This window comes from Musa acuminata, chromosome BXJ3-7 (genome assembly GCF_036884655.1).
Source record: "Musa acuminata AAA Group cultivar baxijiao chromosome BXJ3-7, Cavendish_Baxijiao_AAA, whole genome shotgun sequence".
NCBI classification, from domain to species: Eukaryota; Viridiplantae; Streptophyta; class Magnoliopsida; order Zingiberales; family Musaceae; genus Musa; species Musa acuminata.
This window is the reverse complement of record NC_088355.1, coordinates 27,367,469-27,439,557: the sequence shown is the minus strand read 5'-3', so window position 1 is coordinate 27,439,557 and position 72,089 is coordinate 27,367,469. Positions and strand designations below refer to the sequence as shown.

The 72,089-nt window shown below is 38.0% G+C and overlaps 2 protein-coding genes across 2 annotated transcripts; one reads left to right on the top strand and one right to left on the bottom strand.

Annotated features, from left to right (window-relative positions):
- The first annotated feature begins 26,517 nt into the window (after positions 1 to 26,517).
- On the top strand, positions 26,518 to 44,098 carry LOC135642364 (protein COP1 SUPPRESSOR 2-like). The gene is made up of 7 exons (XM_065158468.1): positions 26,518 to 26,771; positions 26,870 to 27,112; positions 27,195 to 27,309; positions 27,402 to 27,475; positions 29,147 to 29,304; positions 32,063 to 32,237; positions 43,694 to 44,098. Exons 1-6 carry the CDS (start codon positions 26,689 to 26,691, stop codon positions 32,227 to 32,229), a joined length of 840 nt encoding a protein of 279 aa, XP_065014540.1. The 5' UTR covers positions 26,518 to 26,688; the 3' UTR covers positions 32,230 to 32,237; positions 43,694 to 44,098.
- Positions 44,099 to 54,198: 10,100 nt separating this feature from the next.
- Positions 54,199 to 54,901, bottom strand: LOC135642213 (heavy metal-associated isoprenylated plant protein 2-like). The gene is made up of 3 exons (XM_065158170.1): positions 54,782 to 54,901; positions 54,630 to 54,705; positions 54,199 to 54,552 (listed from the first exon to the last, which is right to left on the bottom strand). The coding sequence occupies exons 1-3, from the start codon at positions 54,785 to 54,787 to the stop codon at positions 54,299 to 54,301; spliced, it is 336 nt and encodes a 111-aa protein (XP_065014242.1). The 5' UTR covers positions 54,788 to 54,901; the 3' UTR covers positions 54,199 to 54,298.
- Between the last annotated feature and the right edge of the window lie 17,188 nt (positions 54,902 to 72,089).

The window sequence follows — 72,089 nt, the reverse complement described above, 5'->3', positions numbered from 1 at the left end:
ATTGCATGATGATAAAACTTGATATTATGTCTTTTATCCAATGATTTGAACTTATATCTTAAACACTTGATAGTTGGAACTTTTCATTTTTGTTGATGACAAAGGGGGAGAAGTATGATCATGTTATGCATGATGACATGTTACAAATATTCATGATAAAATTTGCAATGGCTTGAATTCAGCTTGAATTTAAGGTTCTATCAATATGGCATATTGGTAGGGGGAGTTAAGGTTAACTCCGTCATCAATTGGTTGTCATCATCAAAAGGGGGGAGATTATTGAATCTCATATTTTGATGATGAAACCAATTGATAAGTGTCTATGAATTGATCTGTATTTTGAGTGACGCAGAATGCTTCGATTAAGATGAGACAATTAAAGTAGGAAGAATCATGTTGGGCTGGTGGAATATGTTAGAAGATTGGACGTCTAGCCAAAGGATCGGATGACGTGTCGATAGAAGGCTTCGAGCCATGGATTCGGGCATTGAGCTAAGAAGAGCAGAAATTATGCCAAGGATATCAAAGTTACGAAGGTTAACTGACCGATTGGGTAATATACCACAAGAGAAGACGATGCGTCGAAGAATTAGACGAAGCGTCGATGGACCTATGACATGCAGAACAACATAATTCATGCTTAGTAATAATTGTCTAGATTGAATATATTTTTACATGTGTAGGATTAACTAAGATAGCAAGGCATAAAGCAAAATGAAGTGCCGGAGTCAAGAACGCGATTTCGTTGGTAGTTCGAGAGTTCATCGGAAGTCCGGACGTTCGTCGAAAGTTCTATCGGAATTAACCGAGAAGTCCCGGAGCTTGCCAAAGAAGCTCATCGAAACTCGCTAAGAAGATCATCATGAAGTCCAAGAGCTTGCCGGGAGTCTGCTAGAACATTACCGAGAGATCGTCGAAAGTTTGTTAGAAGATCGCCGGAAGCTCACTGGAAGAAACCTAGACTTACGAACTTTGTTTAACTTAGTAAATGTCTTAAAATTTATAGTTAGCACATAATAGAGATTAGAATTGGGCCAACCCAATTAGGGGATAGTTGGGCTAAGTTTGGGCTCTGATGGCCCAAGAGAAAGGCCAAAACAGTGACCAAACAAGTGAAATCATCTTGGCACAATCTCCGAGATTGTGTTAGGTGGTGGTACCACCCAAACTCAGTCTCTGAGACTGTCTGGGTGGTGGTACCACCCAGTGTTCGACTACAAGCGGTGGTACTACCCAGTGCAGGTGGTGGTACCACTCGTACCTTGAAATTTCATGGGTTTAAATTTTAGGCTCTAAATTTGAATCCATTTAGGACCTATAAATACCCTACCTATTTCTGCATGGATAAGAAAGAAATATTGAGCAAAATCTTATGATTCTAAAATTATAAACCTTAGAAAATTGAGCTCCCTCCTCCCAAAGCTCAGAGAGAGTTCTAAGGGAGGTGTAAGAGGGCTACCTTGTAAAAGAGGGTTGTAAAAGGTTGTCTCCTAAACATGTGAAAAGAAGAAGAGAGGTGTAAAAGGGTAGTTTATCTTTACCTATTGAAAGAAGACTAATAGTGGATGCTAGTGGCCTTGATGGAAGAGGAATCAGCGAAGTGGATGTAGGTCACGACGACCGAACCACTATAAAAATCTGGTTTGCATTTCTCTTGTACAATTTACTTTATGCAAACTACTTTACTTGCTTTACATCCATATGCTCTTCCATACACTTTCAAAGTTAATACCTTTATAAAATGGTTTTTCGTTGGAAACATATTTAATTGCAATGAAGTTTTGAACCGATGTAATTTTTATCGTTGCATTATTTCACCCCCCCCCCACCCTCTTAGTACCGACTCTTTTCCTAACAGTCCACCCATGTTCAATGGGACGGATTATATATATTGGAAAACTGGAATGAGGATCTTCCTAATTTTAATGGATTTTAAACTATGGAATATTATAGAAAATGGATTTCAAAAGTCTTCTCTTCCAATGAACGATTGGAATGAGTTGAAGAAGAAGACTTTCGCTTTGAATGCAAAGGCTATGAATGCCTTGTTTTATACCTTAGATAAAAATAAGTTTAATCATGTGTCTATTTATAAAACGATATTTGATATTTGGTACACACTCGAAGTGACTCGTGAAGGCACTAGTAGAGTGAATGAGTCAAAAATCAATCTTTTAGTGCATACTTATGAATTATTTCGAATGAAACTGAGTGAGATCATTGGAGACATGTACACCGGATTTATGGATGTCATCACTGGTCTAAAAGGACTTGGTAAAAGTTTCTTAGATTTTTAGCTTGTTAATAAAATTTTAAGATCTCTTCCAAAGAGTTGAGACCCTAAAGTCATGGACATTCAAGAGGTCAAAGACCTAAATAATTTTCCTCTCGAAGAACTAATTGGGTCACTAATGACTTATAAGATGACTTGTAAAACTCATGAAGAGCTTAAGGACACCATTCCAAAGAATAGGAAGGATATGTCACTAAAAACTCAAGAAGACCACTTGAAAGAAAACTCAAGTGATGAAGAACTTGATGAAGACTTGGCACTCTTAACATAAAATTTTAAAAAATTCATTAAAAAGAACAAATTTAAAAATGACACTAAAAATAAATTTGAACCCAAGAAAGATCAAGTAATATGTTACGAATGCAAGAAGCCGGGACATTACAAGAGCGAATGTCCCCTAGTCAAGAAGAGGTAACCAAAGAAAAGGCTCTTAAGGCAACATAGGATGACTCAAATGCATCCGAAGAAGAGGAACCTACTGTCACCAAGTTTATCTTTCGATGAGCTTTTAAATGCATTTAATGAATTATTTGATGAATGTAGAACCTTGAGTAAAAAATATAACTCTTTAAAAAAGGAACATGCTTCTCTTATTAGTGATTTTGATAGATTAAAAGTTGAGTACAATGATAGCTTAGCTTCATGTACAAAATGTGATGAACTAGAATTACTTCAAAAAGAAAACTTGCTACTTAAGAAAACCTTAGAAAAGTTTGAGATTGATAGCAAATCCTTGAACATGATCCTTACCAATAAGGGTCACATTCATAGATCCTTGAACATGATCCTTACCAACAAGGGTCACGTTCATAGAAAAGGTAGAATCGGATTTGTGAGTAGCTCTCACAATCCAACCACCTTTGTTAAAGGCCCTACTTTGCATGTTTCACCTCAAAAGAAATGTAACTTTTGTTATAAATTTGGGCATGTAGCTTATCATTGCCCATTTAAGAAATGTAGTCCATACAAATTGATTTGGGTTCCTAAAAGAACATCAAATGACTCAATGCAACATGATAAGCTATGTAGATCGATTTTTGAGGCACCCAAGGTCAAATGGGTACCTAAAAATCATCCTATTTTGTAGAAATGTTTACTATCACAAGTTAGAAGTAAGAGATGGTACATTGATAATTGATGCTCAAGACCGAAGATCCAAAATAACTTATAAAACTCTCTAGCCAAAAATAGAAAACACAAAGAGAAGATCATTAGAATTAAAATAAGATTATATTTGATAACTTGATGATGTGATCATTGTTTGAAATCTTAAGTGATAAACACTTGATCATGATCTCTCAATATTTGAAACTTGAGAATTTTATGCATGAATTCCTTTCTCACAGTTTCTGGATTTTTGGATTTCTTGACATTTGAAAAATGAGTCTTTATTTGCTACTATCTCTCATTACAAGAAGGGAATTAAGGATGTTAAATTGTCCGAATGTATGAATTTGTTAATTTTTATTTTCAGGCTTTCTTGATCACTCACTTGAATCATAATCTTATAGTGTGCGCAATGAACCATATGCATTTTTCCATACGAGTTTTTACGATGCTTGCGTACAAATTTTATATGATGAACTTATGGTATGCATTTTTTTTACGAGTTCTATATAATGTTCGAGTATGATATGTATTTTGAACATACAATCTTCAATATGAATCTTCTTATCTTTATATGATATGAATCTTTAGATGATAAACTTATGATGTGTAAATAAGGTTGTGTGTTTCAATAAATTTTTTTTGCAAGTTGGAATCACCCCATGACAGCACCACACAACAATGTGAGCAGTGCTCACAGCTTGTAGGTGATGGCACCGCCCAGCTAGCGGTTGCACCGCCAATTGTCACGGGTGACAAGCAGTAGCACCGCCAATTGTCATGGGTGACAAGCAGTAGCACCGCCCAGCTAGCGGTGCCACTGCCCGCAACCTGCCCCTTATAAACACCAACTTAAGGCCGGCGATAGAACCGACCCCAAGCCCTCCTACATTCCTTCCTCATACCTCTAAACACCTCTCCACCCCTCATTGTCCTTGATCCTCCTCTAGAAACTCAAGGAAACCCTCCTCTCCTACCAAATCAAGGATCAATCTCCGACATCCTTTTGGAGATCACTAGAAGAAAAAAATTACTAAGGTAATCTCTACACCAAATTGATTCTCCTTTGTATAACTTGTTCTTGCTTCTTATTTGCTTTTATAATGGTAATCTCAATGAGTTCTAGAAGATCCTCTAGGGATAAAGGGAAGAGGAGATTAGATGAAAATTATGATTCCCTACTTTTCGATTCTCATCAACATGCTCTTAAATTTTCATCTATGGAGAGTAGATATGTTCATAAGGGTAAATATGTTGATTTAGATGAATTAAGTGATTTAGAACCTATTTAATGGTTTGTTAATCTAAACATTCTCCCAATCCTTGAAATAAGTGAACTTATCTACCCTAGACTTGTTAGGCTATTCTACAATAATTTACATATAGATGAAAATGAAGAGGTATCTACCTATCTCTTAGGATATCATATACCCATTACGGATAGCATAATTTGCAACATTATAAGAATTATGGTAAAAGAAAGAGAGTGTTATTTTAGAGGACAATAGGATGAAGAATCAGTTGGGACTACTTACACTGATGCCTTAGGAACAATTTTTGGTAATCCTAACCTAACTATTCTTCCAAAAAGCTATGAACATTTACTACCTTTAAGCACCAAAATACTTCATCACATCCTAATAAGTATTATTCTCCCAAAACAATATCATCATGATAAAATAAGCCAAATAGAATTAGGCACCATGTATTGGATCATGAAGGGACATAACAATTGTTTTGGTTACCTAATCCAATAGAACATTATTGAATTATCAAAAAATGATATCATTCTTCCATATGGTGGCCTAATCACAAGACTACTCCATGCTTATGACATTACTATCCCACCTGACGAAGAAGTGATAAAACTAGATAGATTTAGTATCATAAATAGAAACCTACTTCGACGGTTGCGATGTACATTTAGAAATGGTATATGGGTTAGACTGCCTAGAAGGACTAATCCCCTCCAACTAGAACTAGAACCTGAGACACTAATTTTTAGGGGTAATCAATCTCCTCCAACTTGTCCCTTTGAGGCATCACCTCCGGTAGAGCAAATACCTCCCTCATCTATCAATGACATAGGGACTCGATTTGAACAACGTCAAGATCAAATTTTAACCGAGTTACAGTAGATTCATCAATAGCTTAATACCTTGTTCAGACATTTTGACTTGTCACCACTTGAATAAGCTATATATCTTTTTGTCTATAACAAAGGGGGAGAAGTAGATGAAATGCCTCTCCTATATTCTGCCTACTTTGATGTTGTAATCCTATGTTGTTTACCTTGATGTTGTAAACTTAAAATGTTGTTTACTTTGATGTTGGAATACTGTGCTTTGATGTTGAAAATTGTTTACCTTGATATTGTAATTGTAAAATGTTGTTTACTTTGATGTTGAAATTCTGTGCTTTGATGCTGAAAATTGTTTACCTTGATGTTGTAAACATAAAATGTTATTTACTTTGATGTTGGAATTATGTGCTTTTATGCTGAAAGTTTCTATGATATTGTGATCTCTTTAAATGATGAGCATGCTATCATACAATGATGCAATATCATGTTTACTTTGATGCTGGAAATTTCTATGATGTTGTGATATCTTTAAATGATGAGCATGCTATCATACAATGATGCAATATCATGTTTACTTTGATGATGATTATGATCTCTATTGAATATTAAGAAGTTTTAATCATACATGATGCAATATCGGATTCTTAACACTTAAGTGCTACAAGCACTAATGATATTACCTCATGCAAGTAGTGATGAAAGGCTATGACCAAACATTTTATAAATGCATGAAGTGTTTATACATATCTTGATGTTTGATTCATGGAAGTCATTAACAAATGCATCTCTCACATATTTCACTCTTATGAATTTTTAATGAGAAATGGATTTGATGTAATGCTCTTCTCACTATGAAGTTTTATTCATGAATTTCTCCTTCACGTGATACTCCTCTCCCATGAATTCTTCTCATGAAAATTGAAGGAATTCCAAAGGATATATTAATCCTTGAAAGATGAATTCTCGTGTATGATAATGAAAGCATGTGTGTGATAATTTTCGTGGGGATTTGATTTTATATGGATATCTCAATCTTTTTCATGAATCCCTTCTCTTTGTCAAAATGAGAAAGCATGTTTTAACGAAAACTTATTTATCATTTTTGACTTGATTCAAATAATTTCATAAATTTAATTCTTAATGGATTCCCTCCTTACCTTCTTTCCTCTTCATCATGCAAAATGTGTTGAATCTCATATTTTGATGATGAAACCACTTGATATGTGTTTATGTTTTAATCTGTGTTTTGAGTGATGCAGGATGCTTCGATTAGGATGAGACAATTAAAGCAGGAAAAATCATGTTGTGCTGGAGGAACATGTCAGAAGATTGGACGTTAGGCCGGTGGATCAGTCGACATATCGATAGAAAGCTTCGGGCCGTGGACTCGGGCATCGGGCCAAGAAGAGCGGGTATTGTGCCATGGATATCAGAGTTGCGGAAACAACTGGCCGATTGAGTAATAAGCCGCAGGAGAGGATGATGCGTCGAAGAATCGGATGAAGCGTCGAGGGACCAATGACATGCTGGACAACTTGGTTAATTGCTTAGGATTAATTATCTCGATCGAAGTTTTGTTTTACATGTGTAGGATTAACTACGATGGAAGTAAGACATGCAGCATGAGTTTTTCCGGAGTTAAGACTATGATCATGTTGGGAGTTCGAGAGTTCAACAGAAGTCCGAACGGTCGTCGGAGGTTCTGCAGGAACAAATCCGAGAAGTCCAGGAGCTTGCCAAAAGAAGCTCGTCGGAACTCACCGAGTGGATCGTCGCAAGTCCAGGAGTTTGCCGGAAGTCCGTCGGAGCATCGCTGAAGGTTCGTCGGATGTTCACCGGAAGCTCGCCGGAAGAAGCGATTGATGCACCGGAGTAAGTTGTAGTAAATGTCTTAAGAAATGTCACAGTTAGCATGTAGATTAAGTTAGGAATGAGATGTACTCCCATTAACTTAATCTAGGGGCAATTGGGCCCTTAACAGATCCAAATTGGGTCGAATGGATTAACCCATTCGGACCATAATTCCTGCTAGGCGGTGGCACCACCAGGGTCGACGGTGGCACCGCCCAGGAGAGGATCTCCCAGGAAAGCTGGGCGGTGCAACCGCCCTAGGCAGGCGGTGGCACCGCCTAGGCTCAGTCTCCGAGCGAGACTAGGCGGTGCAACCGCCCCTAACAGGTGGTGGAATCGCTTGAGCTCAGTCACTGAGCTTTACCAGGTGGTGGCACCGCCAGGGCTCAGTCTCCGAGTGAGACTGGTCAGTACAACCACCCCTGTCAGGCGATGGCACCGCCCAGAGGCTCAGTCTCCGAGCTGCCAGGCGGTTGTACCACCCCAGTCAGGAGGTGGTACCGCCAGGACCCCAAAAATTCGGGAGATAACATTTTTGAGCTCCAAATTCAAACAAGTTTGGAGCCTATAAATACCCCTCTTATCCTTGGTTAATACACACAAGCACAGAGAGCAAAAAAGGGAAAAACACTATAGAAATCAATTAAGAAATCCCTTCTATGGCTTAAGAGTTAGAATTCTGTTTTAGAGAGGAGAGTGAGTACTTATAAGTGTTGTCTCCTAAACCCAATAAAAGGAGAAGAGGGGTGTAAGAAGGAGGTTGATCTTTGCCTAGTAAAAGAATATCATTAGTGGATGCTAGTGGCATCGACGGAAGAGGAATCGAAGGAGTGGATGTAGGTCATGATTGACCGAACCACTATAAACTCTCGTTTTCTCTAGTTTGCATTTTGTTTCCTACTATTACCTTACTGCAAACCCCTTTAATAGCTTACTACCTTCAATACATTTACGTATGCTTTCAAGCTAAGTTTTCGAAATCAGTTTTATGTCAAAAACGATTTTTATCATACGAGAGATTTGACGAAGTTGACGTTTTTATCTACTACACTAATTCACCCCCCTACCCCCCCCCCCCCCCCCCCCTCCCCTCTTATTGCTCTTGATCCTAACAATTGGTATCAGAGCCCAATTTTTCTCATTTCGGATTTACACTCGAGAGAAATGGCTCTTCATGACTTTCAAAAGGGCTTTTCAGTTGTTCGTCCACCCGTTGTTTAACGGATTGGACTACACTTATTGGAAAACTCAAATAAGAGTTTTCATGATTTCTATGAATTTGGATTTATGGAATATCGTTGAAAACGATTTTCAACTTCCCTCTAAACCGATGAACAAATGGTCGGATTTGAAGAAGAAGTATATTTCTTTAAACGCAAAGGCTATAAATGCCTTATTTTGCGCTTTGGACAAAAATGAATTCAATCGGATTTCTATGTGAGAAGTGGCTTTTGATATTTGACGAACACTTCAAATCACGCACGAGGGAACTAGTAGAGTCAAGGACTCGAAAGTTAACATTTTATTGCATGACTTTGAGCTTTTTCGAATATAACCAAGAGAGACTATAGGTGACATGTACACCCGTTTCACGGATGTCGTTAATAATCTAAGAGTTCTTGGTAAATATTTTTTGAATTTTGATCTCGTAAGCAAGATCTTAAGATCCCTTCCAAAAAGGTGGGATCCTAAAATAACCGTAATATAAGAAACAAAAGATTTAAATATTTTTCCACTTGAAGAACTAATTGGTTCGATGATGACATATGAAATGGTGCACAATGCACATGATGAACAAAATCACCTTCCAAAGAACAGGAAGGATTTGAGACATAGAATAAATGAAAACCACTTGAGCGATGACTCAAGTGATGAGGACAATGATGAACTTGAACTTCGAACACTAAATATTAATAAGTTTATTAAATAAAAATCTAAAATAAACAATGAACTTGAACGAAGAAAGAGGCCACAGAAGAGGAAGACAGCCAAGGATGAATCAAAAACTTCCAAAGGCGAAACAACGAATTGGGCTTTGACGAGCTTCGACTACAAGGTAAGTAACTCAACTCTCTTGAATTATTTTGAAATTACTTGAAGTCTTTCATGAGTGCTTAATTTAGATAGTAGGAATAGGAAAAAAAAAATTAGTTTTAAAAAATTATATCATGTTTTTCTTTTCAGCATCTTTGAAAAATTAAAAATTTGATCATGAAAAGTATATTGCTAAGGTTTCATGGATGTTATGTTTTGAAATGTTGAATGATGTATGCAACATTAGGGATGATAATTATATGATATGTGATAATGCTTAGGATTAATCCATGCATATGTATCTTAATGATTTTACACTATTACATGCATTAATAACATATTAGAAATTATGTGTTTTGGATACAAAAATTACCATGATCATGAGCATGTTTTATCTTCATGATTGAATTTGAAAATCTATAGCAAAACCATGTCCGAATACATAAAAGTGTTAAATTTCATTTTTGGATTTTCTTGATCCTAACAATTCAGTTTTGAAAATCTATTGATCTTGATTTGATTATTTAAATGAGCTTTATCTTGATTTTTTAAAATTTATAAAATGAGATTTCTTATGCTTAAATCAAGATTTTATATGCATGAATTAATATCTTGTTCTCTTACAAGATTGAATGAATTCTATCTTTTTCATGATCTCCTAAGATTTTTTTCTGTTATTTATTTAAGAGGAGATTTGTTAAAATGAATCATGGTTTCTCTTGATTTTTTAAAATTATAACTTGAGTATTTATTTTATAAATCAAGATTGTTTATATGTTCTCTCATGACATCTTTCAAGGCTTATGACTTAAAGTTTGTTATGTAAAATTCTTTGAATGTATGAAATACATCTCATCACCTAATAATTCTTCTTGGTATTCCTTATGTGATAATATGAATACATGAAATATTCATTAATTTGTTTTGATGATGCATGGTAGGATGGTAGGATGTAATTTGATAAAATTGGTACCATCATGATGTGAAATAAATGATGATTTGGAATCATGCATTAATGATGATGCATGCAACGATGAAATATTCATGAATTTGAAATGATGCATGAAATACTTATGACAATGATGTACGTGATATACTACATATGATGTGTATCATGAATACTTTAAATGATGAATGTTTGGTATCATGATCAACATGTTGATAAATGCTTAAAAATTTTAATGTTTGAGTATCATGTATGATATACTCATTAATGATGATTGATTTATTTTTTGGTATCGTGCATGAAAAATAAGGTTTTTGAAATTATGTATGTTTTAATTTGAATATATAATGATGCACAAATAAGATTGATACTTACCTTTGTCATAATCTGAAAATTGATATAAGGGTCTTCTCTTCTTTTTGATAATGACAAAGGGGGAGCAAGAATTTCTAGCGTGTACATCATGAAAAGAGACAAACTAGCTAGCTTGCACAATTCAAGACGAAAGAAAAAATTATACTTCTCAAAAGAGAAGAAATTGCTATCTTGAACATTACCGATAATTGCTAGTTTGAAATCTCAAGAAGAAGCAAAACATGCTAACGCGCACATCTAGCAAACTTGCATATTTCAAGATGCAAGAGTTGCTTTCTTGAACATCTCTATATTACTAGCTTGCATATTCTAAAATGTTGTAACATTGCTAGCTTACAAGATATAGAGCTTGTTATCTTGAACATCTTAAGAAACAAAAATTACAAAAGTGCTATCTTGCCTATCTCAAGAAGCAAAACATGCTAACTTGCGCATCTTGCAAAGTTGACAAAATTTACATATTGTAAGAAGCAAGAGTTGCCTTCTTGAACATCTCTAATTTGCTAGCTTGCATGATGTAGAAGTTGCTATCTCAAAAGAAGCAAAAGTGCTATCTTGTATGTTGTAAAACTTGCATATCTAAAACTTGATAGCTTGAATGTTCTAAGCATGATGTAACACTTGCTAAATTTTCTAGCATCAAAACTACATGATGATAAAACTTGATATTATATTTTTCATGCAATAAGTTGAATTAATACCACAAATACATTAAAGTTGGACTTCTTCTTTTTGTTGATGACAAAGGGGGAGAAGTATGATGTTATGCATAAGTTTATGCATAGGTTCATGATGACGTGTTGTAAGTATTCATGATGAATATTGCAATGACTTGAATTCAGTTTGAATTTAAGGTTCTATTAATATGGCATATTGATAGGGGGAGTTTGTTTAAACTCCGGGAGTTAAGTTTAACTCCGTCATCAATTGGTTGTCATCATAAAAAAAGGGGAGATTGTTGAATCTCATATTTTGATGATGAAACCACTTGATATATGTTTATGTTTTAATCTGCGTTTTGAGTGACGCGGGATGCTTCGATCAGGATGAGATAATTATAGTAGAAAAAATCATGTTGTGCAGGAGGAACATGTCAGAAGATTGGACGTTGGGCCGGTGGATCGGTCGACGTATCGACAGAAGGCTTCGGGCCATGGACTTGGGCATCGGGCCAAGAAGAGTGGGTATTGTGCCAAGGATATCGGAGTTGCGGAGTCAACTGGCCGATTGGGCAATAAGCCGTAGGAGAGGATGATGCGCCGAAGAATCAAACGAAGCGTCAAGGGACCAATGACATGCCAGACAACTTGATTAATTACTTAGGATTAATTGTCTCGATCGAAGTTTTGTTTTACATGTGAAGGATTAACTACGATGGAAGTAAGACATGCAGCAGGAGTTGTTCCGGAGTTAAGACTATAATCATATTGGGAGTTCGAGAGTTCGATAGAAGTCCGAATGGTCATCGAAGGTTCTACGGGAACAAATCCGAGAAGTCCAGGAGCTTGCCAAAAGAAGCTCGTTAGAACTCGCCAAGTGGATCATCGTAAGTCCAGGAGTTTGCCGGAAGTCCGTCGGAGCATCGCCGAAGGTTCGTCAGATGTTCGCCGGAAGCTTGCCAGAAGAAGCGATTGATGCACCGAAGCAAGTTGTAGTAAATGTCTTAAGAAATATTGTAGTTAGCATGTAGATTAAGTTAGGAATGGGAGGAGATCCCATTAACTTAATCTAGGGGCAAATTGAGCCGAAAGGATCAACCCATTCGGATAAGAATTCCTGCTAAGCGGTGGCACCGCCAGGGTCGGCGGTGGCACTGCCCAGGAGAGGGTCTCCCAGGAAAGCTGGGCAGTGCAACCACCCCAGGCAAGCAGTGGCACCGCTTGGGCTCAGTCTCCGAGCGAGACTAAGCGGTGCAACCGCCCCTAACAAGCGGTGGAATCACTTGAGCTCGGTCTCCGAGCTATACCAGGTGGTGCAACCGCCCCAGTCAGGTGGTGGCACCGCCAGGGCTCAGTCTCCGAGTGAGACTGGTCAGTGCAACCACCCCTGTCAGGCGGTGACACCGCCGAGAGGCTCAGTCTCCGAGCTGCCAAGCGGTTGTACCACCCCAGTCAGGAAGTGGTACCGCTAGGACCCCGAAAATCTAGGAGATGACATTTTTTAGCTCGAAATTCAAACAAGTTTGGAGCCTATAAATACCCCTCTCATCCCTGGTTAATACACACAAGCACAGAGAGCAAAAAAGGAAAGAAACACTATAGAAATCAGTTGAGAAATCCCTCCTCTAGCTTAAGTGTTAGAATTCTGTTTTAAAGAGGAGAGTGAGTGCTTATAAGGGTTGTCTCCTAAATTTGGTAAAAGGAGAAGAGGGGTGTAAGAAGGAGGTTGATCTTCGCCTAGTAAAGTAAGATCATTAGTGGATGCCGGTGGCCTCGACGGAAGAGGAATCGGAGGAGTGGATGTAGGTCACGATTGACCGAACCACTATAAACTCCTGTCTTCTCTAGTTTGCATTTTGTTTCCTGCTATTACCTTACTACAAACCCCTTCAATAGCTTATTGCCTTCAATACATTTGCGTATGCTTTCAAGCTAAGTTTCCGAAATCGGTTTTACGTCGGAAACATTTTTTATCGTACGAGAGATTTGACAAAGTTGATGTTTTTATCCGCTGCACTAATTCACTCCCCACCCGCTCTCTTAGTGCTCTTGATCCTAAGAAAATGTGATGACAAAGGGGGAGAAGTTGTTGAAATCTATCTCTTTAGTGTTGATAACATTTAATGATGAGAACTTTTAAGTGTGAAACTTGCTTGATTTTTTTTACCACACTTACATTGTTGAATTGTTCTCCTTTTTGTTAATGATAAAGGGGGAGAAATAATACCAAAATATGTTAAATTGATGACAAATGCATGCATGTATTTCATCATATATACTTGAAATGTTTGCTTGCTAAATTTCTTTTATTATGATAAGATATCTAGAGCTTAACTTGCTATTTTACAATTGATATTTTGCCGTAGAATGATGAATTGCTATCTTTGTCATCTTTCATATTTGAAATATTATACTTGAAAATGGATGTCATGACTTGACATCATACTTGGCATCATATTTTGAGAATGATAGATCATGATAGGAATCATGATGTGCATGTGATAAGTTTAATGAACTTATCTTGTCAGTTTGTTTCTTGAATTCAAAGGCCTTGAATTCAAGAATGTCTTTTCTCAAGTATGACATATAAATAAGGGGAGTTAAGGTTAACTCCGTCATCAATTAATTGTCATCATAAAAAAAGGGAAGATTATTGAATCTCAGATTTTGATGATGAAGTCAATTATAATTTGTTTGATCTAATCAATATGATTGAGAAAATTGTGCAGGATTAACTATGATAGTAGTAAGACATAAAGCAGGATTTGTACCGGAGTCAAGATCGAGATCACATTGGGAGTTCGAGAGTTCGTCAGAAGTCCGGACGTTCATTGGAAGTTCTGCCAGAACCAACCGAGAAGTCTAGGAGCTTGCCAAAGAAGCTCATCGGAACTCACCAAGAAGATCATCGTAAAGTTCAGGAGCTTGTCGGGAGTCCGCTGGAACATTGCCGAGAGTTCGTTGGATGTTCGCCGGAAGTACACCAAAAGCTCGTCGGAAGAGCAATTGACGCACCGAAACAAGAAGCATCGTAATTATGTTTTAATTATTGTAGTTAGAGCATAAATTAAGTTAGGATTAGGAGGTAATCCTATTAACTTAATTAGGGACCAATTGGGCCTTTAATAGGGCTGAATTGGGCTGAATTGAGCAGCCAATTCATCCCCTAAATATATGGTCGGCGGTGGCACCACCTGGAAAGCAGTGCCCCATGTTTTATGGGTGGTGGTACCACCAATAGCAATGCTGCCAATGGTGGTACCACCCCTGTTCGATGGTGGTACCACCCAAAGTCAGATCAGCGATAGTAGTACCGCCTAGTAACGACAATGGTACTGCTAGTACCCTGGATTCTGGGATGTGACAACTTTTTAGCTCCAATTTTGAAACCATTGGAGCCTATAAAAACCCCACCCTTGTTTGCATAAAAGAGCACGAAAGTACTGGCTCAATCTTGAAGTCTTAAGTCCTAAAAGTGTTGTAAAAGTTAGAATTCTCTTCCTTCATCTCTTAGCCTTGTAACCATCCAAGAAAGAGGAGTGAGACTTGTAAGGGTTATCTCCTAAACCCGGGAAAAGGAGAAAGTACTATAAAGAGGTGTTCGATCTTCACCTATTGAAGGAAGGTCTTCAGTGGACGCGGGTGACCTCGTCGGAGGAGGAATCCAAAAGTGGATGTAGGTCACATTGATCGAACCACTCTAAAACTCGATTTGCATTTACTTTGAGTAATTTACTTTTTTAGCAAACAGCCTTTCCTACTTACTATACTTTTACTATGCCTACATATGCTTTTATGTAAACACCTTCCGAGATCGGCTTTAATCGTACAAAGACTTTACGAAATCAACACTTTTCATTTGTACAATTTACATTCCTACAAATCTCCTTAATCTTCTCTTGCACTTTTACAAAAGCTTTCAAGTTCAAATTCTATCCGAAACAGATTGAAACTATTTTTGTTGGAATTGGTTTTAATCAAAATAAGTCTTTTGAAATCGAGAAATTTTTTCGCTACACTAATTCAAACCCCCTCTTAGTGCCGCTCTTGATCCTAACACTGAGGACCCGGGATGAGACATTTTTAGGCTCCAAGTTTGAATCTACTTGAGGCCTATAAATACTCCTCTCATCCCTGGTTAAAATATATAAGCATAGAGAGTTTAAAAGTGGAAAAATGCTGTAGTAATCACTTGAGAGATCCCCTCCTCTAATTTTAAGTTTAGAATTCTATTTAGAAAGGAGTGAGTCCTTATAAAAGGTTATCTTCTAAACTTGGGAAAAGGAGAAGAGGGTCATAAAAAGGGTGGTTGATCTTTGCCCATTGAAGAAAGACTATTAGTGGATGTCAGTAGCCTCGACGGAAGAGGAATCGGTGGAGTGGATGTAGGTCACGATGACCAAACTACTATTATTCGGTTTGCATTTCTATTTTGCTATTTACCTTTAATGCATTCTACTTTACATTGTAAACTGATTTCTTATTCTCACTAAGCTCTCATACGCTTTCAAGTTAACATCTTTTGGGATCGGTTTTAATCAAAACGAAAGAATTTGGAACCGACGACGTTTTTATCCACTGCACTAATTCACCCCCTTCTTAGTACCGACTCGCTCCTAACAATTTAAGATTCCTTTAGAGATCCAAATTAGCTTATGTGGACTATACCTCTTAAATGGACATTTATGAGCATAATGTCCAAATTTATAATAAAAAATATTTTTTTTTCACGGTGAAACATGCAAAGTTGGGCCCTTAATAAAGATGATTGGCTTTTGGTGAGTGTTTCTCACAAAGCTGATTTCATCTCTTTTATGAACATGATTCCTTTTTGCTAGGATCATGTTTAAGGATTTGCTTCCTATTTCAAAATTTTCTAATGTTTCATATAGTAGCAAATTTTGCTTTTTTTAGCATCTCTAATTCTTCACATTTTGTACAAGAAGATAATATTTTATTATCATCCTTAATATTTAATCTATTAAATTCACTAGCAAGAGAGGTATACTCCTTTTTTAAAAATTTATATTTTTTGCTAACTAATTTATATTCATCAAATAAATCATGAAAAGCATTTAACAATTCATCATAGGATAAATGGGCTTCGATTGAGTTAATTACCTCGTCGCCAAGTGTCATTAAGGTATAGTTAGCAACTTTTTTGTTGGTCGGCTCCTCGTCTTCGGATGTGCTTGAATTATCCCAAGTAGCTTTTAGCGCTTTCTTCTTCTTCGGTTATTTCTTCTTCACTTGAGGACATTCACTTTTGAAGTGCCCTAGCTTCTTGCATTCATAGCAAATTATTTGATCTTTTTAAGTTCATTTTTATTTTTAATGTCATGCTTAGTTTTTTTTCATTTTATGATTTTTTAAAATTTTCTTATTAGATGTGTCAAGTCATCATCATCATCATTATCACTTTAGTTTTCTTTCAAGTTGTCTTCTTGAGTTCTAAGCTCCAAATCCTTCTTGTTCTTTGGAATGTTGTTCTCAAGTTCTTCATATACATTGCTTGTTATTTCATAGGTCATCAAAGACCCGATAAGTTCTTCGAATGAAAAGTTATTTAAGTCTTTGACTTCTTTAATTATAATTATTTTAGGATCCCAACTCTTTGGAAGGGATCTTAATATCTTGTTAACGAATTCAAAATTAGAAAAACTTTTACCAAGTGCTTTTAGACCATTGACAACATTCATAAACCGGGTGTATATGTCTTCAATGGTCTCGCTTGGTTTTATATGAAACAATTAATAACTATGAACCAAAAGATTAATTTTTGACTCCTTAACTCTACTCGTGCCTTCGTGTATGATTTCAAGTGTATACCAATTGTCATAAGCCATTTCGCAAATAGAAACTCAATTGAATTTATTTTTATCCAAAACATAAAATAAAGCATTCATAGCTTTGGCATTCAAAGAGAAAGTCTTTTTCTCCAAATCATTCCAATTGTTCATTAGAAGAGATGACTTTTGAAATTCATTTTCAATGATATTCCATAACTTAAAATCCATAAAAATCAAGAAAATCCTCATTCTAGTTTTCCAATAAGTGTAGTCAGTTCTATTGAACATGAGAGAACGTGTAATAGAATGACCCTCATGATTATAACAAAAGTCATCTCTCTTGGGTTTTAAACCAAATCGAGAGTAACATTGTTCTGATACCAATTGTTAGGATCAATACGGCACTAAGAGATGAGGGGTGAATTAATGCTTATTGATTTACAAATTTTCGTTCGATAAAATTATTTCGACAAAGCCCGTATCGGAAAGTAATAAAAGTAATGACTTAGAGTAAATATAAAGTGAAGTGAGCAGCTAAGTAATGAAATTAAGTAGTAAGGAAACAACACACTGGATTTATAGTGGTTCGGTCATTGTGACCTACGTCCATTTTTTATTCCTCCTCCATCGAAGTCACCGGCGTCCACTAATGGTCTTCCTTCAATAGGCAAAGACCAACCACCTTCTTACAAAGCTTTCTCCTTTTCACGGGTTTAGGAGACAACCTTTACAAGTCTCACACCTCTTCTCGAATGATTATAAAACTAAAGAAAGAGGAGGAGGACTCTTAACACTTTTACATCACTTTTACACCCCCAAAGGTATTATAATTGGAGCCAACAAGTGTCTCATCCCAGATTTTCGGGGTACTAGCAATACCACCGCCATTATTGGGCGATAAACTGCTTGACACTTTGATACTAGGCAGTACCACCACCCAGTCTGGTGGTACTATCGCTTGATAAAACCTTAGAGACTAGGCTCTAGCGGTACCATCACTTGACAATAATAACTGTTGATGGTACCACTACCTAGTCTGGACGGTACCACCACCCAAACCACCTAGGAGGCTAAGCCTCAAGTGATTCCACTGCCCACCTTGGGCGGTGCTACCGCTTGGCATGACTCTAAGTGGCCAAGTGGGCTATCCATCCAGCCTAACTTAGCCATATTTTGGGTATAGTTAGCCGCTAACTGAGTTAGTGGGATTACCTCCTAATCCTAACTCAATCTATATTCGAACTATGACAATTAAGGTATTAACTAAGCAATCTTTGTTCGGTATGTCAATTGTTCTTTTGACAAAGCCTTGACGAACTTCCGGTGAACTCTCGACATGCTTTTGGCGAACTCCTGATGAACTCTTGGCGAGCTCCCGATGAACTCTCAACGAGCTTTTGGCAAACTCCCGATGAATTCTTGATGAACTCCTAACGAATTCTTGGCAAAGTCCCGATGAATTCTTAGCGAACACTCAATGACTTCTCAGCGAGCTCCTAACGAACTCTCAGCGAGCTCCCGATGAACTTTCGGTGAGCTTCTAGCACATCGTCCAAATTTTTGACATATCATCTGATCTTTGACTCTAACCCAACATCTGTTTTATGTCTTATTCATTATCATAGTTAATCCTACAATACTTATCCTAACACATGGATGAGATCAATAATTTATCAATTGATTTCATCATCAAAATCTAATATTCAATAGTTTGGATATGAGATATTCGTTGGACCCCCTATCTTATTGGATATCCAGTAAGCCCTTAAATTATCATATCTTATGAATAAGATCCATAAAAGCTAATGAGAGATTATTGGGTGAAAATCCACTAATATAAGAGTCTTGGATAGTTGGCTAGAGATCTAGTACCCAATAAAACATGATCCATTAGGGTTAAGTTAACAAGGATCTATATAAATAGGAGGGAACCAAAGGAGCATAGGCTAAACCCTTTTAACTACCACCTCCCATTCTTCTCCCTCCCTCTCCTCCTTGGTTGACAGCCCCAATTTATGATGTATGGGCAGCAAGAAGGGTCGACCCCTTTTTTATCACGTGGTGCGCATGAAGAGGAAGATCCTAGAGCGATTTGAGGATCGTCTTCACCACATCTCGTCTGGATCACTGTTAAAGACGAGGACAATTGATCTCTTTCATCAACTCTTGTAAATCTATGATTTTTCAATGATATATATGTTGAATCTCAGATTTTGATGATGAAACCAATTGATAAGTGTTTATGATTTAATCTACATTTTAAGTGATGCAGAAAGTTTCAATCAGGATAAGACAATTAAAGTAGAAAAAATCATGTTGGGTCGGTGGAACATATCAGAAGATTAGAGGTCGCGCCGGAGGATCGGTCGATATATCGACAGAAGGCTTCGAGTTATGGTTTTGGGCATCGAGCCAAGAAGAGTGGATATTGCGCTAAGGATATCGGAGTTACGGAGGTCAATTGGCTGATTGGGCAATAGGCCGCAAGAGAGGACGATGCGTCGAAAAATCGGACGAAGCGTCGATGGACCAATGACATGCCAGACAACATGATTCATGCATAGTAATGATTGTCTAGATCAAAGTTAGTTTTTATGTACGCAAGATTAACTACTATAGCAAGGCATAAAGTAAAATGAAGTCCTAGAGTCAAGAATGCGATTTCGATGGGAATTCGAGAGTTCGTTAGAAGTCCAGACGTTCGTCGGAAGTTCTATTGGAATTGACCGAGAAGTCCAAGAGTTTGCTAAAAAAAGCTCATTGGAACTCGCTAAGAAGATCATCGTGAAGTCCAGGAGCTTGGCGGGAGTTTGCCAAAATATTGCCGAAAGATCATCGGAAGTTCGCCGGAAGCTCGCCGGAAGAAACCTAGACTTACAAATTTGTTTAGCTTAGTAAATATCTTAAATTTCATAGTTAGCATATAATTAGAGTTAGGATTGGTAGGTAATCCCACTAACTTAATTAGGGTCAACTAGGCCCTTAATAGGGCTGAATTAGAATAGATTGAACAGCTCATTTAACACATGAAAGTATAATCGACGGTGGCACCGCTTGGGAGATAGTGTCCTGGGTTGTTTGGGTGGTGGTACCACCAGTTGTGAATGCTGCCAGTGGTGGTACCACCCCTGTTAGGCGATGGTACTACCTAGTGTCAAGCGGTGGTACTATCTAGTGTCAGACCAACGGCGGTAGTACCGCCTAGTAACGACGGTGGTATTGTCAGTACCCCAAAATCCAATGATGTGACACTTTTTGACTCCAATGTTGAAGCCATTGGGGCCTATAAATACCCCTGTTATCCCTGGTTAAAATTCACAACTGAGATCAAAAAAAGGAAAGAAAACTATATTTTAATTGTGTGTGAACTCCTCTCAAAGTTCTAAGTGTTAGAATAGTATGAGAGAGGAGTAAGTGGGGGTGTAAGGGTTATCTCTTAAACCCAGTAAAAAGAGAAAGAGCTGTAAAAGGTGGTTGGTCTTCGCCTATTAAAGGAAAACCGATAGTGGATGCCGGTGGTCTCAACGGAAGAGGAATCGGTGGAGTGGATGTAGGTTAGGATGACCGAACCACTATAAAAATCTGGTTTACATTTCTTTTAAGCAATTTACTTTAACTGTAAACCACTTTACTTGTTTACTGCTTTCAGTACGTTTACGAATATGCTTTCAAGTTAAGCATATTTCCGGGATCGATTTTCAACGTATGGAAGAATTTTCAAAACCGACGTAATTTTACCACTGCACTAATTCACCCCACCCCCACCCCCCCTTCTTAGTGCTGACGCATTCTTAACAGTTGATATTAGAGCCATATTTTTCTTATTTGGTTTAACACTTAAAGAGAAATGACTCTTTTCGGCTTTCAAGAGGGTCACTCTCTTATTCGTCCTCCCATGTTCAATGGGACGAACTACACATATTGAAAAACTCGAATGAGAGTTTTCTTGCTTTCTTTGGATTTAAATTTATAGAGTATTATTGAAAATGGCTTTTAAAAATCTTCTAAACCAATAAATAAATGGAATGATTTGGAGAAGAAGATTTTTTCTTTAAATGCTAGAGCTATGAACGCTCTATTTTGTGTCTTAGACAAAAATGAATTCAATCGAATTTCTACATACGAAATAAATTTTGATATTTGGCACATTCTTGAAACCACACATAAAGGCACTAGTAGAGTAAAAGTTTTTTGGATTTTGATCATGTAAATAAAATTTTATGTTCTCTTCATAAGAATTGAGATTAAAAAATAACTACCATACAAGAGGCAAAAGACTTAAACAAGCTTCCACTCAAAGAACTAATTAGATCTTTAATGACATACAAAATGACCAATGTGGCACAAAATGAACTTGAGGACAACTTTCCAAATAACAGAAAGGATTTTAGACTTAGAACAATCGAAGATCACTCGAGCATAAGCTCAAGTGATAGTGAACTTGAACTCTTCACTATGAAATTTAAAAAGTTCATAAAATAAAAATTAAAGAGCAAAAAGAACGCAACTACTTACTATGAATGTAAGAAGAGGGAACCACTTTGGTATGAATCGAGCTCATCCGAAGACGAGGAGAAAATCAATAAAGGCGAGGTGGCAAACTACGCTTTAACAACTTTTGACGATGAGGTAATAAAAAACCCCTTAGTTTATTTCGAAATTACATTATGCTTTTCATGAGTTATTTTTAATTTAGTTTAATTATTTTTCTTAAAAATTACATGTTTAATAATGTAATTAAAATATTAAAAAAAATTGGGATCATGCTAGTAATTTTGAAAATGATAATGAAAATTACATGTTTTATGATAAATAAATAAAATAATTTTAATTAAAAATGCCTTATGAATTGATGTTTTAAAGATGCAATAATATAATAAAATATTAGATATAAATCTAAATTGAAGATGCTCAATGATTAATGAAATCATGTTTGATTTGAAGTAATGATTTGATATCATGCTTAATGAGTTTATCTTTCAAAATTATGCATGATGATTCTAGCAATTTATGGATTATCGATTTTTACCATAATGAAAGTAGTTTTTTGGGTTTTAAAAATGATCCATGTCTTGATTTGGCATAAATAACAAAGGCATGCTTATATGAAATAATATAAGTATCATGCTTGACAATTTTATATTTAATTAAACATGATGATTTGGAGAAATGATGATTTGATCTTGATGATTTCAATGATAAGATTTACTCTTTCGATCTTAAACCATGATGTATGGTTTTCATACGAAAAATTTGAGCATGCTAATATAAAGCCAATCACACAAATTGAAACTAAAGAAGTTTAGATATCTTTAAGAATCATTCAACATTATGTTCGACGAAACCATGCTTGATGTCTTAATGAAAATATAATGATGATTTGAAAGCATGCTTAACGAGTTTATATTTTAAACTTATGCATGATAGTTTTTTAGCAATCTTTTGAAAGTTCTTTTTCAGTGTTAATGAATGAAGCATGGATTTGACATAAAAGAAAAGAACATGCATGTATGAAATCAATCAATAAGTTGAAACAAATAGAGGAAAGCATTTTTCTTAAAAACTTCTCAATCCTTACCTTATCGATTTTTCACTAAGATATCAATAAAATTATTTATGTCATTTTGAATTTCTTGAAAGTAATGTTGAGATTTTGATAGTTTTGACGATTTGAATTTGAATAAGTTTTATCAAAATCATGATCTTGGTTTCTTGGAATTACTTGAGATTTTTTTTCAAGATCTCTTATTTGTACTCCTATGATTTTTTCTTGATATTTTATTTAAAGAAGAGATTTACTATATGAATCATGTCTTTTAGTATTCAAATGGTCTTTATCTTTCATGATATGATTTCTTTTTATTTATGACTTATATGCCTTATAATGATTGAAATATTTTACACCATTATATTCTTCCCTTCTTATTTCTTGTTTACAATGACAAAAGGGGGAGAAGTTATGATCATACATGGTAGGATGCAATTTGACAAATTGATACCATCATGATGTGAAATATTTATGACTTGGAATGATGCATGCAATACTTATGATTTTATTATGATGATGCATTTGATGTATTGCATGTCATGTATAAGAATCATGAGTAAAATTGCTTTCACTTAAATTCAATTTGAATTCAAGGTTTATCTCAATTATGGCATAATTTGAAAATTGATGTAATGGGAAAAGTTTTGCACTATTGTAACCACCCCTTCTTTTTGACAATGACAAAGGGGGAGCAAAACTTACTAGCTTGCTCATCTCAAAAGAGAAGCAAAGATTGCTAACTTGTATATTTCAAGAAGCAAAAGTTGTTTTCTTGAATATCAAAAATCGATAGCTTACACACTTCAACAAGAAAGCTATCTTGCATTTGCTTTCGAAATTTTTGATAGCTTATATGTTGTAAACTTGCTATCTTACTACCTTACATGTCTGAAAACTTGAAAGTTACACTTCTCCTTCTTGTTGATGACAAAGAGGGAGAAGTATGATGTTATGCATAAATATATGATTGATTACATGTTGCTTGGATTTTTGAATCCAAGAGTTATATCAATATGACATATTGATAGGGGGAGTTTGTTTAAACTTCGTCGTCAATTGGTTATCATTATCAAAAAGGGGGAGATTGTTGAATCTCAGATTTTGATGATGAAACCAATTGATAAGTGTTTATGATTTAATCTATGTTTTGAATGACGCATAAAGCTTCAATTAGGATGAGATAATTAAAGCAGGAAGAATCATGTTAGGCCGGTGGAACATGTCAGAAGATTGGACGTCGCGCCGGAAGATCGGTCGACATATCGATAGAAGGCTTCGGGCCATGGTTTCGAGCATCGAGCCAAGAAGAGTAGATATTACGCCAAGGATATCGGAGTTGCGGAGGTCAACTGGCCGATTGGGCAATAGGCTGCAAGAGAGGACGATGCGTTGAAGAACCGGACGAAACGTCGATGGACCATGACATGCCGAACAACATGATTTATGCTTAGTAATAATTGTCTAGATCGAAGTTAGTTTTTATGTGTATAGGATTAACTACGATAGCAAGGCATAAAGCAAAATGAAGTTCTGGAGTGAAGAATGCAATTTCGTTGGGAGTTCGAGAGTTCGTCAGAAGTCTAGATGTTCGTCGGAAGTTCTATCGGAATTGACCGAGAAGTCTTAGAGCTTGCCAAAGAAGCTCGTCAGAACTCACCAAGGAGATCATCGTGAAGAAGTCTAGGAGCTTGCCGGGAGTTCACAGGAACATTGCCGAGAGATCATCGAAAGTTCGCTGAAAGACCGCCGGAAGAAACATATACTTATAGACTTATTTAGCTTAGTAAATGTCTTAAATTTCATAATTAGCACATAATTAGAGTTAGGATTGGGAGGTAATCCCACTAACTTAATTATAGACCAACTAGACCCTTAATAGGGTTGAATTGGGCTAGATTGAACATCCCATTCAGCACCTAAAAGCCTAACCGACGGTGGCATTGCTAGGGCCGACAGTGGCACCACTTGGGAGATAGTGTCCCCGGTTGTCTAGGCTGTGGTACCACCTAGTATCAAACCAATGACAGTAGTACCGCCCAATAACAGCGGTGGTACTGCCAGTACCCCAAAATCCGAGGATGTGACACTTTTTGGCTCCAATTTTGAAGCCATTGAGGCCTATAAATACCCCTCTCATCCCTGATTAAAAGACACAATTGAGAGCAAAAAAAAGGAAAGAAAACTCCTTTTTAATTGTGTGTGAACTCCTCTCAAAGTTATAAGTGTTAGAATAGTTTGAGAGAGGAGTAAGTGAGGGTGTAAGGGTTATCTCCTAAACCTAGTAAAAGGAGAAAGAGCTGTAAAAGGTGGTTGATCTTCACCTATTGAAAAAAGACCGATAGTGGATGTCGGTGGCCTCGACGGAAGAGGAATCGGTGGAGTGGATGTAGGTCACGACCACCGAACCACTATAAAAATCTAGTTTGCGTTTCTTTTAAGCAAGTTACTTTAACTGCAAACTACTTTACTTACTGCTTTCAATATGTTTACGAATACGCTTTCAAGTTAAGCATATTTCCGGGATCGATTTTCAATGTACGGAAGAATTTTCAAAACCAACGTGATTTTACCGCTGCACTAATTCACCCACCCACCCCCCCTCTTAGGGCCTACTCGTTCCTAACAATATGATCTCCTTAGGTAATACATCTCCCTTGACATGCATGGTATTCGATTTTGCATTTTGTTTTGTGGACTAATCTTCGCTCGATGATGATAATTTTTTTCTTTTGGTAAATCTGAGATTTTATTTTTTCATTCTTTTGCTGCGTATATGATGCTTTGTCTAGGCTTCCTAATAAACTTAAGGCCTATACCTAAGTTGAGCCTATATGCTTCCTAGTCATGCCCTCGACATGAAGACTCAAGATTTGCACCTAAATCGAGCCTACGTGCTTCCCAGTCATGTACTCAACATAAAGAATTGAGGTCTGCACCTCAATCGAGCTATTGTGCGAGGACTCCCCTCTCTATGTGGTCTTATTATGCAGGGACTCAGGACCAGAAGCCCCTCGCAGATCCGCTAGAAAACATCTCAGGAGAACGCAACAACAATTCTTCGTCCCTTCTCTTTGAAGCCTTCCTTCTGAGTAATCATACAAATGACCATACACTATCGGGATAGAACTAAACTGTGCTCTCTCCTAAGCCACGACATAAAGAATCACAATAGATAACAAATAAATGATATTAGTATTAGAGTACATGAATGAAATCGGGCATGGCTCATGCTAATTGTAAATTATCCCTTATAGTTAATTACCTTTAGCGTTTGATCCTTATACTTTAAAAAATTATATTGACATCCATATTGTTATAAAAGTGAAATATTTATATCTATTTATCTTAACATTATCAATTTTATTAATAAAAATATAAAAATAAATAATAAAATTATAATTTTATCATTCCAATTGATGGTGACGAACGATAATATTACTTGATAATTATGTTAATATCGATATATATATAAAGTAATATCACTCCACATCTATATAGTATTGATGCAAATACTAAGTAACTCTTTCATCGTTGTTGTTATTATACATAACAATCACTCGCATTCATCATGTCATTATTTGTCATCATTAACTAAAATATTAAAATTAAAATTATTTTTTATTTTTTAAATTTTATTAATAAAATTGATGATATTAAGATAAATAAATCTAGATATTTTATTTTTATAATTATGAAGATATTAATATAATTTTTTAAAATATAAGTATCCAAGCCTAAAATAACTAGGAATAGGATAATAGATAATTAGCCGACCCCACACAAGCTCCGAAATGATCATAGCCTTTCATCTCCAATTACATCCCTAATGGCACTTGTCCAGACCCTAGGACTCACAAAGGGGGCGTCCGATCGCGGTGGTCGACGGTAGCGTCGACGCCTCGTCCATCCATCCTTCTCGCTGTGGCGCTCTCGCTTACAAAAAGGAGAAAATAGCTAGGGTTTTTGACATTCGTTCAAATCGTTCAATTAGAAGACGAGAAGCATGCCGATTAAGAATTTTAGGAAGAGAACCCTAGAACATGATCCCCGTCCTGATGATACCGAGGAAGACGAGGAGGAGCGCAGGTTAGTATTACCACTAGCAAGCTTAACAGGAGTGCCTCTCGTGCGTTCTAGGGATTTTATCGATGGTGCTGACGATGGGGTTCTACCGGCGTCTTCAGATTGGTCTTGGAGGAGGTGAAGCTGCTCCAGAAGCAGCGGGAGAGGAAGCCTGGCATCCCCGCGCTTCCTACCGTCCCCCAGCACTCCCCCACTGGCCCTGGCGGGGCCTTTCGCAGGTCCTCCTCCTCTAGCGGCGCCGCAGGCGTGGGCGACAAGGGCGACGGAGATGGCGGCAAGGAGGACCTCGTCCTGCAGGACACCTTCGCCCAGGAGACAGCTGTCACTATCGAGGATCCCAACATGTATGTGGTGTAGTCTTTCTGACACCCTTTCTTTTAATCTATAGCATTTGACTGTCTGATTTCGCTAGTGCTGACTGTCAAGGTTGAAGTATGTGGAGCAAGAATTGGCAAAAAGGCGCGGCAAGAAGATTGACTCCAGTGAGAAGGAGGAGAAGGACCCGATGGACGAATTGTATGTTGTGCCTGAACATCTTAAGGTGAGGGAATTGCAGTTGGAGTGTTGGATTACCTCCATAGTCCCAGCTTATATTGGGCATTGAACAATTTGAACTTGTTCTCTTCCATGCAGGTGAAGAAGAGGAACTCGGAAGAAAGTTCTACTCAGTGGACCACAGGGATTGCTGAAGTGCAACTACCCATCGAGTATGCTATCGCCTCTCTAATTGTTTCTAATCTGTCATCTCATTTTCTGTTGCCCTTCCAGGCTAACTGCAGATTTGGGTAGATGGGAGAATATGATTATACGTCCTATCCAAAGTTAGAAGAGAGGGCCTAAATATTATATTTCGATGATCAAGTTCTACACATTTTAAGTTGGAAGTGATACATGCAATGTGTAAATTTCTAGGAGCTTTGTTACGTATTCAGGTCCGCACCATTCCTTTTCCTGATGACAGACCACTATTGCCTGGACTTCTAAAAGCTCTTTATGCTGAATGACTGCCTAAAGATGGGACTTTGCTTTTTGTTTACCCATGGTTGGCCACACTATATGTGCTAAATGATTGAATTATCATATGAGTCATAACTTTATGTCCGTGTACTTCTTGTATTCCTAACTCCAGCTTCTTACTATAAAATTTTAGATATAAATGTCCACACTTGCCTCTCTTCAGCATACATGATTAGATATTAATGTTTTGTATTGCATTAGGCAATTGGAATGTACCCAGCAATTGAGATTTAAAATCTTAAAACATGGTCAAGCTTAGCCCTTTTAACAGATTTCAGATGAATCTTGAGTGATTGTCACACTTCTGTGAACCATTGCACATGATGATACTTTGCGCTTTGGCTACATATAAAGCACACGACAACTGATCTTAAAATGAGCTAAGGTCCTTATAATTTCTCATGAACATCAACTCAGCACTGCCCAATTTTATTTTCAAACTCACTATTGGATTTAAAGGTTCCTCGTCAAATAAGATGACGTCTATGTGATCCTAAGTAACAGAATAACCTGTTGCTTTGGTACTCTGACATAGCCTGATCAATGGACATTTATTCTTTTTTCAAGTTTTAAGTTAGGTGCTGGATGATATATCTCATTATTGTTTATGCATAAAGACTTGGAACCAAAATTTAAAAGGATGATATATATATATATATATATATATATATATATATATATGTATAATAAAAGGGATCAAATATTAGAATAATATTTGAACCCTACAAATCAAAATTTAGATCATGTGATTTTCAAATTGAAAATTAACTGCAATGAGGATTATCGGACATTCAAAAAGCCTAGAAACCAAAATTCATGTGGTTTTAGAACTTTTGAATGGTCATCAAACCAGAAAAAAGTGAATGGTGTAAAGGACAGCCACACATTAATCTGTAATACAAACTATAAACAGTAAATGCATGCTTACCAAACCCCTGCACATTTGATTCTTTTAGATCACTGATCAGGTTGAAATATGATCTGTTCTTTTGAAATTGCTTAGTGCTTACTGTTTAGCCTGCTTGATGCTTACCCTAGAAATCTTTAAACCAAACCATTGCAAGTAATATTCAATAATCAATGCCTCTTAATTTCCCTTCAGATTTAAAAAAAAAAGACAATGAGCACGATCATAATATTATGGTAAAACATGATTTCAATCAATTTTCCCTGAACGTAATCTAACAAAGGACATATGACATTAGTATCATAATCTAATTGGGTCATATTGTATTCCTGTATGTTTAGGTAAAAGTTAAGTGGTTCACCATTTAACAGACAACAAGAATGGAAACAATATCCTTTCTTTCATTTTCATCGATCCACCTTTTACTTAGACCTGTTATTCGTTGATGCTGCAGATACAAGCTACGGAATATTGAAGAGACTGAGGCTGCCAAAAAGCTGTTGCAAGAGAAGAGGTTTGTTGGTAAAACTAAATCAGAATTGAATATTCCTTCAAGTTACAGTGCAGATTATTTCCAACGCGGTCGAGATTATGCTGAAAAACTTCGGAGAGGTTTGTTATCTACAAAAGCTTTCATTCTTCTCACTTTTCTTTCATTAACTTACATAAGTTGGATTTTTGTAATATGCAATTTGGTTTGGAATGTACTTTGACATGTAAATGGGGTTTAGTTATGTGTAGTGGATATATGTGAGAGATGGTATAGTGATGTTTGCTAGAAAAATAAATAAGGTTTCAGAAGGATATCATTAATTTGATAAAAAAAATTTGATATCAAGGAGGCAGAGATAATTAATGCTTTCTTAGTTTGCAAATTGCAAAACTAAGTGATTGCTTTTGAGTTTTGGGGGATCTTTGGTACTTAATTCATTTGTTCCAGATATCTATTTGTTGATATTTTTAAGCAAGGTTTATAATTTTGTACAGTATCGGCATTTCGAGCTTTGCTCGATATGGTATGGTACGAGCTTATCGAGTGGTATGCCAAGGTGTACCGCTTGGTATATATATATATATCAATATTAAAAAAATATAAAAATAAATATAAAAATAAAAAAGGAGGCGTATGTTGCCTTAGCGACGTTGCTTCCTTTTCTTCTCCTCGTCATGTTAGATGAGGAGTAGGCATGGTCTTCTCCTCATCTGCCGCGTTTGGCGAAGATGTCAAAGGCTGCAGACGTCTCCGGCCTTCGACGAAGAACGTGGCGAAGGCCGCAGGTGTCTTCGGCCTTCGGCGAAGAAGAAGTCGAGCTATCACCTCTCCGTTACCTCCTGGATTGGGATCGTCGAGGGAGGGCGATGTCGGATTGGAAAGCGTCGAGGTAGGGAGGGCGATCCCAATTCTCCCTCTTTTTCTCCCTCTTCTTTGAGCGCTTTCTCCCTCAACACTTCTTCTTCCCTCGCCACAGCTAGGCCGTAGCCAGGCTGATACCACTCGGTAATGAGCGGTCCGCATACCGGTCTGTTGGCGGACTGGTATGTACCGCCCGGTACGGGCGGTATCATTTAAAATTAAAATCCTTGTTTTTAAGACATCACATGTAATAGATTCACATATGAAAATTATTATTAACCCAGTTAATTTGTTGTGAATTAAGCATTCTTGAACCCTTATTTTCCTATATTATTTGGTTTTCCTCCATCTCCTCTAGAACATGAGAGAAAATGGAAGAAAGGGGTTACAGGGTAAGGAAATGATACTGTTTTCCATTCTTTCCTTGCTGTTGAATTTAATACAGATGAATACAAGAGGATGGAAGACCAAAGAATAGGGAAGAGAGATAGGTGAGAAACTAACTGTCTGTTTAAGGTATTTTGAAAAGGGAAACTGGCTGACTAATTAGAATCGTAATGTGTACTTTCTTTCTGGAGATCACACTGATAGGAAAAAACTCCAAATCCAATCAATTGGGAACTGATCTAATCAATTTTTACTGCTGATTTGGTGCTATTCTATTTGCTGGAAGACCAATGGGGAGAGAAACAAAGGATATAAAGAAAAAAACAGAGAGTGGGAAGGTTGTTCTTGTTGGATGATACTGAATAGACTAAACACTCCATATAAACAGATGATATCCAGGTAAGCCCTTGTCTTCTAAAATACTTCATTCATGACTTCTAAATTAGCTTTAATAACACCCATATGGTTCTTATCAAAGACTGCTATCCAAAATTGAGAAGGTTTAGAACATTTGTAACCCTGTGCAGCAAATAAAAAATTATGAGGAAAAAATTTAAAAGCTCCAGAAAAATAAAGTAAGAAAATTCAATAATCTGATATGTCTCAACCACAAACTTTTATATGATTCACCATTTTTCTAAAGTTTGATTTAACAATTCAACATATTTCTAATCTAAACCTGACTGCAAGTTAGTGTGAATTAATTTGTTGTGGATTTTAGGATGAGGACAATGCTTTGGGTCTTTCCCTGTATGATGTATGCCTTGTCTCTGTCAAATCACTATATTTTAATGGTCATGCATAAACTGATCTATGGTGCATTTAAATAAACTTAAGATGGGATTTGACCAGTTCATATATTGTGTGTTGCTGTTGGAGCATTTTGAAGCCATATTATGTTTAGGATTGGTGTATTCATGTTAGTAATATAGGTTTTGTTAGGAGAAGTCTCATGAAATAATGATTTTACTTGCAAGCATAGTTTATTAGGTCGGTTGCTCTGGTTGGATTGACTGAAACCAATCCTGAATCCTCAAAATTTCTAACCTAGACCACCCAATCGATTTCAATGGCTAATTTCATGATCTCAAGGTTCTCAGTTGACCCTTAGCCATTCCTGATAATTTTGGCCAGCTTTTAAACACAGTTAAAAACTTAAAATGATCTTGTTCCGAAAATCCACCCAATTCTGAACTTACGAAATAAGAACCTTGTTCTTAAAATGATGATCTTGTTGCTAAATATAACTTGGTTAAGAGAGCTTCATCTATTTTGAGGTACAAAAGACCTAAATATTCATTAATAATCAGTAATGTGGACGGCAAAAAGTGTTGGGTAACTCACCTTTTCGGAGTAGTTGAAATTTTGATGTTCAATGGTGGCAATATCCTACACAGGATGTTTTTTCTGTGGGCTTGTTTGGCTGTTGTTAATGCAATCGTTTTAGTTACATTGTAATATTTTTGTGCATGTGTGTTTGATTTGTTCCACGTGGGACTGTCTATTTCTATTTTAAGAGTAGAAGAGCTTCACAATCTATTTCTTTCTTCCAGAGGCTCTTCTGTCTGAAATCTGGCTGAATGGTAAATGTTTTAAGAACTCAATAAGTGTTGGTCATTTTACTTGCAGAGCATCCAGAGTTGTACAAAATCCGAGGTGCCCAAGTGAGCGATATGGGTGGGAAGTCAACAGAAAATAATAACTCGGATGTTGCAGGACGGAGGCAAGCTGCCACGGATGAGTTCATGCTTGAGCGCTTTCGCAAACGAGAAAGAAATCGTGTTATGCGCAGATAGTACTAGATGTAAGTCTATCAGGATCACAAAGAAATGCCTTCCATTCGATTTTTCTTGTTTGCCTATATGTGGTCCAAGGATCTTGACACTAATAAAAATAAGAAAAATAAGAATACTAGTCGCTTTCCATTCAATTGAAACTTTTGGGGACGATGATTTTCATTGTGGAAGTATCCTAATTTGAAAATATGTTTTTTTATTTATGAAGTATTCTTGCTTCAGTATTAAACAAGAGGTTTATACTTTATAAAGTATTCAATGGTACATTTACATAGATTTTAATGTAAAATGATTGTGTAGACATATCTTTGTAATTTCAAATTTATTTTTTTATTTATGTAGTATTCTTGCTTAAGTCTTAAACAAGAGGTTTATACTTTATAATGTATATTTTTTTATTGTTCAATGGTACATTTACTATAGATTTTATTGTAAAATGATTGTGTAGACATATCTTTGTAATTTCAAATTTATTTTTTTATTTATGTAGTATTCTTGCTTAAGTCTTAAACAAGAGGTTTATACTTTATAATGTATATTTTTTTATTGTTCAACGGTACATTTACTATAGATTTTATTGTAAAATGATTGTGTAGAAATATCTTTATTGTGTTATTAGTGTTATTCTTTATTTGTTTCAGAAGGATCTTTTTGGAAGCTATTGATGTGCATTTCATTTTAGTGAATAATGGAAGTGACAATAGGGTATCTGTTACTTATCAGAAAACAATTATTGTCATTAATTACTATGTGAGTGCTAGCTTGTAGACCATCTGTATATATTGGAAATAGTCACATATCATATTAACATGTCTTAGTTTGGAAATTTCCAAGAACATATCATGGACCATTTCATAAATAGCCTACTTCACATCAATCACCCAATTGCCTATTGGACCACAGTCTAGCGCAAACTAATACAACCATTATATGCCTTGACATGTGCTGAGCATATTGCCTCACAAGTTGGCAAGAAATTATGCGAAACAAGGACCCTATTTTATGCTTGAGCAATTGTTAGGAAATATTCATGTTTGAGGCTTGAGGCTATAGCTCTAGCCTAGTGATTTCAATGGGCGCTCAAGCGCTCGGGCGAGGCGAGACGAGGCCCGAGCTCCTCGCTTAATTTTCAGGCGGCGCGCTTCAAAGAGGCACCGCGTGGGTGCTCGCCTGAGCCTAAGCGTCGGGCGCATCGGGCGAGCGCCCGGGTTAAACCAAGCGACCAAACCAGCATTTTAGGTCTGGTTTGGTCTCCGGTGCTTTAGTTGGTTCAATCGAACCAACTAAAGCATCGATATCAGCCTTCCTCTCGCGACTTCCCAACCCTAACCCTGCTCGTCACTCCCGCTATCGCTGCCACTCCTACTCTCGCTGCTGCTGCTCGCTGCCACTATCGCCGCTCTCGCTACTGCTGTCACTATCATCGCTCTCGTTGCTGCTGCCCCTGTCACTGCCACTGTCGCCGCTCTCGTTGCTACCGCTGTCGTTGCCACTGTCCTCACTCCCGCTCCTGCTATCGCTGCTCACTGCTACCGTTGTCGTTGCCACTGTCGTCGTTCGCCGCTGCCACTGCTTGCTGCTGTCGCTGCCGCTACTAATGTCGTCGCTTGCCGCTCCTGCTCCCGCTCTCGCTATCGCTGCCGCTACTCGTTGCTATCGCTGCCGTTGCTCTCAATCAGTAGCCTCGATCTTCTTCTTACTCACACTCTTCTCACTTTGATAGTCTACTGTTAATAGTATACTAACATTATACTGCTAACTGTATACTAGTAACAGTATTTAATTTATTAGATTAATAATATATTATTTTAATTTTAATACTGTTAATTTTTATTTATTTAAAATTATTGTTATTGTTTTGAATTTTGAGATTTTTGTTAATGTGATATTGTGATTTTACAAGGTTTCCTTAATTTAATATTATATTTTTATTTAAATAATTATATTTATTAATTATATTATATATTTTTATATTTTAGTGCCTCGTTTCGCTCGAGCGAGCGCCTAACGCCTTGGGCGTTTTTGGACTTGGACTTTGGTGCCTTTTGGTGTCTAGCGCTTTTTAAATCACTGCTCTAGCCATTTAAAAGGACTTTAAAATTAAGCTACTGATTAACTCACCTAGCAGGAATTTTTTGCCTAATGGTGAGAAAACTAGTCTGCATTTCTCTAAATCTCTCATACTTATAAAAGGAGAAATCTAGTTTTACATTTAATTTACCCAAAGTTAGTCTCATATAATAGTACATGGCAAGTAGGAGTATTTTCATTAGATCTTATATATGCCGAAGATTACAGCAGGAGAATGATGATCTCACTTGCATAATAATGCTATGTTGTTTTTAAGAACACAATCAAATAACTTATTTCTATCAGCTTTTGGAAACTAGTGATAAGTGGGTCTTTTATCTAGATGACACCCCTGATGATATTGGGTTGTGTATGTTTGTTAATATTCTACCTTAGAGTTTTGAGTGGCTTCTTTGTTCTTTGTTGATGATATGGTTTCACTATTTTTTGATGTCTGGTAAAAGATAAAAAGCATAAACTAAGTTCAAATGCATAAATATGCTGCTTAGCTGATAATTGTGATAAGGCAGCCTCTATATGGTTTGCATCTACATGAATATTATTGTTATTTTCAGATCTTTGTTTTGGTACTTGTTCCTAATATATTGCAGAACCAACTTCTTTTGTCTCTTCAGATCAACCATATTATTCCAGAGAACTATTTGTTGACAATTATAGTTGTGCATTAAAAGGTATAAATAGTCTTTGTTCTTGTTTCATACTGTTATAATGATAAGAACTATGCATTAAAAAGTTGCAATGTAATCAATGATTTAGAAAGTGCTAGGCGCTAAGGTTCTAAAATGTTCGAGGCACTGAGCACTTGCCCGATCGAAGTGAGGTGCTCTGAAATATTAAAATATTAAAATATATAATATAATTAATAAATATAATTATATAAATAAAAATATGACATTAAATTAAATATATATAAAGTACCAAGTCACATAATCCATCTTCTAATAAAAAAAATACCAAAAGACTCAAAACAATAAAGTTTTACATCAAATTCAATCATTTTCATAATCAACATCGTCATTATCAAACATATCAGCATCTTTCTCTTTCTCTCGTCCATCTTCATCAAAATATGTTTCCTTTTTTATAATGACAAGAGATGAACTTGAGGCTTTTGCACTCATTTTTTCCTTCGTCATTTGTCTTATATATATCTATAATTCTCCAACACTCGAGGTTCCTACCACATCTCTTCATGTCAAGTTGTCATTTTCAAATATAAACTCATCTTTGGCATTTTGTAAGTTCGCACCTATTTCCCCATCGATCAGTTGTTTGAATCATCAATATCTTACAATGAGATTGGATCAATGTTATTTTGTAAATCATGACGAGCCTTCAATGTTTGATTATATTTTATATAAATAAGATCACATAATCATTGATGCTCTGATCGATTTCTTCTCTTTTGTGAATTTGTTATATCATATAATTTAAAAATATATTGATATATTTATCTAAAAAAATAGATTAATTGAAACAAAAATATTTTGTGATCCTTACATACTCGAAGATACTCTAGTTTTGCTCACAACCTACAACACTATAAGTTAAACTAAGAATTTTGATAGCCAATTATTGTAAATTCGAGATGAAATTTTCAAATAGATTCCACCATTCAGTTACAAAAGTTACTTTATTATTAATAATAATATACTATACATGAAATTAATTATATAAATTTATTAATACCTGGGAATATAGTTGTTGTAGATCAAACTACTATTGGAATTCGAAAAAGACCATCGGCATTCTTAGATAAAGATAATTCACGTATAATCTTATCTTGCTCCTTAAGACTTGGAACTAATCTTACAATGCACTTATATAACTCATTTATAAATTCTGCATCAAACTTAATAAAGGTGTTCTTATAAAAGAATTCTGGGTTCCAATAATATCCTATTGCATGTAATGGACGATGAAGTTGACAATTCGATCTCTCATCATTGATTGTAAATATTTTCTTATACTTTTCTTCATTTTCATCAAAAAGACTTTTGAGCTGCCTTCTTTGCTTAATTCATAGTCTCATAAATATATCTTATTGCAAGTTTCTTTTCATTATCTACTAACCGAAAGACTCGAACAAGAGGGTTCATTACCTTTAATATATAAATTATAAGATTTCAAAAGGACGGCATTAAAATGATATCACCGGCCTTTTTTCCTTTTGTTTATTTTGCCCATTTGCTTGTCACTCGTTTCTTTGAGGTAAACTTGTTTCACAGGTTATATTCTTGATGATGCATGCTCTATAGTGTCAAGAAGGAATATCAAATCGGGTGATATCATATCTCACTAATTCCTTATTGCTTTTCAATTCTCTCTTCGTATTCAAAGCCCCGATTGAAAAGAAATCCATTGACAAATTATCCTTTTTGAAGTCTTCTTGATGTTAGGAATCTTTCCAATATCCTCCAACTTTAAATCAATGTAATGTGCTTTACATGAAGTCCAATATAAATGTTGTCTTTTTGTTTCAAGTAATTTACCTAAGACAAAAGATAACAAAATTAATAAGAATTAGGAGTTACATAATACTTTCACTCAAATTGGAGATATAAAGTAATTCAAAAATTCAAAAATTCAAAAGATAAATTTTATTAGCTAACACATAGTTGCTTTTATTATCGGTTATAACTTAGACGACATTTTGTTTACCAATTTATTCCACAAACTTATCAAGCAACTTATATATATTTTCTCTAGATTTCATAAAAGATGATGCATGATTTCATAAATATGGTTCCTAAAGAACAATTGACCATGAAATTAATTATACTCCTATATCTCCTGTCGGTCTAAACATTTGACATAATAGAGCAACCATGCTTTACTCATGATTCTTTGTGGCCCTTTAATAAATTATTATATAATCCAACTCTTTTTTCAGTAATGGAACTCGTAACTTATAATAATTTAGACGTTTTAATTCCCCATCATATCTTCCAATAACTTCAATTGTCTCCTTAAAACTGTCTAAACAACAAGTACTAAGGGGAAGGCTAACCTAATAGAAGAAGCGAGCAATGTGTTAAATTGTTCTTTCTTTTATTTTCTTATCACAAATATCATTTATATTTGTTTGTCTTAATTTTTCTCTCGCTTGTCCTTGTTGCTTCTGTGATCCTTTATATATATGTAAGTCCATTGATCCTTTTTTACCCTTCTTAACAACCATACTTTTTTTTTTTTTGTTATATACTCTTTTCCCACTTGGATTAACATTTTCAAAATAATCTTCTTCATCATCATTTCAAATATGTTCAACATTATCCTCGGGTAAAATCCCATAATATTCATTTCTTTATATCTTTTTTTTTCAATCATACAAGTTAGTAGCTCTTCTTTTACATTAGGTGGACACTTCTTGCATGTTGATACATTCTTGAAGTTCATTACATAATGCTGTTTTGTATGAAAAATATCATTTCTAATAATCTTATCACAAAAGATGCAAGTAATTGCATTAGAATTTCTAGGACCCTTTAGATAATTGTATTTCTAAGCAGGATCATTTCTTGAATTTTTTTAAGAATCTTCTAAATTGCTTTGTATATTTGCCATTGATCTTGAAACCCAAATAATAGTTCTAAATAAATAGAGATTAACAGTGTTAAAATCTAAATAGTATATTATAAATCTAAATAGAGATTGCTTTGTATTATAGTTTACAATCTACTATTAACAGTATATTCTCTATTGTTAACAATAGTTAGAGGGGGAGAAAAGAGTCATCGATAATGGAAAGTAAGGAGAGGGCAGCAGTGATGAAAGAACTTTCGGACGATAGCGGTGGCGATGGAGGAAGCTGCGGACAACAGCAACAATGATGGAGGAAGCTTCGGATGGCAGCAATGATGGTGGAGGAAGTTGTGGACAGCAGCAGTGGCGGTGGAAGTTGCGGACGACAATGTTGTGGGTGGAGGAAGCTTTAGATGTGTCTGTCGGTGGTGGAGGAAACTACGGCTTGCTCCCTGGACGGTGGAAGGAGCTGCACACGAAAGTAGTGGCGGTGGAAGGAATTGCGCACGAAAGCTAAGTCGTCAGACTTGTTCATCAGCGATAGAGGAAGCATTAGCAGCGAAGGCAGCGACATAGGAAGCGTTGGCGGTGGAGGCAATAGTTGCATTGGGGTTTATGGCTTGGGGTCGCGTGGGGTTGTAGGGTGTGAGTTTTGCGAGTATAGTTAAAGAATGTAGATTAGTTGGTTCAATCGAACCAATTAGCTACTATTAACTGAACCTGACTTAAATCGGGCGCTCACTTAAGGCGCTCGATGCTTGGGTTCAGGCAAGTGCGAAAGTGGCGCTTCATTGAAGTGCGTGCCTGGTCGAGACCTGAGGGCCTTGGGGCTCACCTCGCCTTGCTCGAGAGCCTAGGCGAGCTCTTGGGCGCCTATTTAAACCACTGGTTGCAATATATATTCCTTGATGTGAACTTGGTCAAGTTGTGACATTACAGCTTGCTGTATATACCACTTGCTCATGATTGTATGCTACAATAAAGCAGTTCTAGTATTTGGTTGAGGGACCACTAGTCTATGGATATGTTTTATTTATGAGCATCACAATTGTGGATTTGCACTTGCTGCTTGTGGAAGAAGTACCTGACAAAAAAATGTAGCCTTAAGCGAGAAAATTATACAAATAGATGGTAATGATAATGAAAAAATTTTGAACTGTTTCAGGTATTCTCAAATATCTTAAAAATGAACATTGTTCATTTGGTTGGATTGGAAGACATGTTTGTTTCTTCTGGTTGGAGTATGAGAGTCCACAACAAAAGGTGTAAATGTTGAAACCAAGGACTGCCGTATCTTGTCGATTGATGGTATGTATGATGATACCGGTTTTCAGGAAAAGACTATAAAATGGCAATAAATTGACAAAAAAGTCTCATTTAAGTTTTTAATTCTAGTTTAATGGTAATTTTATTGTATTTGTTTAAGAATAGAGTGTATGTGAGGTTTAAATACACTTTTAGTAACCTTATATATGTCCAATTTGGCTCTAAATGTGACAATAGACCTAATTGTTACTAACATAAGAGATGGACGTTAATCATGTCTAATCTTGATAAATATGCCTTACCGCGCCTCTAGTCTATGGATATGTTTTATTTATGAGCATCACAGTTGTGGACCTGAAGCCTACTGCTTGTGGAACAAGTACCTGAGAAAAAAATTGTAACCATGAGCGAGAAAATTGTACAAATGGATGGTAATGATCATGAAAGAATTCTGCTTTACGTGTTCCCAAATATCTTGAAAATGAACATTGTTCATTTTTCTGGATTGGAAGTTAATGTTTGTTTCTCTTGGTTGGTGTATGAGAGTCCCCAATTAAAGGTGCAAATGTTGAAACCAGGGACTGCCATACCGTGCTGACTGGTGGTATCTGTCCATGGGCGGACTGGTACATATAAAACAGAACCTATTCTCGAAAAAAGGCTGAAAAATGGTAAGAAATTAATAGAAGAATCCTCTTTTAGGTTTTGTATCCTAATTTAATGGTAGTTTTATTATATTTAATTAAGAACAGAGTGTATGTGAGGCATAAATGGACTTTGATTAAACTCTAAATATGTCCAATTTCGATCAAAATGTAAGACAATAGGATCTATATGAGACTAACGTAAGAGATGGACCTTAATCGTGTTTAATCTTTATAAATATGCATTAACACATTTAATTATATGAAATGATAAATAAAACATAGAAAGAAGTTAAAAACCATCAAATTAGAGATAAATTCCATTGGATCCTGCATTCTAGTCCTTTCATCCAAATAAATGGCTTGATTATCACTAATGGTCGATTAGGAACTTTAATCATAAGCGAGATTATGAGAAAGAATGGGAATGAGAGTGAGTGAAAGAGGGGAGGAGGGGATTTAAAGCTCCAATAGAGGCCTTAGTGGTCAATTTTGACCATATGGGTCAAACTTGACCGGAACATGGTCGGAATCGATCAAGTTTCGAGCGATACCAACCCATATTGATTGATATGTATTGTAATTTCTTGAAAGAGGATTAGTGGAAGAAATTATATTATGTTGTTCACATTTAGAAAATATTGAGAAAGAAGATGTCACTACAAACTCAAGGTGGTCATACTTTCAATATTGAAGAGACATAACTTTATCAATATAAAGTTTAGTCTTGTCTTGCTGAATAGATAGATGATTCCAAGATATTCTCAATTTATGATTTATTCTTCGGATTAATTTATAGTAACATTTAATCTTATCAATTTTGTTATTCTTTATCTTAGGTAAATTACTTGAAGCAAAAAAGACAACATTTATATTAGATTCCATGTGCGGCACATTCCATTTATTTAATGTTGGAGGATATGAAAAGATTCTTAAAATCAAGAAGATTTTAGAAAGGGTAATCTTTATTGTTGGATTTCTCTATAATCATACTAGGGCTATGAATACGATGAGAGAATTCACAAGCAATAAGGAATTGGTGAGATATGACATCACTCAATTTGCTACTTCCTTTTTGACATTCCAAAATGTGCATCGTCAAAAACATAACATGAGAAACATATTTACCTCGAAGAAATGGATGACAAGCAAATGTGCAAAAAAAGCAAAAGACAAGAGAGCTGGTGATATCATCTTAATGTCGTCCTTTTGGAATCTTATAGTTTATATATTAAAGGTAATGGACCCTCTTGTTCGGGTCCTTCGGTTAGTAGATAATGAAAAGAAACTTGTAATGAGATATATTTATGAGGTTATGAATAGAGTAAAGGAGACGATTCAAAAGTTTTTTTGATGGATATGAAAAAAAGTATAAGAAAATATTCACAATCATTGACGAAAGATGGAATTGTCAACTTCATCGTTCATTACATGCAGTAGGATATTATTTGAACTCAGAATTCTTTTATAAGAACACCATTATTGAGTTTGATGTAGAAATTGTAAATGGGTTATATAAGTGTATTCCAAGATTGGTTCCAAGCCTTGAGGTGAAAGATAAGATCATACATGAATTATCTTTATATAAGAATGCCGATGGTTATTTTGAAATTTCAATGACAATTTGATCTAGGACTACATCCCTAGGTATTAATAAATATATATAGTTAATTTCATGTTTAATATGTTATTGTTAATAATAAAACAAGTATTACAGTTGAATGGTGGAGTCTATTTGAAAATTTCATCCCAAACTTATAATAATTAATTATCAAAATTTTTAGTTTGACATGTACTGTTACGGGTTATGAGCGAAACTAGAGTATCTTTGAGCATGTAAGGATCATATAATATTTTTGTTTCAATTAATCTATTCTTTTTCAAATAGATGTATTAATATATTTTTAAATTATACGACATGATAGATTCACACAAAGTTGAGAAATTAGTTAGAACATCAACAATTACATGATATTGTTTATATAAAATATATTCAAGAAATGAAGGCTCATCATGTTTACGAAATAACATTAATCCAATCTCATTGTACGATATTGATGATTCAAATAAGTGGTCGGTGGGGGAAATGAGTGCAAACTTGTAAGATGCCGAATATGATGTATTGGAAGATGATGTTTAACATGTGAAGTGGCAATAGTCTCAAGTGTTGGAGAATTACAGACATGTACCAGACAAATGACGAAAGAAAAAATGAGTGCAAAAGCCTTAAGCTCATATTTTGTCATTGTCAAAGAGGACGAAACATATTTTAATAAAAATGGATGAGAGGAAGAGAAAGTTAATAATATATTTGAGAATGACGATGTTGATTATGATGATGATTGAATTTAATCCAAAATTTTATTATTTTAAGTCTTTTAATATTTTTGTTATTATAATATGGATAATATGATTTGGTACTTTAGATCTTTTTAATTTAATATCATATTTTAATTTATATAATCATATTTATTAATTATATTATATATTATTTATATTTTAATATTTCAGAGTCTCTCGTTTCTCTCGGGCAAACTCTTAGCACCTCGGGCATTTTGGGACTTTGGTGCCTAATGCTTTTTAAATCATTGTGAATAATAAATTACAAAGCAAAAATTAGGGCCCTCGGTGTGAGATATTTTTTGATTAGTTTATACCCTTAAGACAGCTTCTTATACCAAGGACTCGAGAAGTCGATCAAGAAATCATGTTTGAAACTGAACTGTTGATGCACTACGAAGGAGAAACACCTTGGAATAAAACTCCTTGGGAATGGGGTGATGAAGTAAATAATGAAGAAAATAATAAAAATCAAGAAGAAAACAATCCAGAACCAGCAAACGAAGGAGAAAATAGTGATGAATACTTAGAAAATCTTGATCAGATTCATCACAAATTACAAGCACTTGCACTACAGATGATTGATGCAGAGATGACTAATGGGAGCCACATGTAATCTACAATAAAAGACACATCCAGCCCATCTACGCAACACGATAAAACTCATTTTAGGATAAGATCAGTGATGCCAGCTTACCAAAAGAAAGGACAACAATTGTCCAATCTCAGAAAAATCTGCAACTGTCTCAAATCTTCCATAACTTCTATAAATATCCCCCTCTCTTAGATGTAAGGGGCATTGGAGAGCAGAAAACCGACACTGTGGATCTCAATAGCTTTCTGGTGTTCTGAAGAGTCGTTGCCCTTGTCTGAGAAGTCTATGTCTAGTTCTCAAGTTTCTATAAGTCCTAATTTGTGTTGAGTCTTTGTAAAATCTTACTTTAGTTTAATAAATTTAGCAATCTTGTCCGTAAGATTTTTTTATGAGATAAGCTTTAATACCTGCAATTTCTACTTATGATCATTGGCCCATGTTTGCATGAATACTAGGTTGATCAGGCTGTAGTACTGGTTTAAGGTAACTGGGTTCGTGCACTGGTTAGTTAGCGAACCGGTATTTACTGTCCAGTTTTGTACCATTTCAGATGGTACGTCAAACATTGAAACAGTGTCCTGAAAGATCTTTACATATCAGGGCCTTAAACTTTTGGCTTAAGATGTGCTAACATTTTGGTAATTTAGTTTTCACCATAGGTATTTGAGGATGATTCTTCCTTTCACTTTGTTTCCACTAGTATCAAGCTGTAAGAATCGTGCACCATGAAGTTGGACGATGTATTTTCCTCTGCAGAATTCCCATCCGCTTTCTGATTTTGTGATTACAAGTTAAGTAGCCATGGTTGGTAATCCGTGTGCCGATGGAAGCTCTCCATACTTACTGGAAAACTGGACTGCAAAATAGTTGTTTTTTTCCCTCCTCTGTCTTGGTTGTAATTCTTTTTGTCCTCTTTTCTCCAAATTTATTGACTTATTTCATCTTTTGATTTTCCACCTCTGACCTCAGTATGTTTTGTAACAGTTTGATTGTTTATTGTCAGGTAAAGAAGCTGCAAAGGGAGCTTTCTTCACCAATGGAGAAATTCTGCATCAGGAGAGCAAGATTTGTGATGAAACAAAATTAAAACTGGCCTTCTTCTTGAACTCAGGTGTTGTATGGACAAGTTTGTCAGGGAAACATGGCTAGCAGACTCCTTTGCAGGGAAATTAGATGCGAGCAATGGTGCTGGTGCTTTTGATGAGGGTGTTGGTTGTGCATTGCTTAAGGTAAGTTTAACATGTGTTGGCTGAACGAGTGTGGAACTCCTACTTGGAAGATACTCAAAATACCACTACCAGCAAGGTGTGATGATGTATAAAAACCCGGAGTTATTGCTGTATGTTTCTGAAACTGAATGAAAATTACTGCAATCAATAACTTGTCGGGTAGGAAACATTAGATTTCATTGTTCACTTACGAAGGGTTTCACCTATTGATAAGCTTGTTTGTCTCTTGTCGAAACCACAGGTAGCTCGACCCACTTGCATCGCATTGTGGTGGCTGTATTGTCACGGACTTAGCTGGTTTGTCTAAGTCATGCGGCACTCTTGCGTGTTCGTCCGCAAAGGTCAGCCTCCCCGAAGTCTCCCTAAAGCCTCCCATGATCCCTTATGACCCACAAAAGAGAGAACGAGATAGAGAAAATGCCTCATTCGGGATCCACAAGCAAACATTTATGAAAACACTTTATAGACAATGCAAATTACAAACAGATTTTACAAGTTCTGAACAGTTACACAACAAAGGGTAAAATGATCCATTACTGACCGAACTAAAATGAGATTATTAAGCCTTCGGTTATCTCTCTACATGCTAATCAAAATATGAACATACCCAAAAGACACGGAGATACATAAGTATTACATCAAACATCTTGTTTAGAAGTTTGTCCGTGACATTCTCCCCCACTAAGTCCTTCGACGTCCTCGTTGAAGCCTTTGTCGACACTACAACCCTTCGTCTTTGTTGAGTCTTCAATCTTCTGCTCCAGCTACAATGTGCCTCTCGGCTCTCAGTTGCTCTCCGTTGTTATTTTTTAGTAGTCGAACTTTTGATCCGTCATGCTGCTTCAACTCGTCAATGACTCTGACTCTAGTGTGGGGTTGGCTGAGTTGTGTTAATCTCTGTTGATTCCTACAGATCCTCCAGATGAAGGAAAAGACCATCTTTAATACGCTAGTCTCTCAAATGCCTCATGCTGCTTGAACTGGGTGAATGCTTGTTGGAGTTTTAACGAGCATCGCCTCGCAAACTTCTGAAGTTTTGGGTCCTTTCTTTACAAAATTTGCTCATTGACTCTTCTTTCTCTTAGTTGTCACATTCAAATAGGTTCGCATCACTTCCGCTTTCGATTGGCATGTCATTGGGAAATTAAGCGGACAATCTACTCTCAGTAACACTGATCACTGTTGGTGAGGATTTGACAATTATTGTCTTTCATTATCTTCGAAGGGTCTTTGAACATATGCAGAGCTCCTCTACTGGATAGATAAGAGAATTGGGGTACTCGGTTTCGCCCATTCTCTTAAGAGTTGAGAAGGCAAAGGTTACTTAACTTCGCCTGCCTCCTCGAGGTTGTACTCCATGCATCGAGCTGGTTACTGACCTTCGCTTGCTCTTTGCTCACACTTCTGAAGCACTTGGAAGTGTTTGCACTCCTTGCGTTGAGTTAGTTACTGTGATTCACTTTCTCAATGCCATCGAACTTCTGGAATGCAAGAAGTTTTCACCCCAACTTGGAGTAATTCTCTAATAGATTTGGTCGCCTCTGGGATTGTACCGTCTTCTCCATCAACCCTACCGCCTACTCCCCTGAGTAGCGAAGGTACATCACCACATACTGTCTGCTTCGTTCTTTGGTCGTACACTCTTGCATGACCCGAAGTCCTTCACTTTCGGTTATCTTGATGAGAAACTCGTTGACACCGGTCTTACGAAGTTCCTTGGTCTTTGCCCTTCAGCCTTGTCATGGTACTTGGAGTTTGCCTCTGCGTGCTCCGCCTCCTCGGCCCCTTTCACGACCAAGCGCTCTCGCTCCATGAGAGCAAGGGATCAATTACTTTCACGGAAGTCCCGCCTCTGCGGTACCATGGCGCTACCATGCCCATAGCCCTACTATCCGTTGCATCGCATCTGCATCCCTTTTCTTCACGATCAGTAGATATGCCTCTGTGGCACTCCTTTGAGTCCACATCCATTCCAACTGATGCTTGATTTTGGGTAGCTAAGTCCCATTGGACTCGTCGTCGCTTCCTCGCCCCTTTCGACCCCCTGCTTCAACACCTCTGTGTTCTTCAAGCAGCTCCATTTGGTCGATGGAAAGACATACTGCAACTCCCATGCATGGCCTCTGCCATTACGTTTTAGGGTTTGCACCGATTTTGTTCTCCTTAGCTTCTTTGGTAGCAACATTCTCTTACTCGACCTTGTCCTCTGACTTGCCAGGCTCCCTTAACCGAATATGAGCTCTGGAGTAGTCCAACTCTCCAGCTACTTCGATCATACCTCTATATGATCAAGTCCCTCCCATGGGACTCACTGGCACTTGCATTCGAACTTTTCCCTTGGTGGAACAAAGCCCCCATATGCTGATGACCAAGGTTTTCATCCTATGCAAAATTCGATGCACGCACGGAAGACTCGCCTCTACGGTACCATGACCTTCACTCCTTGAATCCATAGCCCTTCTTGCCATCGTGTTGTTCACCGAAGTGGAGCTTCCAGTAGCTCCCGATCATACCTCCATATGATTTAGTCCCTCACGGGAATAGGTTGTGTATATCGCATTGCCACGAACTATTCCACCACGATCCGTTGCACCATGTCGCCTCCTGGTGACATCTCTATTACATTCTGATCCTTGTGGGATGAACTCGAATTGTGAACCCTTCATGTGTGGCCTCTGCCAATACATCGCTGGGTCTCTTCCACCTTCGATTTTGTTCGCTCCTTTGGCAATCGACCTTCATCCACCCACTCTTGGGTCACACTTAGATGAAGCGCTGCTCTAGGACAGTCCATCGCCTAGTAGCCCCCCGAAGTCCCCCCGACATCGCTACAATTAGTGCACTATTGTCTGGATCCTGGGCCTCTACCCCTACCAACACAATCTTCGCTGTGCACCGCTTCCTTCATAGCAACTTGAATGACAACACTATGACATATTCTTCAAGAGTACCCGCCTCTGCGTCCTCTTGCCCCGTCCTAAGACCTTCTGAACCCTACTTCGCCTTCGCAAATTGAGTCGCCTTAGTTCCTCCATCAAATGCTCCTTCGAGATAAGGTGCATGTGCCCAGAAGCTCCCTTCGTCTTTGGCACCATGAAAGATGAGTCCGCTCCGTCAGAATGAATGACCCATGGAACAACATGATCTTGCTCTTGCCTTTGCAAGAGTTCATGTCCTTGACCTCTATCCAAGGAAAGCACTATGCCTCTGCTCCATGTTCCAACTTCTATGCTGGCTCCCTTTATGCGGCTTGGGTACTTTGCCAAGTTACACCCAAGTTGCTCCACTCCTCGTTTTTGTATTGAGTCGATGGTGGCCCCCGTGCCCACCATTCCACGGGTCAGCCCTCCCTTGAGTCCGATCTCCATATCGACTCCAAGTGTGCCTTCATTTGAGTTGCTTTGGGTCGCTCCCCCACTTGATCTCGCAATACATTCACCAATACATTCTCTCGAGCGAGATCATGCAACGACTCCTCGCCGCTTGCTCAGTCCATTGAGCTACATGGAGTTGTTATTTGTTGAGGTACTCCTCAACATGTGAGGTCCGTCCCACATGATTCTCCATCTGGAGAGCCGAGACTTATCCCTCATGGATAACTATCCCGTTGGAGCAATATCTCTCTTCGTTTCGGAGACCACCCTCCCCTTGGACTACTCCGATCTGCTGAACAAACTATGCATTGTTCTGTCTCCTGCAAACACACTTGCTAGATTGCGACTCTACGTCAATACAGCCTCCGCTGCACCACTCAAGGCCTGGCAACATGCTGAACTCATTGTACACTTCAGCCTCCTACAGACGTATCCTTCACATGCCGAAGAGAAAGTTTTAATGCTCCATGGCGTCGAGTTTCGGTCGCCTTGGGATGGCCGCGAACATTCCATCGTCCGCATACAAGCCCATGCATGAGTACCAAATTCTTTAAGTTAGCAATTTCCCTCACCTCTGTGAGCTTTGCACAACTCTTTCGGTCGCTGAACAACCCATTCCACCTTGCATGGTCTCATCCTCCAAGTGCCTCGCCGGTATTGAGCACCATCATGTATAGTTGTCAACGTTGAGCCAAAGCTCAAACTCAGTCATCCCAACCTTTGTGCGCTCCACATTCTTCCAAGCTTGCCTATTCTCGTGGTGCCTCTTGGGCGAAGGGTTGGCCATTCCTCTTAATGCCAATGTCAGATGCCCGCTCCTCCGAGCGACTCCTTTTCCCTACATCTCCATGCTCATTTTCCCCCCAAACGGTCGCGCGTGTGCTGACTGCCCTCAACGCAGCCCCGCTAGGTCCCCCACGTTTGCATGCTAAGTGTTTCTATGAGTGTTTGTCCCGCTCTGATACCATTTGTCACGGACTTAGTTGGTTTTGCCTAAGTCGTGCGGCACCCTTGCGTGTCCGTCCGCAAAGGTCAGCCTCCTCGAAGCCTCCCATGGTCCCTTAGGACCCACAAAAGAGAGAACGGGATAGAGAAAATGCCTCATCCGGGATTCACAGGCAAACATTTCTGAAAACACTTCATAGACAATGCAAATTACAAACATACTTTACAAGCTCTTAACAGTTGCTCAACAAAGGGTAAAATGGTCTATTATAGACCGAACTAAAATGAGACTATTAAGCCTTCGGCTATCCCTCTACATGCTAGTCAAAATATGAACATACTCAAAAGACACAGACATATATAAGCATTATATCAAATATCTTATTTAAAAGTTTGTCCGTGACGGTATGGTCTCGGTTAAATTGATTGCTACGAAGCACTTGTTTGTATGTGAGCCAAGAATAGTTAGACCTGTTGTCAGCAATCTCATATATTACCTTGTGTGACTCGTCTGAGAACGTGACTTCGTATCAGAAGAACCTCTTACGTATCAGAAGAATCTTACTGGTGAACAGAGATACTCTGCAGCCGTATCATCCGTGAACTATGCCCACTCAGGTATATGTATGACCCGCAGGAGTACTACAAGCGGAATTTCCCAACTTCTGGGTTTAATTTGATTGCTTGCTATTCATCTGCCAAATGGAGCCTCTGCCCTTACTTGAAGCTGCTGTTCAAGTATTATAGAAACATATAGATAGTTTGCTGCTCAGACCCCATAAGATCTCATATCCTGTTTTGTTGTACTAACTCCTGGCCATGATCTATCAGTATATATTTTAGAAAGATAAATTGGTAAGTGTTAGAAAACGAATAAAATGATATACCTTTTATACATATGTATATTTCAAAGAACTATATGCGTACAACAAAGATAAATGGAAATATGTAGTTTTTAGTGCTAGCTTCATTTGTGTTATATTGGGGAGAAGAATCAAAGTTATTTTATATGACTCTATATAGAGGTAGAGTAACGTTGTCTGTAATTAAACCTTTTTCTGTTAATTTAAAAAAAATTAAATATTACTCGAGGAGGAGGAGGAAGAATGAAATATGATTGAGATCAGCGAATGGTAGAATTGGTTTCCAGTAAAGTCTCCTACGTTTCGATTGGCACCAATATTTGCTTCTATAAAGAATTAGTTTCTCTAACCTGGGTTTTCATGTATCATAATTATCATATTTAAAACTTTTCGGTATCTTATACCTGTTATAAGATAATCATAATTTTATGATTATGATTCCTGACAAAAGAGAAAAAAATTGATGTAATAGCCTTAGCCCTCCTTGAATTGAGAAAAAAAAGAAGATAATGATAATATTTTTTATGTTTCTTCAATCCAAACTTTTGGACCATCATGAAACATCACAAAAGGATAATAGAGAATCTAAGAATATTACAGTATAGCGAATTCAGGGATAACCGGAAACAAACGAATAAGACAAGTATGTCTATTCTCATATCACCTCAAACTACTGGACTGTTATATCCAACGACAAAAATGACTCGAAGTGAAAAATCAGAGAAGAAACTATGGTGGAAGAAGAAGAAAAAGACGAGGCAAGAGATACCTTACATGGGCAAAAGGATGGAAAGGAGAAGACGAGGAGAATAGGGCGAAGACGAGGAGAATAGGGCAAAAGAAAGGGAAATCCAGAGCTCGAAACGCTAGCAAGTGTACATGTAATAATTATGATAGACTTGGAAGCTGTTTTATCAAAGAGAACAACACAGCCGTCTAATCGAATGATGGATCGCCTGATGGTTTACTTACAACTCCGTTTCTACTATGACTGGCTTGGACGTAGTCTAGTCAATGGACACTGATGATACAAATTTATAATCCATACCCTTCAAAACAGTAGTTTGCTTTGCTAAATTTGTTTTATAAAGTAAATTTTTAGGCATGTTAATTCTATCATAAAATGGAAAGAAAGGAAGCATTGGCAAATAAATCTATACAAGGTACTAAAATGACAACAAAATTTGAAGAGAAACTTTTATCTCGTCCTCCTGTACTCTTAACATTATAAGATAATTAAATATTCTGTGTTTCGTAAGTCAGTGCTTTGGACAATTGTGAAACATCACAAAAGGATAATTAGTCCAGATAAAAATATTTCAATGATCAGTGACGAATAGAGGATTTAATCCGACGATCTTGTCAAAACAGAGTCAACATCATTACTTAGCTGACATCTTCAAAGGTTTGGTAGCTTTAGGACAACGACTCTAAGCGAAAGGTCAGAGAAAGGAGGGTTCGATCGCTTTAGGACAATGGCTCTAAGCTGACGGTCAGAGTACCGAGGGAACTTGAGAATGGGTGAGAGAGAGAGAGAGAGAGAGAGAGAGAGAGAGGGGAGAAGACGACAACAAGAGTAGGGCATAGGAAAGGAATGTCTTCTGTGTCGGCTCTCCCCGACGGCCACATTGACTGCAATTAGGTGCTTGTAGAACATAATGCTACCACAAACGTCGGGAGACCGTCGACTACAGGTGACCAAAGGAGCCATCTTGTGCCGTATAAGGATGCAAAGATGGATTACAACTCTATTTTTTATGACGACTGACTTTGACGTGCTCATGTCAATGGACACCGATGAGGCAGTGTATGGGATGGCCCACAGACCAGACATGAAACGACTCTTCCAAAGTATAATTTCGGCATTCTAATCAACATGTTTTCTTAACTTGTCTCTTGTTGTTTTATGATTACATTCTAAAGAAACAAAAAAAGATGGTCCTGTCCGAGACAAAAAGGCAAAATTTTAAAGGATAGGCCATCTTAATTAGTTCTCACCATAAATTTCTACCTAGAAAAAATTGGGTTGGTAAGTATTCTGAACTTACCTGATTGAAAACAAAATTTCTTTAATGATAATGAATTCAAGTTTTTTTTTAACAAGTATTGAAGGTTCCAAACTTATCCGGTATATTTTTCGGCTTCATCATTTATCCATTAATAAATAAATTTAAAAAGATTTTTGTTTCACGTAAGAGGAGCCCCTGAAATTTATCTTAATGTTTTTGGTGTGGGATGTGCTTGAAAAACATTTTTCAGTGATATAGGATTTGTTTTCCACAGTATATATAATAAGAGGAGATGGAGGACTTCCTCAAGAGAGTTATCTTTTGTATTTTAATATTTTTCACATAGTAATGAATTGAGTTTCCCTCTATCAATACAGGTCAAAGATATCATATAAATCTTATGTTCATTTATTATTTATTATTTTATTATTAATTCTCTTGATTAATAAGGTGGCTTTGTCTTGCTTAAAACCGACACAAATATATACTTTCTCATTTAATTGGGAGTCCCCTAAAATAATTGTAGCATTTATAATAGCCCCATTTTCAAGGCATTTCAGTAATTTGAAGCCATCAACTAAGTCATACAGTCAATCATATATATATATATATATATATATATATATATATATATATATATATATATATATATATATATATATATATATATATATATATATATATATATATATATATATATATATATATATATATATATTAAAACCTGAAATCTATCATTTTGGATGTCATGGATTGACTTGGTCATTTGCTAGATGCAATGGTAGGTACATGGAGACTATAAAACACGGGTTGAGATGTAAGAATTATTTGATTCAAACTTTTTTTTTTTTTGTCTTTTTGTTGGAAGAAAAGTATTCTAATTCTTGACTAAAATGCAGTGTGAGAAGAACACGTAACTTTGATTAGTATTGCCCGAGAAATTCTTTTATGTTCACATGTAACGGTGTCAAGTATGTGACATAAATTGAGAGTGCATCTTCATCCATCCATCATTGTAAGATCGATCATTTTCACATATAATCCGCCTTCATCATTTCATCTCTCGGAAAAAAAGTATTGGTCGATCAGCTGACTCGTTTCATGCACTACGTCTTTGTTTATTTTTACTTTGCAGTTTTAAAGAAGCAACGATAGGATGAGAGAGAGAGAGAGAGAGCAGTGGATGCAATTTGTATGGCTCCTCCTCCTCTGGTCATCCTTCTTCTTCTCTTTCTCTTCCTCCTCCTCGTCGGTCTCTCCCACGCTTACGATCTCCGCCGGTCTCTTGACCTTCCTCAGGGCTTTCACGATGAGCACCCGAATGATCGTCAACGTGCTCTTCTCCGTGCATATCGTGAAGCCGTTGAGGAAGGCAAAGAAGGCAATGGAGATCGTGATCGTGGGGTAACCCGACAAGGAGGAGGAGGTGGAGCCACGCAGATTAACCTTTGGCTCCTTGTTGCAGCAGACACCTGCAGGTCATCTCAAAAACCAAAGGCTATCGTCCTTCCAAGTTTGAACGGCAGTTGCATGCCGAGCCTGCTGCTTTTGGGGGTTTTGGGGTTTACTTCCTGTATTTCTGATTCATTAATTCTCATCGATGACGCTTCCCACAGATGTCTGTCCCACAACAATTCCAGAATTGCTTTGCAAATAATTTGCTTATATTCTTCCTCTCCTTTTAGTCTCCAACTCCTCAGTAATTACTCCCAAATAGATTGTCAATCCAAGAGAGCTGTCTCCCGCAGTCAACATTATATATAACACATATAGTAGTTAGCTAACTCAATTATTCGATTCCAATCGGAAATAACATCTAGTAATATATTAGAATATCGCTCACCTAACACCATCACTCATGTCCCCTTACCCTACGTCATTTTTCTTCGTGCTTCTATTGAGAATCAGATTCCCTAACTTTAATTGCTACTAATTGTAATTACTATATTAAAAAAAATTTAGGTATAATAAATCTATCATTTGTCTAATCGTCCTACATAACTATACTATTTCTCTATCTCATAAATCAGAACTTTGGACAATTGCGAAACATAACAAAAGGATAGTTTGCGTACCAAGAAATATAAATAAAATGGGTGTCACTTAGACGCTCTATCTCAAGTCCACCAGTTAGTCTATTCCATGCTAACGACTTATAGCGGGAGGTCCCAAGGAGGAGGAGAAGGCACAGGAAAGAAAGTCTCCATTGGGAATCACATGCTACCAACACTAACTGTCCATTACAGACGACAATGCCGTCTTGTGCTCCAGAAGCATAGAAAGATGGAGCACGACTCTATTTTCTACACCGACCGGCTTCGTTGTGGTCTAAGCCGATGGACACTTGTGATAGAAGACAGTGCATGGTCCACAGCCTCGACATGAAGCAAATCTTCCAAAGAATAATTACATGCTTCTCAGCCTACAACTGTTGCTGCACCTAACCTGTTTTCTTAAGGAATCGTCGTTCGGCTGTTCTATTGTTTTATAGAACAATAGAATAGCTACCTGATTTCTAGCAGCCCCAGCACCAGTGTCATCAAAACAAATCTTAAAAATTGTGGTCGTCAACTAAGTCTAGTTGTCATCTACTTGGTGTGCACAGAGTCGTCTTGATTATATTATCTTTGAAGCTTGTTGATGTTCTGAATATATCAGAACAATACAACTTATTTTTTGACGACGCTCTCATCTCACTATGCCTGCAGCATCGATCCCACTATCTCTACTACCGACTGCGTATGAAATGTTGGATCAGATTGGTGCCTGCATGATTAAAGCATACGAGAGGGGCTTAGAGCTTCAACCATCGGATGGTGGGATGTGAGGAGACTATCAGAGAGAGAATTGTATGATTCCAGTTATTCTCTTTTTGTTCTCTCTTTGTTTCTTATGGGAATAAGGATTTTTAAGTGCTGACCAAAATGGATATGAGAAGAACAGGTAACTTGCAACGTTTGGTCTGTATTCTTTCATTGTCGCATATGACTGTGTCAAGTACGTCAGGTAAATTGAGGGTGAATCTTGTTCTTTTTCCCTCCATCCTTTGACCTGTTAAAGAAGCAAGTAGATGCTGGAAGGGGACGCATGGTGGAATTTTGAGCATATTATAAACCCTAGAAGAGAGCGAGAGAGAGAGAGAGAGAGAGAGAGAGAGAGAGAGAGAGCAGCGTATATGCGTGCATACATCAGCAAATGGTGCATATGTTTGGTTCGTCCTGCCATATCATCACAGGCCTGCAAGCGTTGCAACAGGGGGGCAACTTGCAGGGGTCCTCCTTATCGTCCTTCTTCTCTTCCTTCTTCTTGTCGGGCTCTCCCACGCTCACGATCTCCGCCGGCTTCTTGGCCTTCCTCAGGGCTTTCACGATGAGCACCGCATCGACGACCCCCACGATCGTCACCGTGCTCTTCTCCACGTCAACTGCAATCGAAACAATCCCTGCCAGTCACCAGCAGTCTGAATCAGGCATCCATCACTTCCAACAACTATGGTTAAGAACCATCAGAAAAAATTACCTTCGAATTTGGAGATGGTGGTCAAGATGCAGACCTTGCACTTGCTGCACAAGATGCTCACCTTCAACACGATCTTCTGCAATCGGATCGATTCCATGAACGAAAAAGTTGGGAAACCAAAACAAACAGAGTCATGGATGGCCATCACTTACCTTCATGGTCGACGACACTGTATCTTAAGACTCGGGACACGCGAACTCCTGCCACCCAAGTTGAGACCTATATAGTGCTGAGACAGAAGACTCTTCCGCTTGGTTGAGCCGGTACCCAAGTTGACTGAATCAACGTCTACTTATCTCCGGAATTGACGGGCACGCTGAGGTCTTGGCTGTGACACAACAACCTCAAAAAATACAGCACTTACTCATCGACATGGCGCACATCGAGGACCACACCGTCGTAACCCTACCTCCGCAAGACCATTGGATGCGCGACACGTAACGGGATCACACCGCAGGTCATGACTTTTCTCGCGACATGCCGCAGTCGTGGGATCAGGGTAAGCCGTCATGGCACGGTGTACGTACATCAATCATTGACCAGGTGAGTGAGTGTCAGAGTGAGACTTCGGTGCAGGTTCCTTCTTCATCAGAAAGGGATCTTATCTTTATCATATTTATAAGAACTTGTAGTGGGATATTGCAGCCCAAACTGATTTGTGTGGTATGTTGTTCCATATAATACTTCCAAAAGCCTAACATAATTGGATAATATAGGGATTCAATATTAAATGTTCGAGTGACAAGTTTGTACCTTAACATCATATTGTTTCAATATTAATTAATTACCAGTTCTAATTCTCCATCACATTTAACACACGACTGCTGCAAAACCATTGCCATTTTCGTACATGAGAGGCAGATTTGTTGAATTGAAATTGCACAACAAAATCTTCAAAGTTTCTAGAGAAGCTTGTAATAATTATATAACCTGTTTTAATAATCTCATGGTGCAAGAGTGTTGTATCCTCTCCTTAGAACTCTCTCTCTCCCTCCTCTTCCACCCCCTTACCATTCTCTCACGGTCACGAGACTCTATCCCTCGTCCCTCTGACCCTCCTTATCCGAAGATTCATATTCTCTTGATAAAACCCTTTTTCACGACGAATTCTTTATGAAGTCTTCTACATTATTCCCTTTTGGATCATATCAATACTTCAATATTTAACTTTGTTCAATTTGCTAAGGAGAAATTACAGGCTTGGAGGAAACCATAGGTTTCTTGCTTGGTCGGTAAATTTCTTCGATGTCAGTTTTATAAAATATTTTGCTAAAATTTGGTTGGTTTCCTCTTCTTTATCGATTCTTGGTTTGGAGGCAAGTTTCTTCCTATTTCATTTTGAATCAGATTCTAATGCTATTAAAGTTCTTACTTCCTATTTGATTTTGAATCAAATTCTAAGACTATCAAAGTTTTTACTGAGAGACCTTGGAACCTCCATGGAGGTATTCTCAATAGAAACCTAACTTTCATGAAAGAATTGATTTTGCCTCTTTGAGGATAAGACTCCCTAGTTTATTAATAGATTATTGGAATGAAGAATTACTCTTTCAGATTATTTTCCTACTTGGCCATCCTATTAAAATTGATTTGCGTTCTTTGAAGCTTGAGTGAGGAAGGTATGCTTGGATCTACACTGAATTGGACATTGCCAACCTTATCAAACAAGGCATATGGACAGGTTGGCATAATAATGGCAATTTTTAAATTATTACCTATGAAAATCTTCCTTCACATTGTTTTCATTATGGATGGCTTAGCCATAAGACTCCCTAGTTTATCAATGGAGTATTGGAATGAAAAATCACTCTTCCATATTACTTTCCTGCTTGGCCATTATATTAAAATTGATCTATATTCTTTGCAGATTGAGCAAGGAAAGTATGCTTGGATCTACGTTGAAATGGATATTACCAATCCTCTACGTTGAAATGGATATTACCAATCCTATCAAACAAGGCATATGGATAGGGCAACCTAATACTGATATTTTTTACATTATTACAAATAAAAACCTTCTTCCACATCATTGTTGTTGTGGGCAGCTTGGCCATAAAACCAATATATGTCCTTATGATTCTAAAACTATGATAATTTCTTCTTTCGGCTCTCCTCCTTTGGATGGAGACTCATCAATTAAAAAAGAGTCTTAACCAAGGATGAATATTCCTAAGAATTCTACTAATTCAAATTGGTCCCTAGACTCGTATACAATGATGTCTATTCTAAAATATTTTTTTGACTAATTTGACACTTGGCATACATGATATACCCTCTCGTCGAGGCATATGATATTTTATCCATGTTCGCCCTTTCTTCAGGAGTCTTTGAGGACATACTCCTAGAAAATGATATCTCATGTCTTATCGGTATAAGATATCTCTTGAAAATTTTCATGCCAAACCTTTTGACAATGGTGTCTATGTACTTGGATTAGGACAAACCAAGCATCCTTTTAGATCCATCTCTATAGATCCAAATCCCTAATATATAGAATACTTCTCCTAAGTCCTTCATGGAGAAGTGTTTAGATAACCAAGCATTTACTATGAATAACATTCCTAATAATCAGGATGTCATCCACATATAACACCAAGAAGGTGATAGTGCTCCCACTTACCTTCCTGTACACACAAGGCTCATCTTTGTTCTTAATAAAGTCATAAGATCTTATCGTCCCATCCAATCTTATGTTCCAACTTCGGGAAGCTTGCTTTAGTCCATAAATTGACTTAAGCAACCTACATATTTTATCTGGGCTATTCTTGGACATGAATCCCTAGCTGTATCATATACACCTCATCTTCGAGATTGCCATTGAGGAATATGATTTTCATGGATTTTAGTATGACTACGGGTGAGAAGGTTTCGTCATAGTCAGTACCTTGTCTTTGACGATACCCATTAGTCAGTAGCCTTACTTTATAGGTTTCTACCTTTCCATCTGCTTTGATCTTCTTCTTAAATATCCACTTGCAACCAATAGGTACAATACCCTTGGGTGTATCAACTAGGTTCCAAACTTTATTGAAGTACATAGAATCCATATTAGAATTCATGACTTCTTACCACTTTCCAAAATATATACTCGTAAGAGCCTCTTCGTAGGTTTGAGAATCAATATCCTCAACATCCTCTCCTATAATATATCCCATATATATCTCAAGAGGATGGGATACTTTGCTAAACCTATGTAAAATTGGAACATATGTGTTAGGTACCTGAATAGTTTCAGGTTGTGGCGTGGTGCTTGAGCTAAGTTCTCTAACCTCGCTCAACTCTATCACACTTCTATTGCCTCCGCCAAGAATGTGTTCTTTCTCAAGGAACATCGCTCTCTTGGCTACAAAGACCTTTTGGTCCTCAGGGATTATCTTTTAATGTATGTAGGGTAATCCCAAAAGATCATGCTTCTTCCTTTTCCATATCTTATATGGTGTAAACACTATTGACTTAGTTAGTACTCTATTTAACAGTGTAATGGGTGAACTCTGTACTCAAGTACTCACCTTCTCGATCTAATTGAAGAGTCTTGATACTATTTCTAGTCTGATTCTCTACTTCATTCTTATACTCTTTGAATTTTTTGAAGGTCTCGGACTTGTACTTCATTAAGTACATATGTACATATCTTGAGAGATCATTAGTAAATATAATGAAGTAGGAGTAACCACCTATGATATGAGTTGATATTAGACCGATCACATACATCACTATGTATAAGTTCTAACAACTTTGTGGCTCTCTCTCTAGTTCTACTAAATGAAGAGTTGGTCAGTTTTCCACGAAGGCAAGGCTCACAAGTTGCATATGACTCATAGTCGAGTGGATCTAGATATCCATCCTTTAGCAACTTTTGAATCTTTCCCTCATGTATGTGACCTAGCCTACAATGCCACAAGTATGCATTGTTCATCTCATCTCATTTCCTCTTGGACATACATACACTCATGATATGTAGAGTAGTGTCTAGCATAAATAAACCATTATGCAATGTTCCTCTTATGATGATCTTATCATCTAATAATTTTGAACAACTATTATTCTCAAAAAATAATTTATATCCACTAATTGTCAAACACGAAATGAAAATAATATTTTTGATAATAGAAGGAACAAAATAGCATGCATCTAATGCAATAATAGCTCCACTAGATAGATATAGAGTGGTATCGCCAATAGTTACTACAATAATTTTTATTTTATTGCCCATCTTGAAGTCCATCTTATCTCTCACCGGTCTCCTAGGTCTTGCCAAAACCTACAACGAACTACAAATATGATAAGCACCACTAACATCCAATACCCATGTGTTATCATATGGATCTAACAAATGAAAACTGATCATGAATGTGCCTAAAGCTTCTCCAAGCTTATATTTCACCCTCTCTGTAAGGTACTCTTTGTAGTTCCTCTTCTAGTGCCCATCTTTGCCGTAGTGGAAGCACTAGCCTTTGTCTTTCGCTGGGACCTTCTTTGCAACCTTTGCTTTTTATGAGCTTTGATTTATGGAATATTATTGAACTTGGTTTTCAAACACCTTCTAAATATATGAATGAATGGAGTGATTTTGAGAAAAAATCATTTTCGCTAAATGCTAAAGCTATGAAAACTTTATTTTGTGCTTTACATAAAAATAAATTTAATTATATTTTGATTTGTGAAACTACACATGACATTTGGTACACTTTTGAAATTACATATGAAGGTACAAGTAGAGTTAAAGAGTCTAAAATAAATCTTTTGATGCATGATTTTGAATTGTTTCGAATAAAGCCAAGCGAAACTATTATTGACACGTACACCCATTTTATGGATGTCGTCAATAGTTTGAAAGTATTTGGTAAATATTTTTATAATTTTGAACTTGTTAATAAAATACTAAGATCCCTTCCAAAAAGTTGGGATCCGAAAGTGACGACAATACAAGAGAGAAAGGACTTGAACAATTTCCTTCTTGAAAAACTTATCGGGGCTTTGATAACCTATGAAATGACGTGCAAGATACATGATGAACTTGATGAACATTAGAATAACCTTCCAAAGAACAGGAAGGATTTGATACTTAGAACAAAAGAAGATCACTCGAGTGAAAGTTCAAGTGATGATGACTTTGAACTCCTCACAAGCAAATTTGAAAAGTTCATAAAACAAGAATCAAAGAATAAAAATAAATTTAAAAAGAAGAAACTACCAAAGAACAAGAAGCACTAAAGGTGACCTAGGATGAAATGAGTGCATTCGAAGATGAGGAGCAAACCGATAAAGAAGAGGTAGCGAACTATGCCTTAGTGGCTTTCGACAATAAGGTAAGTAACTTAACCAAGACCCCTTTACTTTACTATGAAATCACTTGATGCATTTCATGAGTTATTTTTAAATTAGTATATAAAATGCAAAAAAAGAGGCGGGGGGGGGGGGATCATCCTTCTCTTTCTAGTTATCAAACAAAATTGATCATGATAATTACATGTCTTATGATAAACGAACAAAATATTAGATTTAAATCTAATACTTGTACACATAATAAGATTAATCCTATGTATGTTTTAAGAAGCAATAATGTGTATCTTTATGATTTCAAATTTTAAACAATAATGCATGTTTTGATTTGGCATAAAAAACTTGGGCATGCTTGTATGAAATCAAATCACTTAAATTGAAACAAAAAGAGAAGAATGCATTTTTCTTGAAAATATTTCTAAAGATTTTTTATTTTTCAATAGGTGATTCTTAGTGATGAATCTATTTTATGTTATCTCTTGAATTAAGAAAGTGATTTTGATGATTTTAATGATTTGACATTTTGAATTTGAATAAGTTTTATCTATATCATGATCTTGAATTCTCGGAATCATAACTTGAGATTTTCTTTATACGAATCAAGATCCCTTACTTTTTATTCTTGAATGATTCTTATATTTTATTAAAGAAAATATTTATCCAAATAAATCATGATTTTTCTCTTGATTTCTTAAAATTCATGACTTAAATTTTTTTTGAATATCTTTTACTATTTGATCTCCTAAGATTTATTTTTGATTATTTTAGAGGAGATTTGTTAAAATGAATCATGTCTTTTGGTATTCGTATAATCTTTGATTTTATCTTTCATGACATGATTTTTATTATGTATAATTCCTTTGTATTCATGAATTGTATATCTCATAAACAAGTTAATTTTTCTTTATATATTTCATGTGATGATTTGATGATTGATGTAAAGGGAAATGAATTACACTATTATTATAATTCCCCTCTTCTTCTTTTTTGTTTACAATGGCAAAGAGGAGAAAGAAAATTGCTAGCATCTCAAGAGATTTATCAAAATAAATAATATCTTTTTGGTATTTAAATGATCTTTGTTATTATATCTTTCATGTCATGATTTATTTATGATAAATTATATACCTCATCACATTTTATTTAAAAATATCTTTGTCATGATGTGAAAATTGATGTAAAAGAAAAAGAATTACAAAATTGTATTCTTCTTTTCTTTTTGATAATGACAAAGGGGGAGATAAACTTGCTAGCTTGCATGTTCTAAAATGATGTGAAATTTGTTAAAATGATGTAAAATTTACTAGCTATCTTGCACATCTCAAAAACAAGCTATCTTGCACATCTCAAAAGATGTAAAAATTTTGCTAACTTTTATATGTGAAAATCTTGCTCGCTTGCATGTTCAAAACTTGCTATTTTACTAGCTTATATATCTAAAAATTTGCTAGTTGTATTTCTCCTTTTTGTTGATGACAAAAGGGAGAAGGTATGATAATAATTATAAATATTATGCCTAAAATGATGGTTTGAAATTATATATGATGATTTGGAATTATACATATAATGATGATTTTGGAAATATACATGATGAATTGGTATTATGCATGTAATGATTTTAAGATGCATGCAATGATGTGATTAATTGGTTCTTTTAATATTCATGATACATGCAATGATGAAATAATCATGATTAGGGGGGGGGGGGGGCGGTGTAAATTATAGTGCTTCCGTTAAAAACATCAGTTTTGAAAAACTTTTATTTGATGAAAAACCATATCGGAAAGATGTTACGGAAGCGTAGTGAATAAGTAAATAAAGCAGTTTGCAATGAAAGTAAATAGCTTAAAGTAAATACAAACTAAGTTTTACAATGAATCAGTCATCGTGACCTATATCCACTCCCGATTCCTCTTCTATTAAGGCCACCGGTATGTTAGGATCAAGAGCAATAAGAGAGGGGGGGTGAATTAGTGCAGCGAAGAGCTTTCGATGATTAAAACTGTATTCATATGATAAAAGTGATTTTGGTAAGAAAGCCGATTCATAAATCACTTTAACTTATGATCAAGCGAGATGCATTTAAAGCTAAGATATAAAGGCAGTTTACAGTTATGATGGAAATAAGAATGTAAGCACAAACTGAAATATGATGTTTATACGATAAAACTGATTTTTGTCTTAACATTGATTCGAAAAATATTTAACTATGAAACATGTTCGTAAATGAGCAGATGGCAGTAAGCTACTGAGGAGGTTTGCAATAAAGAAAAGATGCTCAAAGTAAATGCAAATCGAGATTTAGAGTGGTTCGGTCAATCTTGACCTACATCCACTTTTGGCTTCCTCCTCCGATGAGGTCACCGACGTCCACTAGAGGCATTCCTTCAATAGGCGAAGTGCTAGTCATAAGTGCCCAGCAAGCCAATCACGTGAGTGATGGCACGTGTGACTTGATACAGAATCTTTTTGCTTATTATATTTTGGCGTATATCACTTTATAACTATTGCATAAATGCATATATATTGTGATGTCCTTGGATTTGTGCAATGGGAATCGGATCGTGATGAGATCACGATAATGAGATCGATTCACCTTTAAACACATATCCTAAATAATCCCGGTCATAGATTACTCGAGAGGGACATCGTGATAACCGGATAGACTGGTGTGCTGTATACCCGTCCATATGATGGATGCAGCTGGTCTCATAGCTGCTCGTGTAGGGACACTAGGGATACAGTACAGGTGCTCATTGGAGAATGAGTTCACTGATTGATCCGCTTACGGAATGCTGGATGGTTGATGATGCCTTATTGTCAGACAACGATTCCGTAGTCCTAGTGGTGTATCTGGTTCTTAGACTTGAGACACCAAGGATGTCCTGTATGAGTGCTCCACTCTTTGATACCAGACTTATAGGTTTGGCTGTTCCCAGATCTAGTACAGCTGGTCATTGGGAGTGGTAGTCGACCTTACGAGGGCTATTGAGTGTCGATAGAGGATCATCCACTCTCGGTATCATGAGAGGAATATCCCATGTGTTCTTGCTCAGACAAATCCCTGGCCAGGGTCATTCGGGTTGAGAGAGAAAGAGTTCTCCGGGAGAATCCGATTAGAGCGAGACTCGAGTAGAAACCGTATGGGTCTGACAGCACCATGCTCGATATACGGTCTCTGGGATATTAGATGGATGAGGGACTATAGGTACATGGTAACTGAGGACAGACAGGTCCAATGGATTGGATTCCCCTGTATCGTCTGGGGACTACGGCGTAGTGGCCTAGTACTTCCGTAGTCGATGAGTCGAGTGAATTATTACAGAGATAATAATTCACTGAGTTAGAAGGAGTTCTGACAGGTATGACTCACGGCCAGCTCGATATTGGGCCTAGAGGGTCACACACATATGGTAGGCATTGCGATGAGTAGAGGTTCGGATATGAGATATCCGACGGAGCCCTTGTCTTATTGGATGCAGATCCAATACCCACTAGGGAAAGGACCCATTAGGGTTTTGACACGGGATCTCTATAAATAGGAGGGATTCACAGTCTCATAGGCTAGAGTCTTTGCTTGCCCTTCCTATTCTCCTCTCCCTCTCCACCTCAGAGTAGGCCTGGAGTTTTGAGGAGCGTCGTCGCAACCCTGCTGTGTGGATCACCGCTAGAGAGGAGGACGCTTGACCTCCTTCACCCTCTCCTAAGGATCTGCAAGGAAACAGGGATATACGATCTCCCTAGGTAACACAATCTCTATACGCAGTTTTGTGTTTTTGCGGATTTTGCGCACCAATCTTCGCACGACGATGAACATCTTTTTGGGAATCGGGGATTTTTGTTTTTTTTGTTCTTCCGCTGCGCATATGATGTCGCCCCCTATGATTTCCCAACAGTGGTATCAGAGCCAGGTTGTTCGTGCGAATGATTGGTTTTGAACTGCGTGTGTTGTGTTTAGGAAGAATATTGACGTCAAAATCGTTGACGCAAAAGCGAGGAAGGGCAGCAACAGTTGCTGCCCTCGATCTGCATACCTGCAGCCGCAGCTGCAGCCGCAGCCAGGCAGCACAGCGCCGGCGCATGCGCAAGCGCTGTGCCTGCAGCAGCCGGCCGGCGGTCTGCTTGCAGCAGGCTTGCTGCTGGCGGGGCTGGCAACCCACGGGCAGAGGCGCTGCAGGGAAGCGGCGCCTGCCGCCGAAAGGAAGCGGCGCCTGCCGCCGCTGCTCCCGCGGGCGAAACCCCCCACAGGGGCGGCCGCCCGGCGGTACAGCACCGTCTGCGGAGGCAGCGACACCCGAAGGGGGCACCCACCCGCAGCGGCATCGCCGCCAGCTGGCGTGCCGCCTGCAGGCGAGGGCAGTGCCCTCGCCCCGTCGCACAGGCCGCCGCCGGCAGGGTGGTGGCGGCGGCAGCAGCAAAAAGGGCAAAGGGTATTAGGGTTTTCTGGGCAAAAGACAGTTTTGCCCCTCGGAATTTGAGAAATTCCAGTTTCTGTCTTTTGTCCAAATTACGAAAATACCCTTAGGAATTGAGAAATTCCCTATATATCCCTGATTTCAGAAAATATTAATTAATTAAAAGGTTTAGTTGATTATTATTTTTATTATTATCTAGTAGTCCTACATGATGATGATTATTTATACATGTGATGTATGATGAGTGGACGGATGATCATGGACCGTGTGATGTGTGTACTTGTGATTATTATTATTGAGGTCTGCGAACCTCCATTATATTTCTCGTTTATTGTCGGGCCTGCGTGCCTATGATTAAGTTGTAATCACATGAGGAGGCGCAGCGGGAGCGTGGATGCCATAGCGGGACCCACGAGACGGACGATCGTGATGCATGGAGATGCATCAAGATGTCGACGGAACCGACGAGGACGAGATGGACGATCACAAGGCATGGAGATGCACCGTTGCACACATAGATCTTGATGTGAGTGATTAGGCCTACTGGCTCGGGCCTAATCATATTAGGTTGTGGTCCATGATCATCTGGTGTGATTGCTTATACACATACTAGATATGTATATATATTTGCATGCGATGTAGATATATATTAAATATGCATATGTGTGACATGTCATATTAGGAGACCTAATCATAGAAACATCTCTCGATAATATTAAGTCGGTAAACGTGAGGCAATTAGATTGACCCACGTGGCCTTCCATCGTTATGAGTAGGAACCGAATCCCGGTATAGGTTGAGTTGGTCGAGTCCCTCGAGACTCACCTATATCGCGATTCGCTATCTTGCTTACGACATAGAGATGTCACCGGTGACCCGAGGGCATGATATGCTTGGTCGAGTCCCTCGAGGGTATATCATCAAATCAGACTCATCTTGTAACGAAGGTGTTGACTTAACCGAGCATCATGGTTGGTCGAGTCCCTCGAGGCCATGGTGATTCGGAGGCCGAACAGGACGGGAATCACAAGGAGTTGTGATCGGCAAGAGTTGTCTACCTTTTAGGCTTAGTGTGATTGGTCGAGTCCCTCGAGGTTACACTAAGACGCTGATTGGATCCTGATCCCCATTAGAAGTCTGCCGGAGACTTCCGTTTCACGTGCTGAGGGTGTCGCGTGACTCGTTAGTAAAATAGTGGGAGCATATTAAGATAGAAGTCCATATCTTGATAGTTTATTTCTTGCAAAATCTGCATGTTATTCATTTTTGCTACATCTTTATTTTCAGAAAATGTCGCTTTCAAATCCCTTACGTGGCATACTTGATGTCAACCGCCTCACTGGTCCAAATTATACGGATTGGCTCCGTAACTTGAGAATTGTTCTCACAGCGGAGAAAATCGTGTACGTCCTTGATACAGTGATGCCTACGCCCGAAGAAGGGGCAAGCGAGGATGAGATCGCTCGCTACGTGAAGTACATTGATGACTCCACTCTTGCTCAGTGCTATATGTTGGGCTCTATGACTCCAGAGTTACAGAGACAACATGAAAAGATGGATGCCAGATCCATTCTCCTACATGTCCGTAAATTGTTTGAGGAACAGGGAAGGACTCAACGATATGAGATATCCAAGAGCCTTTTCCGCGCTAGGATGACTGAGGGGACACCGGTTCAGAACCATGTCCTAAAGATGATTGAGTGGATAGAGAAACTCACAGGTCTAGGAATGGTCCTAGAGGATAACTTGTGTGTGGACATTGTGCTTCAGTCCCTACCAGATTCCTTTTCACAGTTCATAATGAATTTTAATATGAACAAGCTTGAGGTGACTCTCCCAGAGCTCCTCAATATGTTGAGGGAGGCAGAGAGTACTATTAAGAAAGAGAAGCCAGTTCTCTACACTGGTGAGACCAGAAAGAAAAGGAAAGCAGAAAGGTCCCTTAAGAAGGGAAAGGGCAAGGGCAAACAAGGTAAAGCAAAGGTTGCTAAGAAAGACCCAACAAAGGACAAAGGCCAGTGCTTCCACTGTGGTAAAGATGGGCACTGGAAGAGAAACTGCAAAGAGTACCTTGCAGAAAGGGCGAAACAAAAGCTTGATGAAGCTTCAGGTACATTCATGATCAGTCTCCATTTGTCAGACTCTTATGATAACACATGGGTATTAGATACCGGTAGTGCTTATCATATATGCAATTCGTTGCAGGTTCTGGCAAGGCCTAGGAGACTAGAGAGAGGCGAGATGGACCTCAAGATGGGTAATGGAGCAAAAGTTGCTGTATTAGCTGTTGGCGAGGTCGCCCTACATCTGCCTAGTGGAGCTTTTATTGCATTAGATGCATGTTATTTTGTTCCTTCTATTATCAAAAACATTATCTCCATTTCATGTTTAACAGTTAGTGGATATAAATTTGTTTTTGAGAACAATGGTTGTTCGATATTATTAGATGATAAGATCATCACGAAAGGAACATTGCATAATGGTTTATTTATGTTAGACACCACTCCACATATCATGAATGTAAATGTGTCCAAAAGGAAACGAGATGAGTTGAACAGTGCATACCTGTGGCATTGTAGGCTAGGTCACATCCATGAAAGAAGGATTCAAAAGTTGCTAAATGATGGATATCTAGATCCATTCGACTATGTGTTATATGCAACTTGTGAGCCTTGCATTCGTGGAAAACTGACCAACTCTCCATTTAGTGGAACTGGAGAGAGAGCCACTGAGTTGTTGGAACTCATACATAGTGATGTATGTGGACCCATGTCAACTCATGCCATTGGAGGTTACTCCTACTTCATTACATTTACTGATGATTTCTCAAGGTATGGATATGTGTACTTAATGAAGTACAAGTCCGAGGCCTTTGAGAAATTCAGAGAGTATAAGAATGAGGTGGAGAACCAGACTGGAAAGAGTATCAAAACTCTTCGATCAGATCGAGGAGGTGAGTACTTAAGTACAGAGTTTACTCACTTCCTCAAGGACCATGGGATATTATCCCAATGGACACCTCCTTATACACCTCAGCTCAATGGTGTCTCTGAAAGGAGAAATCGTACATTATTAGATATGGTACGGTCCATGATGAGTTTCGCTGACCTACCCATCTCATTCTGGGGATATGCCCTAGAAACCGCAGCTTACCTTCTGAACAGAGTTCCAACTAAGTCGGTGGTGTCTACACCATATGAGATATGGAAAGGGAAGAAGCCTGATCTTAAGGTTGTTAAGATTTGGGGCTGCTCTGCCCATGTTAAAAGACACAACCCCGATAAGTTAGAATCAAGGACAGGGCGATGTAAATTTGTGGGATACCCCAAGGAAACTTGTGGGTATTACTTCTATCATCTCGAGGACCAAAAGGTCTTTGTAGCTAAGAGAGCAGTGTTCCTTGAGAAGGAACACATTCTTGACGGAGACAGTGGGAGAATGATAGAATTGAGCGAGGTTGGAGAACCAAGCTCAAGCACCACTCTACAGCTCGAGTCTGTTCAGGTACCTAATACACAAGTATCAACTTTACGCAGGTCTGATAGAGTATCCCATCCTCCTGAGAGATATGTGGGACATATTAGAGCAGAGGATGTAGAGGATATTGATCCTCAGACCTACGAGGAGGCTATTATGAGTATAGACTCCGGGAAGTGGAAAGAAGCCATGAATTCTGAGATGGATTCTATGTACTCCAATAAGGTTTGGAACCTAGTTGATGCACCCGAAGGTATTGTACCCATCGGTTGCAAGTGGATCTTTAAGAAAAAGATCGGAGTAGATGGAAAGGTAGAGACCTATAAAGCAAGGCTAGTGGCTAAGGGGTATCGTTAAAGGCAAGGTGTTGACTACGACGAAACTTTCTCACCCGTAGCAATGCTAAAATCCATCAGAATTCTATTGGCTATTGCAGCACACTATGATTATGAGATCTGGCAGATGGATGTGAAAACCGCATTCCTCAACGAGAACCTGGAGGAGGAGGTGTATATGATGCAACCTGAGGGATTCGTGTCCAAGAACTGCCCAGATAAGGTGTGTAGGTTGCTTAGATCCATTTATGGACTAAAGCAAGCTTCCCGAAGTTGGAACATAAGATTTGATGAGGCAATCAGATCTTATGACTTCGTTAAGAACGAAGATGAGCCTTGTGTATACAGAAAGGTAAGTGGGAGCGCTATTAGCTTTTTGGTGTTATATGTGGATGACATCCTCATCATTGGGAATGACATAGGAATGCTATCCACTGTAAAGACTTGGTTATCTAGACACTTCTCCATTAAGGACTTAGGGGAAGCATCCTATATCTTGGGGATTAGAATCTATAGAGATAGATCCAAGAGGATGCTTGGCTTGTCCCAGTCCAGGTACATAAAAACCATTGTCAAAAGGTTTGGCATGGAAAATTCCAAAGGGCAAACATGAATATGATACCTTATGCCTCAGCAATAGGGTCTATCATGTATGTCATGCTATGTACTAGGCCTAATATAGCGCATGCTCTGAGTGTCACGAGTAGGTATCAGGCGAATCCAGGCTTGGAGCACTGGAAAGCAGTAAAGTGTATCCTTAAGTACTTAAGAAGGACTAAGGATCTTTTACTAGTATATGGAGGTAATAGCCTTAAGGTTGAAGGCTACACTGACTCAAGTTTTCAGTCTGATGTCGATGATAGCAAGTCGAATTCAGGGTATGTGTACACCTTGAATGGAGGAGCAGTGTGCTGGAAGAGTTCCAAGCAAGATACCACTGCTGACTCAACCACAGAGGCGGAGTACATTGCTGCATCAGATGCAGCAAAGGAGGGAGTCTGGGTGAAGAAGTTCATCACAGATTTGGGAGTCGATACAGATAGCGACAAGTTGACTTCCTTATATTGCGACAACTATGGGGTGATTACTCAAATAAGGGAACCCGGGTCTCATCAGAAGTGTTCTGAGGAGGTTCCAGCTTATAAGAGAGATTGTAACCCGAGGAGATGTAGCAGTGGAAAGAGTTCCATCCGAAGATAACATTGCAGATCCACTAACAAAGCCGTTGTCTCATTTTGTCTTTGAGCGTCACAGGGGTCTGATGGGGATCAGACACATAGGTGATTGGCTTTAGGTCAAGTGGGAGATTGCTAGTCATAAGTGCCCAGCAAGCCAATCACGTGAGTGATGGCACGTGTGACTTGATACAGAATCTTTTTGCTTATTATATTTTGGCGTATATCACTTTATAACTATTGCATAAATGCATATATATTGTGATGTCCTTGGATTTGTGCAATGGGAATCGGATCGTGATGAGATCACGATAATGAGATCGATTCACCTTTAAACACATATCCTAAATAATCCCGGTCATAGGTTACTCGAGAGGGACATCGTGATAACCGGATAGACTGGTGTGCTGTATACCCGTCCATATGATGGATGCAGCTGGTCTCATAGCTGCTCGTGTAGGGACACTAGGGATACAGTACAGGTGCTCATTGGAGAATGAGTTCACTGATTGATCCGCTTACGGAATGCTGGATGGTTGATGATGCCTTATTGTCAGACAACGATTCCGTAGTCCTAGTGGTGTATCTGGTTCTTAGACTTGAGACACCAAGGATGTCCTGTATGAGTGCTCCACTCTTTGATACCAGACTTATAGGTTTGGCTGTTCCCAGATCTAGTACAGCTGGTCATTGGGAGTGGTAGTCGACCTTACGAGGGCTATTGAGTGTCGATAGAGGATCATCCACTCTCGGTATCATGAGAGGAATATCCCATGTGTTCTTGCTCAGACAAATCCCTGGCCAGGGTCATTCGGGTTGAGAGAGAAAGAGTTCTCCGGGAGAATCCGATTAGAGCGAGACTCGAGTAGAAACCGTATGGGTCTGACAGCACCATGCTCGATATACGGTCTCTGGGATATTAGATGGATGAGGGACTATAGGTACATGGTAACTGAGGACAGACAGGTCCAATGGATTGGATTCCCCTGTATCGTCTGGGGACTACGGCGTAGTGGCCTAGTACTTCCGTAGTCGATGAGTCGAGTGAATTATTACAGAGATAATAATTCACTGAGTTAGAAGGAGTTCTGACAGGTATGACTCACGGCCAGCTCGATATTGGGCCTAGAGGGTCACACACATATGGTAGGCATTGCGATGAGTAGAGGTTCGGATATGAGATATCCGACGGAGCCCTTGTCTTATTGGATGCAGATCCAATACCCACTAGGGAAAGGACCCATTAGGGTTTTGACACGGGATCTCTATAAATAGGAGGGATTCACAGCCTCATAGGCTAGAGTCTTTGCTTGCCCTTCCTATTCTCCTCTCCCTCTCCACCTCAGAGTAGGCCTGGAGTTTTGAGGAGCGTCGTCGTAACCCTGCTGTGTGGATCACCGCTAGAGAGGAGGACGCTTGACCTCCTTCACCCTCTCCTAAGGATCTGCAAGGAAACAGGGATATACGATCTCCCTAGGTAACACAATCTCTATACACAGTTTTGTGTTTTTGCGGATTTTGCGCACCAATCTTCGCACGACGATGAACATCTTTTTGGGAATCGGGGATTTTTGTTTTTTTTGTTCTTCCGCTGCGCATATGATGTCGCCCCCTATGATTTCCCAACACGAAGGCCAACCACCCTTTTACAGTTTCACTCCTTTTGACGGGCTTAGGAGACAACCCTTACAGAATTTTCTCTCCTCTCTTGAAAGATCAAAACTTGGAAGAAAAGAGGGAGGAGAACTTCTAGCCTTTACAACACTTTTGAGCTCTAAAATCATAGAGTAAGATCAAGCTTTCGGTGCCCTTTCATGCAGAAAAAGGTGGGGTATTTATAGGCCCCAAACTAGTTTGAATTCCGAGCTCAAAATTGTCATCTCTCGAAATTCCGGGGTCTGGCGGTTGCACCGCCTGACAGAGCTCGGAGACTGAGCCTCTGGGCGATGCCACCTCCTGTCAGGGGCGGTTGCACCACTTGGCAGAGCTTAGAGACTAAGCCTCTGGGTGGTGCCACCTCTTGTCAGGGGCGGTTGCACTACTTGGCAGGGCTCGGAAACCAAGCTCAAGCGGTTCCACCGCTTGTCATGGGCGATTGCACTGCCTAGTCTCGCTTGGAGACTGAGCCCAAGTGGTGCCACCGCCTGACTGGGGCGGTTGCACCGCCTAGTCTCGCTCGGAGACTGAGCCTAGGTAGTGCCACCGCTTGACCTAGGCGGTTGCACCGCCCAGCTTTCCTAGGAGACCATCTCCTGGGCGGTGCCACCGCCTAGTAGGAATTCTGGTCTGAATGGGTTGATCCATTCGGCCCAATTTAGGTCTATCAAGGGCCCAATTACCCCCAAATTAAGTTAATGGGATCACTTCCCATTCCTAACTTTATCTACTTGCTAACTATGATATTTCTTAAGACATTTACTGCAACTTGCTCCGGTGTGTCAATCGCTTATTCCGGCGAGCTTCTGGCGAACTTTCGGCGAACATCCAACGAACCTTCGGCGATGCTCCGGTGGACTTCCGGCAAACTCCTAGACTTGCGACGATATACTTGGCGAGTTCCGACGAGCTTCTTTGGCAAGCTCCTGGACTTCTCGGATTTGTTCCCGTAGAACCTCCGACGATCATCCGGACTTCCGTCGAACTCTCGAACCCCCAACGTGATCATGGTCTTGACTCCGGCGCAACTCCTGCTGCATGTCTTTCTTCCATCGTAGTTAATCTTGCACATGTAAAATAAAACTTCAATCGAGATAATTAATCCTAAGCAATTAACCA

Bases quoted from the DNA above. Each gene is read 5' to 3' on its own strand.
- LOC135642364 (XM_065158468.1), top strand. From the start codon at position 26,689: ATGCCGATTAAGAATTTTAGGAAGAGAACCCTAGAACATGATCCCCGT. The intron at 26,772-26,869 runs GTTAGTATTACC...CGGCGTCTTCAG, and splicing joins GAAGACGAGGAGGAGCGCAG to ATTGGTCTTGGAGGAGGTGA. The intron at 27,476-29,146 runs GTATGCTATCGC...TTGATGCTGCAG, and splicing joins GAAGTGCAACTACCCATCGA to ATACAAGCTACGGAATATTG.
- LOC135642213 (XM_065158170.1), bottom strand. The intron at 54,553-54,629 runs GTAATTTTTTCT...GGTGACTGGCAG, and splicing joins CACCATCTCCAAATTCGAAG to GGATTGTTTCGATTGCAGTT.